At 37.8% G+C, this 72089-nt stretch overlaps 2 pseudogenes; both read right to left on the bottom strand.

The window, feature by feature from the left end:
- Positions 1 to 39024: 39024 nt before the first annotated feature.
- LOC101968226 (COMM domain-containing protein 2 pseudogene) lies at positions 39025 to 39899 on the bottom strand (annotated as a pseudogene).
- Positions 39900 to 47769: 7870 nt separating this feature from the next.
- LOC101962385 (endoplasmic reticulum chaperone BiP pseudogene) lies at positions 47770 to 51881 on the bottom strand (annotated as a pseudogene).
- Between the last annotated feature and the right edge of the window lie 20208 nt (positions 51882 to 72089).

Genomic DNA, 72089 nt, shown 5'->3' with positions numbered 1-72089 from the left:
TAGCCCAATTTGGTGCATGATTATTTAGGATTAACACTTAGAAATAGAAATATCTAGTAATGCATGCATGCTTTTAAAATCTTTGACATATACTTCCAGTTTAACCTTTTGCATTAAACTGAGTTTTGATGATGGAAAAAACACTAATAAGTATTAAATATCAAAAATAACCAAATTAGAAAATGCGGTTTGACCATATGGCAGATAATTGTTTACACCCTGGTTCCAGCAATCGCCTTCTGTGTATATAGCCAAAGGCTATTAAATCAGTATGCTAAAGAGAAGTCTGCACTCCCATGTTCATTGCAACATTATTCACAATAGCCAAGACACTGAAACATCCTGTCTGTAACAGATGAATGAATATTTAAAATGTAGTATATCCAATGAAATAAAATTCAATCTTTAAAAAGAAATAAATCCTGTCATTTGTGACAAAGTGGATGAAACTGGAGGACATTATGCTAAATGATATAAGCCAGGCATAGACAGTGCACATGTGTAACATGAAAAAGGCCAACTCGTGGAAGCAGAGAATAGAATGGTGGTCTCCAGAGCATAGGGGTGGAAGGTATGGGGAATTTCTAATTTCTGTTAGAATGAATAAGTCCCAGAGATATATTGTATAACATAATTATTAGAGTTAATGTACATTTAGAAATTGCTGAGAGTGGATGATAAATGTTCTGACAACAAAAAGCAAGTGAATTGGTGAAATTATTAATTTAATTGAACCATTTCACAATATACACATATATCAAAACATCATTGTATACCTTGTAATAACACATTACAAAATAAACATATAATTGAGTGCACAACTTTTGTGTGTCAATTATGTATTAATATAAATAAAGATATAAGAAGAACTCTTTATATCCTCACTGGAAATGGAATCATAAATTCACATTATTATAATAGCTATAATCTACTAGTAGATAACACTTATTTGAGCACTTTCCTAATATATATATATATATATATATATATTTCAATTAAATTATATGTATATGATCATGTGTATGTATAAAAGTACAAATTGCTCATTCATTAAACACCTTCTGAATACCTATTAGGCACCAGACATTGGGAAGGATGTTAGGAATCTATAGTAATGACGACATTGATACTGCAAAGGTAACAGCAGACTTTTCTCTGAAGCCTTCTATGAGATAGGCATGGAACAGGAATCCTCCACTTGATTTAGTTCCCATTTTATAATTAAAGAACAAAGAATTAGAGAAAATGTCTAATGCAAATGATCTGCTCTACTTGCAAAGCGGTCAACTAACTTATGCTCTGTTAGGATCAAAAATGTGTCCAGCTACGTCACACTGACCTCATAGAGAAGACAGATGTACTTTCCCTGAAAATCAAGGGTCACAAAGGACAGTAGATGTGCAGACAGTGAGGAGACACCATGGTACATGCTGTCCTCCAGCAGGAACATCATGGATCTCTAACAGAGAAGGGTCAGACCAATACTACAAGGTCCATGGATTTTCTAGTGGATATTTTCTCTGTCTCCAATGTTTCTTTTTAAGTCCCTTACTCTGGGACTGTGAGGTTGACTCAGTCAGGTTGCTCTGGCCTGCAGGTCACAGGTCCAGAGGCCTCAGGACTCACTTGGTGCATGTGGCTTGAGGCTGCCCTGGTGAGGAAGTAGGGCAGAAGAGCACACACCTGCTCAGCACACCTCCTAGCTGGGCTGCCACCAAGCCAGACCAGACTCCCTCACAGTGGGATACTAACAGAATGACCAAGAGTCAGAGAGGGCGGAGTCTGTTTGTTTGGTCAGCAGCACCCCAAAGGAATCGGCCACTTGTTTCTGCTGATCTCATCTTTTCATCTCTTCCAAGACCTGATCAGTTTAGTTTTTTTTAAAGTTGTGTTTATGTTAGTCACAAGCAGTGGCTGTTGGTGACCAAAGAACCCAGTTAACAGAGGGCATCTACGTGCTGGGGCAACCAAGTGCTCCACAGGGGTCACTTTCTTTAATTTTCAGCAAAAGCAGATGTGGTACAAAAGAAATGATGGACCCTACTATTAGAGTCTATAAACAAGTCAGGATGGTGCCTGGCAAAATGCCAGAGGGAGTGGTTTGTAAAGTAAGGCCAGGGAGCCATTAAGTGTGGAGATTCCTTATTGGTTGACTGATGTATCTAGTTTATGCTAATTAGATAAGCTGTGTGGAATGTATAAATACCACTACTGTCCTACAATAAATGGCTTCCACTCCTGCTGTATCAATCTACACAAGTTGTTTTTCACTCTCCGGTTATTTTGCTACAACTGGACTGCAGTACCCTACATAAGAAAGCTGGGGCACAGAGATGTCAGGTTAACTTCTCAATGCTACACAGCTAGGCAGTGTTGGAGTTGTGACTCAAACTGGGGTCTGTCAGACCTCCGAATTTATATCCAGAGCCTTCTTGCAGCCACCACCTCAGTGAAATGTGATTTGCACACAGTGCTGTGGGGCCAGGGAGATGGAGGTAGTCAACCCAGCTTATGGGTCAAGAGGGACATTGCCACCCAGCTGAAATCCATCAGATGCAGCCACAGAGAGAGGTCAAGTGAGCCAAGCACACTAGGTGACCAAGTTAGGAAGGACAGCGCAGGCAGAGGGCCTGTCCGTGAGACCTGGTCTCTTGCTGGTCTTCCAGAGTCCAGGAAGATAGATGGCCCAGCACTAGTTGATTCGTGGCTCATCTCCTTCGAAATGAGGTTCTGCATTCACTTGGCTTCTGAAGTCCCACCCTGACTCTTGGAGTTCCAGCAAAAAGGCCCATCTCTCCGTGACCTGTCCTGGTGCCTGATTCTGCCTGAGCATAGCTGGATCCCAGGCTTGGCGCTAGGGCCAGCTTCTCTGCTCTCTGTGTTTGTCTTACTCTGGTCCACGCCTCACAGAAACGAGTAGTGTCTCAGATGTGCTGAACCTGATGGCAAGGTGCAAGGCGGCTGGGCCCGTCTTCTTGGGCAGGTCATGGTCTATAACTCGGTGGTCCAACTGCAGCCAGTTCTGGTGACCAGTGTCATCTATGAACAAAAAGTACTCTTTTGTTTCAGGTTGAATTGTGAAGCCACCAGATGCAGCAGCTCTCTTGACAGAAGTTTGGGCTGAACCAGCAGCTCCAGCCTTCTGTCATCCAGAAGGTGCACCTGGCAGTGCCTGTCCTCTGTCATCAGGTACACACCTGCAGCCTGCACATGTCCGCAGCACCTGGTGGCAAGCCAGCAGCCGCTCTGTAGACCATCTTCAGAGCGTGTACACTGTCAGGTTTCACATGAAGGGGCTGCTGGTGAACAGCAGGTCCTCGATGCCGCACACTTACACCATGGCCATCCTCTTGGCTTGGGTGCTGGCTCCCCACCGCCATTTCAACGCCACCATTAAGGTCAGCTGTGTCAAGTCTGCTGCCTGGCTGGTCTAAAGCTCGCGCCCCAGCTAGTTCTGGGCAGCATGCCGCGGGATTGGGCACCAGTCAGCCAAGCTTCGCAGTTGGCACCAGTGGCCTGAGTGCGCTCAGACCGACCGCAGGCTGCGCTAAGCTCCGCCAGCTCCTAATATATTTTTAATTCTTTATGTTACTCCTCAAAATAATCCTATGAGGAAGTACTATTATTTTCTCATTACTATTTCTATTATTACCATTCTTGTTATTATTACTCTGATTTTATACCTGAAGAAACAGAATCAAAAAGAAATGTTGAAAGTTAGTCAGCTAGTAAGTGCAGAGCCAGGAGTCAGGCAGGCTCCAGGGTCCATTTTTAATCACTAGACTTTAATGGTTCTTACGTTTTGGGTTGTATGCTTTCTCAGCTTTATGTTTTAGAAAACAAATACATAAGTCGATGTAGTATTACTTTTCCTGAATGTTAGTTATAGGAAATTGATTCCAATATGTGATACTAATAAATGGGTTAGTAGACCTGGACCATTTACATTTGCCTCAAGATAATTATATATAAAAGATAAGAAACATAATACTCATGCATATACTCTATTGTTTAAGCTGTTGCTTTCTAGTTCTAAGTTTGAAGAATTCAGTCTCATTGCTAGGTATTCATGCCTTGTAAAACTTTTGCTAATACCATTTTATGCCACTAAGCTAATATTCATTATTATATCAGTAAGCCAAGCATATAAGGCACAAGAATCTCAAATTCAAAACAAGTTTGGGCAACTTGGAGAGGACTCAAAATTTTAAAAAGGGCTGGAATGTGGCTCACTGGTAACATACACCTGAATTCAGTTCTTCATTATAAGAGAGTAGGGAAGATATGAAGGTTTTCAAATGCTGAGAATTGAAAAAAAATACACACACACACACACACACACACACACACACACACACATATATATATATATAATAAAATATGCACATATAGTCTAGCATATATATACTATGTATGCATATATATGCATGTATATTTTACATTCCTAATTTTACTCAATTCTTACAAAACCCCTTTAACAGAAGTAAAAAACCATTGCTACTCTTTTTGGATTAGGAGATATGTCATAACACATTTTTAATTTTTTTAATGTTAAGGAAATTTATTATCAGAATGGGGCTAAGAAAAAGAAAAATATTCAGAAAAGACCATGCATCCTATTACATGAGAGATAATTGAAGTGCTAGATAGTTTAGGAACTACCTCATAGAAAATAATTAGATCTGGGACTGGGGTTATGGCTCAGCAGTAGAGCCCTCACCTTGCACATGTAAGGCCCTGAGCTCAATTTAAGCACCACATATAAATAAATAAAATAAAATAAAGTTAAATAAAGAATAAGAAAAGAAGTAGATCTGACTTTACTGTCACAAGAGCACAAAATGAGGACCAATAGGAGGGAGCTCCAGAGGAGTAGGTTTGTAATCAACCTAAAGGAGCTCTTCTTAATTTTTTGTACTGACTCATCATTGAATGGGTTTCTTTGAGAGGATGGTGGAGTCCTAAGCAATGACTGAATGACTGTTTTGGGAACTGTTGAAGAGAGAATCTTTGAAAGTATTTTTTAAATACTTTTTTAATTGTAAATGGACACAATATCTTTTTATGTATTTATTTTTATGTGGTGCCAAGGATCAAACCCAGTGCCTCACAAATTTGAGGTAAGTGTTCTATCACTGAGCTACCACCCCAACCTAGAATCTTTACAAGTTTTCTAAGTATTCTGTTCCCTTCTCTCTGCAGTAGATTAAATACCTGTGGAACTCAGAAGTGATCTATAACTTTCTCTGACCAATGAGATGTGAGCAAAACTGATATCTGCCATTTCTGGGCAGAAGATTTAAGAGAAATGATGCAATTTGCTGTGTCTCTTTTTATTTACCACAAACAGCTGTCCATGTGTGGCCATCCTGGTCAACAAATGAATATGGTATGGGGCAGAACCTCAGATGTCCTCCACTAGACATTAATAAACAGAAACAAACCCTTGGATGTTTTTTGAACCATCTGAATTGGAGGGTTGCATATTAACTGAAGCATAATGGACCCTATCCTGACAGATACAGATTCTTTTTGATTTAGGTGACCTCTAAAACCACTTCTACACCTGAAATTTTCAGGATATGATATCATCTGAAGTGTTTTTTAGTTGTTTACTTCCTTTATTTCCTTATAATTTAGTTGTAATTGTCAAAGGTTATAGAGTCAAGAAAAAATATCATGAATTGTTGGGTTGTAACTCAGTAGTAGAATGCTTGTCTTGTAAGCATGAAGCCCTGGGTTTTATCCCCAGTACACCTTCCCCACATATGCAACACACATGAATCATGGATTGTCAAAGTTACCCTTGAAAATAATGAGAAACACCCACAAAACAAAAACAGTAAATGCATATAAATATGCATATCTCTGTTAGTATCTTACATAAATTTACAATGAAGTTGTTGGATTATGATTTTAAGGTTCATATTGCACAATAGTACATATCTTTAAATTCTAGAATTATATTTGTGTAGCAAGATGTGCATGTTTTAATAGTTACCAGAAAACTAAGGACAATGTAACTGAAGAAATTAAAATTGGTGTCTCCCATTTCATGCTTACTGGGGGCTTGTGCTCTCTGAGAGGAGTGGTGAGGGAGACCCTGTGCTCTTTTTCCCCACTATGACTCTAATTGTTATGTTCCCTATGTTACATGTGCCATGCTGTGGTGCAATTGTACAATAATTTTTTTCTTCTTTATAGTTTGAGTATTAAGGGCTGGGGTTGTGGCTCAGTGATAGAGCTCTCGCCTAGCACATGTGAGGTCCTGGATTTGATCCTCAGTACCACATAAAATAAAATAAAAATACTGTGTCCATCTACAACTAAAAAATAAATATTTCAAAAAAAAACAGTTTGAGTATTAGAAGCTAGCTTAGAGCATGAAGCAAACTTTCATGTGACCGGAGATTAGAGGAGATCAACAAATTTGGACAATATGTTCTTGTGTCATAACACACTTATTTTTAAAAAATAACAAGTAGCTTAAACAAAATAGAAGTTTATTTCTCTCATATAAAGTCCAAACTGGCATGGTAGTTCTGCCTTGTCAAGTTGTCAGGGGCCTGGTCTCCTATTATCTTGTTTTCAGGATATTGTGCTCATCCACAAGGATTAAGTTGACTCACTCTACATCCAAATTCTAGCCCCTACCTTTGGGAATGAGGAAAGGGAATGAGGAGGTCTTTTCTGCTCAGAGTCCATTGACCAGAACATAAGCAGAATATCACATTCAATTGTCCAGAAGGATAAAAAATGTAATAATTGCTGTGTTCCATATACCTAGAAAAAAATCTAATTATAATAAATGGAGGGGACAGCAGATATCTGGAGACAATTCGATTCTGTACACCTCTTTTTTAGAGATGAGAAAGCTGATCCTCAAAAAATTATTTGTTCAAGGCTGCGCATAACTAAGATATTTGAAAAACTGGCCTATAAGGAGGACATAGAGTTATGCTGGATACATCAGAATTCAGAAAAAGGACTGGTAGGGAGACATTAAAGAAGGCATGTTTCTATACAGTTAATATTAGAAAAAATAATTTTCAACATTTAGAAGAGTACAATAATGAATAGGCTACCTCAGTGTTACTACCAATTGAATGGCCTTGTGCATTTGTCAGGGACATCATCCTTACTTAGGCACCATACCTGTAACCCCAGCACCTTGGCTGAGGCAGGAGAACTGCAAGTTTGAGGCCAGCCTCAGCAACTCAGACTCTCAATAACTTAGCAAGACCCTATCTTAAAATTGAGAGAGAGAGAGAGAGAGAGAGAGAGAGAGAGAGAGAGAGCGCAAGAGCGAGCATTTTTCATTAGGAAGATGGGTCACTTAGGTGACTTTTAAGGTCTGTTCTAATTCCAAGAGTCTGTTTTTGGGCTTTCAGTTTTGTCTCCTAATGCCAGTGTTCCTAAACCTTTCTTTTTTTAGCCAGGATGAGTCAGCTTATATTAGCCAAATATGTATGTGTTTGTTTCCTTGGTAACCTATCCTTTTCCTACCTCTCCTTCAAGCTTCTTTTAGTTGATTCACATTCCAACCTTTCTTCAATATCTAGATATAATTTAATGTCTCATCAGTTTGGTTCCAATACCTTTCCCAACCTACAGCCTACCCACTTGTTTCTCTCCAACCCTTGGTGTACATACTAAATATGTTGATAATATGTTGGTTATTTGTTTAATGAATAAAGAACCTCCATCACCATCCTACTTTGACTTCTCACTCAGTTGTTATAATTCTTGTTCTACGAGTCCCTTCACACCAAATTTGTTCTTCATATTACTTTTATGGATAATTACCATGCCATGTAAAAATTGCAGTAATAAAAATAAGAAGAAAGAGAAAAAGGAGGAGGAGGAGGAGGAGGAGGAGGAAAGTAAAAAGTATTTAAGTGCTTTTTTCCATTTTTCATTGAGGGGAGTTAGGAGACATGGAAGAGATTTCTTTAGCAAAGATTTTTGTTTGTTTGTTTGTTTTTTAAGTCTAACTGAAGGAAGAAATGTAGTGGCAGAAGGAACAGCATACACAGCAGCCTGAGTAACATGGTGTTTAGGGCACAGTGAGGATACTAGTATTTTATACTTCCACAGAAAGATAGTGAGAGGAAGTGGTTATTTTCTGTATTTAGGGAGCCAAAACCAGAAAAGTGACTTAAACAAAGTGGTAGGTTGGCTTTAGGCTGAAATTGAGAGGAATTCTCATTTGACAGACCACCTTAGCTTTCTCAGCAATTAAGAAATGTAGACTAAAGGTATGATATCAGAAAAGATTCTGCAAGTGATGGAATAGGAAGTAGAATAAAAGCAACTCAAAAAGGCCCCACTGAAATTTTAAAATATGAATTGTACTAACAGTAGCATGCACATTTATACAGTTTCCTCCAGGAATGCTCATAGGTTAGGTGTAGGAGGAAATGGATGGTAGATTTGATTCAGGTTTAGAAGTTGATAGCTAGATGGAAGGGTCAATAGACAAGGGATTAAGAGTGTTGAAAGAAATTTAAGAAATCAATTATGGGATCCAAATTGCATTAGGAAGGAAACCAGGTCAGGAAGATAGATCTGGAAAGTATAGAATGTTTGGAAGATGAAGGCCTCAGTGATGTCAAAGAAGGTGTGTATTTAAGCAGTAATGCAGTGATGGTGAATTAAGCTGGAGGAGAGGGAGGGAATGAAGAGTGGGTTCTTAAAGCCTTAGATTTCTTCAGTAAAGCAGTCTAGAGTGGGCAAGGTCAAGGGCGTGGGTGTTGCTGAAATGGCATTACTTCTTGGGTAGGGCAAAGAATGCTGAGCCTAGTGTGTTAGGTTATTTGTCTAGTGTTAGGGTAGCTAGTATGAGTGCAGGTGTTGGGGTAAAGAGAGAGAGACTGCAAAACAGATATTTCAACTAGGAGAAGAGCATGACATAACCAGACATGTTGTACCTTCAGATATTGAGTCTTAAGGTTGAAAGTAGAAGGGTGACAACCTGCAAGTGACAAGGTGCTGCAACGTGCTGGTGCTGCCTCTGGACCTGTGGGAGATGGAGGTGGAGAATTAACCTCTTACCAGCAGGGGCATAATTCCAGTGGTATTCTCTTGAGGTAGCCAGGTTTCAGTTAGGCAGTAAGTGGAGGGTTAATGAAAAGACTGAGAATGTGAGGGTTTGTTGAATTCTGGAGCAAAGGTTTCAGTTGGTGTGACAGAATGAGAGGAAAGAAATTTACAATAAGAGAATGAATCAGAGTGAAGTTATGGTGTAGGAGAAAATGGATGGTAGGATTGATTCAGGTTTAGAAGTTTATAGCTAGATGGAAGGGTCAAAAGGCAAGGGATTAAGAGTGTGGAAAGAAATTTAAGCAATTAATTATGGGATCCAAATTGCATAAGGATGGAAACCAGGCAAGACAAGTTTTTTAAAAGTCCAAAGTGAAGAGTGAAAAAAGACAGAGCACATTGGGGACTGAAGGAGAATAGGTGACCAGGACTTCCATTTTCATCCTCTCCTGTGGATTGTGAGGATGAAAGGCATAGGTAGAACAGAGAACTGAGGATGTCCAATATGGACATGAAATAGTTTATATCAAAGGCCCCAGAGATACAAGGCATCTCTCTCACCCCCTTACCTATGGACTTAATCCTCATCACCATCTTCCTATTAGCTCTCATTTCAGAAAAAATAATATTCCTCCCATTCCCTGCCATTCCTATATCTTTCACCCAATCCACATCTTATTTCCTTCTCCCTGTTTTGCTATGCAATTCTGATCCAAATTTCATGAAAAAATAATCTATATTTCCTATTTCTCAAGCATTCTTTTTCTCCCGTTTAGCCCTTACTCAGTCTTGCTGTACAATTTGACTCAAAAATTGTTTTTGCTAATATCATCAGTCATCTCCAGTTGACATAACTAATCAATATTTTCTCATTTGTACCTTTGTGCTCTGCTCATAACTCTATTATTACCTATTTCTTGAAACTTGAGTATTTTGGTTTCATGAACCATATTCTCTACATTTGCCTCCACTTTTTATTTCCTTTACTAAATTCTCTGAGGGTGTTACTTCTCCACATTTCTAAAAAAATAATTTTATTTTAAAAACAAGTACATAGTTTCTATATACCTCCTGTGTTCCCACTCAAAGAGCCTTCCCCACCATGGTCATCCTGCGTTTGTTACAGTGGTATACTTGTTACATTCAGCAATCCACACAGACACTTCATTGTCCCCTAAAATGCATCATTTCCAATAAGGATCAATCTTGGTGTCAGGTATTGTATGAGTCTTGACAAATGTATAATGACATGTATCCACCATTCTAGTATAATACTAAATAATTTCACTGCCCTAAAAATCTTCTGTATGTTTCCTATTTTCCCTGTCTCCTGAACCACTAATCTTTTTACTTTCTCCATGTGTTTTTTTCTTTTTTTCAGAATCGAATCTTTTAGTTAGAATCAAAAAGTATGGAGTCGTTTCAGACTGATCTTTCACTTAGTAATATTCATCTAAGCTTCTTCTAAGTCTTTTTATGGCTTCATAACTTTTTGTTTTTCAGTGCTTAATAATATTCTGTTATCTGGATTTCAATTCATTTGTTTCCATTAGAACATCTTGATTGCTTCCAAGTTTGGGAAGTTATGAATAAAAATGCTATAAACATGCATAGTTAGGGTTTTATGTGGATATGTTTTCAATTCACTGGATTAAATACCAGAGAACATGACTGTTGGACCACATGGGAAAGTATTGTCCACACTTTTCATAGGTGAATGGTTTACAGGAGGCCAGTCATTAATATTATGCTTTGTAAACATGTAACTTAAGGTCACAAAAGATAAATGACTTACCGAAGGATTACACAGTAATAAGTGATAGAGCAGGTCTAAACTTTAGGATTTCTCCCTACTGATCCAAGAATTTTTACTATCTTAAGTGGCTTCCTCATTACAAAGAGAGAAAATGTTTAGATTTCTTACCCAGGGCTCTAAGTCTAAAATTATCACACAGCTCAAAAAAGACTGCAGTAACATCATACCTAGGACTGGGTGGAGAAAAAGTACAAGCTATGAATGCATAATATTTTAAGGCATTCAAGAATGATGAGGATATTAAAGTTTCTAAAAATCCAAGAGTTTTATTTGTATGTAGAACATGCTGATAGTGAAATAACAACTTATGGGATGGAAGAAAATACTTACAAATCACATATTCCATAAGGGTTTAATATCCAGAGTTGAGCTGGATTGTGGCCTAATAGCAGGGCACTTGCCTAGCTTGTGTGAGGTACTGGGTTTGATTTTCAGCACCACATATAAAAATAAATAAAATAAAGTTATTATGTCCAACTACAACTAAAAATATTTTTTTAAATACCCAAAGTCATGGGCTTGGGTTGTGGCTCAGTGGTACAGTGCTTGCCTAGCACATGCAAGGCCCTGCACCACATAAAAATAAATAAGTAAAATAAAGGTATGTGTCCACTAGAACTAAAAATTAAGTATTTTTTTAAATCCAAAGTAAATAAAGATTTCCTTCAACTCAACAACAATAAAATTTGATTAAAAAATGGGCAAAGGACTTCTCCACAGAAGTTGCCCAAATGACTAATAAGCACAAGATGCACATAATCACTTCTCATTAGGAAAATTAAAATCAAAACTACAAGTAGGAACTACCTCACATCCATTAGGTTTGGCTACTATTCAAAAATAGTAATAATGACAATTGTTGACAAGGGAATGGAAAAATAAGAACCTTCTTGTGTTGTTGGTGGGGTAATGTAAAATAGTACAGCCACTATGAAAAACAGTATGCCAGTTGCATAAAAACCTTAATAAACAATTCCACTTTGCAGTATAAGTACCCAAAAGAATTGATAACAAAAACCGAACAGGTATTTGGACACTCATGTTCATAGCATTATTTGCAATAGCCAAAAGGTGTAGGCATTTTAAGTGTACATCAAAGGTTAAATGAGTAAACAAAATTTGGCATACACACACAGAGTAGAATAGTATTCATCCTTAAAAAGAAAGGGAATCCTGATACAACATTTTTGAAATTTAAGTATACGATGCTATGTGAACTAAGGACAAATACTATATAATTCTACTTAACATTAGTTAATCTGACCCAGAGTAGTGAGATTCATAGAGACAGAAAGTTAGATTGGTGGTTGTTAGGGAATGAATAGTGGAATGGGGAGATGCTTAATGGAAATGGAGTTTTGGTTTGTAAGTTAAAGAGTTCTGAAGATTGGGCACACAACCGCATGACTGTAATTAACCCACTGAACTGAACTGTACACTTAAAAATGGTTTTGGTTGTGAGCATTATGTGTATTCTACCATTATTTAAAAAAATATTTTGACCAAGTCTTAGATTTTCATAAGGCTAAGCTAATTATTTATGTGTTATTATTTTCAAGTAAAGTACATGAGTGTTAAAAAAGATTTTTTTTCAATACTCAATTTTTGATGAGTCCAGTCAGTCACTCTACTAACTAATATGATTTAGTAAACTATAGACATATGGGTTTAGACTTATACAGTGGTTAACTTTTATTTGATACTTGTGGAAAGTTTCTCCATCATAGTATAATGTTTAACTCTGAGGCATTTCCAAGTTGTTTTTCAAGAGGCTGCATTAGGAAGTGCTTTCTTGACAGAAACATGAGTGCAAGCAAATCTGCTTCAGGTTGACTGGGTTCTGGGGGTGCCAGCTTCTACAAAATTTAGATTTCAATCCAATGTCATGGTATAACCTATGAAGTTCAATGCCAGGACTGTGAGGGTACAGGAGGGGAACATGGATGGTGCCTACAGGACCCTCAGCAGAATCCTCACCATGGATGGGCACTGAGAACATGAAGCTATATAATGGTGCTTTGATGTGTCTAACCTCCTTTTATGGCAGGGAAACTGTAAAATTGCTGGTGGATCCACAATGTGGAAATGGCTCCAAAATCATTTTCTTTTTTATCACTCCCCACTATGGGGACTGGAATCCAGGAACATTCTACCACTGAGCTGTATCCCCAGCCCTTCTTAATGACTTTATTTTAAGACAGAGTATTGCTATGCTAAGCTGTCTAGATTGCCCTTCAAACTTGCAATCCTCATGCCTTAGCTTCCTGAGTAGCTGGGATTATAGGAAGGTTCATTTCTGTGTTGTTTGTTTGTTTGTTTGTTTTATTATTAGTTGTTACATTACAAAGCTCTTGACATATCATATTTCATACACTTGATTCAAGAGGGTTATGAACTCCCATTTTTACCCCATATACAGATTACAGAATCACATCAGTTACACATCCACGTTTTTACATACTGCCATACTAATATCGTATTCTGCTGCCTTTCCTATCCAATATTATCTGCCTCCCCTCCCCTCCCCTCCCTTCTTCTCTCTCTACCCCATCTACTTTAATTCATTTCTCTCTGGTTTTTTTCCCTTTCTCCTCACTTTCTCTTATATGTAATTTTGTATAACAATGAGGGCCTCCTTTCATTTCCATGCAATTTCTCTTCTCTCTCTCTTTTCCTCCTACCTCTTGTCTCTGTTTAATGGTAACCTTCTTCTCAAGCTCTTCTTCCTTGCTCTGTTCTGAGTTGCCATGTTTATATCAAAGAATACAATTGTCATTTGTTTTTTTAGGGATTGGATAGCTTCACTTAGCATAATCTGCTCTAATGCAATCCATTTCGCTGCAAATGCCATGATTTTGTCATTTTTTAGTTCCGAGTAATATTCCATTGTGTATAAATGCCACTTTTTTTTTATCAATTCGTCTATAGAAGGGCATCTAGGTTGGTTCTAGAGTCTAGCTATTGTGAATTGTGCTGCTATGAACATCGATGTAGCTATATCCCTATAGTACGCTCTTTTAAGGTCTTCAGGGAATAGTCCGAGAAGGGCAATATCTGGGTCAAATGGTGGTTCCATTCCCAGCGTTCTAAAGAATCTCCATACTGTTTTCCAAATTGGCTAAACCAATTTGCAGTTCATCAGCAATGTTCAAGTATACTCTTTTCCCCACATCCTCACCAGCACTTATTGTTGTTTTACTTCATAATGGTTGCCAATCTTACTGCAGTGAGATGGTATCTTAGGGTGGTTTTGATTTGCATTTCTCTCACTGCTAGCGATGGTGAGCATTTTTTCATGTACTTGTTGATTGATTATATGTCCTCCTCTGAGAAGTGTCTGTTCAGGTCCTTGACCTATTTGTTGATTGGGTTATTTATTTCCTTATTGGTTAATTTTTTTTAGTTTTTTGCATACTCTGAATATTAGGGCTCTATCTAAAATGTGAGGAGTAAAAATTTGTTCCCAGGATGTAGGCTCCCTATTTACCTCTCTTATTGTTTTTCTTGTTGAGAAAAAATCTTTTTAGTTTGAGTAAGTCTATTTGTTGATTCTTGTTTTAACTCTAGTGCTACAGGTGTCCTATTAAAGAATTTGGAGCCAGACCCCACAATATGTAGATTAAAGCCAACTTTTTCTTCTATCATCTCTGTTTTGATATCAAGCTCCTTGATCCATTTTGAGGTAACTTTTATGCATGGGAAGATAAAGAAATTCAGATTCATTTGTTGCATATGGATTTCCAGTTTTCCCAGCAGCATTTATTGAAGATGATATCCTTTCTCCATTGCATGCTTTTAGCCTCTTTATCAAATATAAGATAGTTGTAATTTTGTGGATTGGTCTCTGTGTCCTCTATTCTGTACCATTGGTCCACCTGCCTGTTTTGGTACCAGTACCATGCTGTTTTTGTTACTATTGCTCTGTAGTTGAGTTTGAGGTCTGGTATCGCTATGTCGCCATTTTCACTCTTTCTGCTTAGAATTGCTTTTTCTATTCTGGGTCTTTTATTTTTCCAGATGAATTTCATGATTGCTTTATCTATTTCTACAAGAAATGCCATTGGGATTTTGATTGGCATTGCATTAAACCTATAGAGAACTTTTGGTAATATCTCCATTTTGATGATGTTTGTTCTGCCTATCCATGAACAGGCTATATTTTCCCATCTTCTAAGATCTTCTTCTATTTCTCTCTTTAGGGTTCTGTAGTTTTCATGTTATAAATCTTTCACCTCTTTTGTTAGGTTGATTCCCAAGTATTTTATTTTATTGAGGATATTGTGAATGGGATGGTTGTCCTCATTTCCATTTCAGAAGATTTGTTGTATTGATTTTATATCCTTCTACTTGCTGAATTCATTTGTTAGCTCTATTAGTTTCTTTGTAAAACCTTTTTGGTCTGCTAGGCATAGGATTATGTCATCTGCAAATAGTGATAATTTAAGTTCTTCTTTTCCTATCTTTATGCCTGTAATTTCTTTTGTCTGTCTAGTTGTGCTGGCCAGTATTTTGAGAACTATATTGAATAGAAGTGGTGAGAGAAGGCATTCCTGTCTTGTTTCAGACTTTAGAGGGAATACCATAAATATTTCTCCATTTAGAATGATGCTAGTTTGAGGCTTAGCATAGATAGCTTTTACAATGTTGAGGTAAGTTCCTGTTATCCCTAGTTTTTCTAGTGTTTTGAACATAAAGGGATGCTGTACTTATTCAAATGCTTTTTCTGCTTCTATTGAGATGATCATATGGTTCTTATCTTTAAGTCTGTTGATTTGTTGAATAACATTTATTGATTTCCATATATTGAACCAGCCTTGCATACAAGGGATGAATCCTACTTGATCATGGTGCACAATTATTTTTGACATGTTTTTTTTTATCTGATTTGCCAAAATTTTATTGAGGATTTTTGCATCTAGGTTCATTAGAGATATTGGTCTGTATTTTTCTTTGTAGTGTCTTTGTCTGGTTACAGAATCAGGGTGATGTTGGCCTCATAGAATGAATTTGGAAAAGCTCCCTCTTTTTCTATTTCCTGAAATAACTTGAAAAGTATTGGTATTAATTCTTCTTTAAAGGTTTTGTAAAACTCCGCTGTATACCCATCCGGTCCTGGGCTTTTCTTGGTTGGTAGTCTTTTGATGGCTTCTTCAATTTCCTCCATTGATGTTGGTCTGTTAAAATTGTGTTTATCTTTCTGACTCAATCTTGGCAAATCATATTACTTAAGAATATATCGATGTCTTCACTATCTTATATTTTATTGGAATATAGTGTTTCAAAATAATTTCTAAATTTTTTCTATATTTCTGTAGTGTCTGTTGTGATATTGGCTTTTTCATCCTATATATTTGCAATTTGAGTTCTCTCTCTTCTTCTCTTCATTAGCTTGGCTAAGGGTATGTCAATATTATTTATGTTTTTGAAGATCCAACTTTTGGTTTTGCAATTTTTCCAATAATTTCTTTGGTTTCAATTTCATTGATTTCCACTCGAATTTTAATTATTTCTTGCCTTCTGCTACATTTGCTGTTGTTTTGCTCTTCCTTTTCTAGGGTTTTGAGATGAAGTGTGAGCTCATTTATTTTTCTTTTTTTGAGTAATAAACCCCAGGCAATGAATTTCTTTTTTAAAACTGCTTTTATTGTGTCCCATAGATTCCAATATGTTGTGTCTGTATTTTCATTTATCTCTAAGAATTTTTTTTTATTTCTTACTTTATGTCTTCTGTAACCCACTGATCATTCAGTAACTTATTGTTCATTTTCCAAGTGATATAGGATTTTTCCTTCTTTCTTTTATCATTGATTTCTAGTTTCATACCTTTATGATCAGAAAAGATGCATGGTATTATCTCCACACCTTTATATTTACTAAGGGTTGCCCTATGGCATAATATATGGTCTCTCTTTGAGTAGGATCCATGTGCTGCTGAGAAGAATGTGTATCCAGTTGATGATGGTTGATATATTCTATATATGATGATTAAATCTAGGTTATTAATTGTGTTATTGAGTTCTATAGTCTCTTTACTCAACTTTTGTTTGGAGTATCTGTCCAATGGTGAGAGAGGTGTGTTGAAGTCACCCATAATTATTGTGTTGTGGTCTATTTGATTCTTGAACTTAAGGAGAGTTTGTTTTATGAACTTTTCAGCACTATTATTTGGTGCATAAATATTGATAATTGTTATGTCTTGTTGGTGAATGATTTCTTCTAACACTATATAATGTCCTTCCTTATCTTCTTTGATTAACTTAGACTTGAAGTCAATTTTATTTGATAAGAGGATGGCCACACCTGCTTGCTTCTGAGGACCATGTGCGTAGTATGATTTTTCCCAACCCTCACCTTCAGTCTGTGTATGTCTTTTCCAATCAGATGTTTCTCCTGAAGGCAGTATATTGTTGGATCTGTTTTTTTAATCCAGGTTACAAGCCTATTTTGCTTTTTTGGGGAGTTTACGCCATTAACGTTTAGGGTTAGTATTGATATATGGTTTGTACTTCCAGTCATGTTTGATTATTTATCTTTTTTTAAATTTGGTTTGTTTCTCCAGGATTAGCTTTTTCCCCCACTCTTGCTTTACTGAGGTATTTCCCACTGTTGTTTTTTATTGTTGTTTTTCATTTCTTCCTCGTGTAGTGTTTTGCTCAAGATGCTTTGCAATGCTGGTTTTCTGGCTGTGAATTCTTTTAACTTATTTAATCATGAAATATTTTTATTTTGTTGTCATACCTGAGGCTTAATTTTGCTGGATATAAAATTCTTGGTTGGCATCCATTGTCTTTCAGTATTTGAAATACATTGTTCCAGGATCTTCATGCTTTCAGTGTCTGTGATGAAAAATCACCATTAACCTTATTGGTATACCCCTGAATGTAATCTGCCTCTTTTCTCTTGTAGCTTTTAATATTTTCTCTTTGTGCTGTGTATTGGATATCTTCATAACAATGTGTTTTGGTTTTCGTCTACTGTGATTTTGTATGTTCGGTGTCCTGTATGCATCTAGAATTTGTACATCCATTTTTTTTTTATATCTGGAAAGTTTTCTAAAATTATTTCATTCATCAGATTGCTCATTTTCTTGGTTTGGTCCTCTATACCTTCCTCTATCCTGATGACTCTTAAGTTTGTTTTTTTATGTTATTCCATATATCTTGGATGTTTTTCTCATGGTTTCTTACCAGCCTTTTCTGGGTTGGCTAGACTCTTTTCAAGATGATATATTTTGTCTTCATTGTGTGACATTCTGACTTCTACTTGCTCCACTCTGCTACTGATACTCTTGTTTGAGTTTTTAATTTGGTTCATAGTTTTCTTCATTTGTAGGATTATTGTTTGATTTTTCTAATAATCCCTATCTCCTGGTAAAGTTGCTTATTTGTTTCTTGAATCTGTTTATGTAATTCATTTTAAATGTGTTCTTTCATTATTTGAATTTTCTGTCTCATGTCCTCTTTAAGATTCCATTCCATCTTTATAAGGTATTTCTTGAGTTCTTTATTTGAGTTTATCATTTTTCTGATGCCTCTAGGTTCTCCTGTAGATTTAGGCTGTCTTCCATTGTTTGTACTCCTTTTTTAGTTACTTTTTCATGCTGCTCATGTTACTTCCAGTTCAGTTTGACTGCTGAGTTACTGTTTACTCCTATAAATTTATTTTGGTTTTGTGTATCTCCAGTGTCTCTCCTTTGTGATGGGATACTATGACTAGAGATGATGAATATTATTGTACTTTAAAGCAGATTCATTTGTTTCGTAAAACACATATGGATTATGATGGCACATAGCTATCTTCGGACTTATGTTTAGGTCGAGTGATGTGATGGTATAGAGGTTGGCATATCTTGGCAACCTTGGAAGATTGCTCTACTGATGAGGAATATTAACAGGAGAAAAGTCTGGAGTATTTGGGGGTAGCTGGAGAATTTATAGCACTATATAATGCCTCAGAACATTTACCTATATACATTTAGGAAATTACATATAAACAGCATCATCTTGCTTGGGAGGAAGGGTATTAGAAGGGGAGGGAAGAAGTTGCTAAAGAGAATAAGAGTAAACAGGTAGAATTCAATAAAAGAGGAATAAGGAAATTGAAAAGAAATGAAAAGACAAAAAATAAATAAATTAAAATAAAAAAATTTCAAAATGCAGTCTTAGAGTTCGATTAACATCTCTTCCAATAGGTGGAGCTGTGCCCACTGGGCCATGCTTCTCCTCTCAATACACAGGAACCAATCCCTGTGAGTTGGCTCCTCCTCTCCCACTGGTCAGCTCTCCAATTCTGGGCACCCTGAGCCTTTCCTGGTCTCCAGTCACGTTCCCGCTTTTTCTCCAGCCAGGCCCCACCCACTGATGCTGTTCATCACAAAACTGGTTACAAGCCTGGTCTGCTACTCCTGCTGCCTCTATTTTTTTGAATGACTGGGCACACTCTCTTTGTTTGCCATTCTCCCAGGCCCTAAGGTTGTGGAGCGTGCGGGCTGGGAACCATCAGATTATTCTGCCTCCCCTCCGGTAGCCATGCCCATGGGAGCTGGCACCAGAGACCTTGATTTTCAGTGCTGGTGGGAGCAGTAGCCAGAGATCATGCTCCACTCCTGACTCCCTCGGTCTGACAATCATGCTCACGGGAGAGCTGGGTGGGGGGCCCTTGAGATTTCCCTGCTGTGTAGAGAGGAGGGGCCCGGGGGTCACACACCTAAAGACGTCAGTTTCCATGAAGCTGTCCCCTCCGCTGATTTCTGGTGACATCAGTTCTCTGCCATGGTGGTGTCCATTGCGAAGGGCAGCCAACTGTTCCCTTTTCCAGGTGTTCAATGCGAAGGGTTGGTCCAGTCAGGCTCTGCCAGGTCCTGTCTCAATCTTGGGCCTGCTGCCTATGAAGGCTTCATTGGTATCACCTCAAAAGGTTCACAGAGAAACCGAAGAGTTATTTCTCTATTTCATGGGAGCGTCTGTAGTACTGAGTCACGATGGCTTGCCAGGGAGATGCAGACAATCAACTAGAAACTGCATACAGAGAGCCTGAATTCAACTGGTCCAGGCTCCGTGTGGGTCCTGAGGAGTGCAAACTGCTTGCGCCAGGTCCACTTTGGCCCAGCATTGCCTAGTGATCCTGCGCAAACAGCATTCAGTTGGTTTAAGACTCCCTTTGCCCACACAGCTAAAGAGGTCACAGAATTGATCTCTCAGTGCCCTCCGCCATGTGCCAAGTTCTCTTAGTTGAGTCAGTCAGCAATACTCAATGTATTGCCATTGAGGAGGGCTTAATTTCAGAGTGTCTAGTCCAGAATAATGGGAACAACCAGAAACATCCACTGCCAAGTATCTGAACAAAGAGAGAAGGCAGAATTGCAATCTTCACAGTGAACTCTACAAATGCTGAGGCCTTTGCTGTAGCAGCCTTTATAGACATGGTCCCAGGGAAGACAGGTCAGGACTCAGACAGAATGTGGGTAGAGGCATTGGAGCAAGACCTGGAAGGCTGAAGCCAGTTTCTTTACTCACCAGTTTGGTGGCTCTGCCCAGCTCACTTATTCCCTCCAGCCTTTGTGGTCTTATAGGACAAATGGACACTGGTCACTACCTAGCTCCAGGATGCACTGAGTATTCACTTACTTTAAAAATCTCCTTCCCCTGGAATCTTGAGGACAGTTGGTTTCTTCCTTTTTTCTTGTTTTCTCCAAGGCTTGCTCAGTCTTTCTACAGCTTTACCTTGAACATTCTCTTAAAGCAACTTAAGACTATTTTCTATCATTCAGAACCTGCATTTTTTTCAACAGGAACCTTGAGATTTACTTTGTGTGCTTAAAGAGACTAATAAAATGTTGAATGTTACATGAGCTAATGGCTTAAAAGTCCTTCAAGGGGTGGAAATAATTCCTAAGAATATTCATAGTGTTTGAAATAAGAATTAGCAATAATTGTGCCTATAGAAATTATATCTGGCCCTCTGATTGTACAATCTGATTATAAATTCTTATATTTTATATAGGAACACGACCCAGCATTATTAAAAGTGGATTTTTCTTATGCATGTACAATTTCCTCCTTTTTTTCATTTCTTGGCAATAAAATTGAGGTAATGAGAATGCTCTTGTAAAAAATGACTGGCTGGGACTATTGCACAGTAAAATTTTTTCAGACTCACTATATAAATGAAAGGTATTTTACTTTAACATTTATTGAGGTTTTATGTATTTTTATTTTTTGGAAGTACAACAGTCTCTTTAGGCAAACAATTAAGAAACAAATTTTCCATTTAAGAAGCATGTCTGAGACTCACCACTGCACTGTGTTGCCTGATGCTATATTGACATGTCATTCAGAAAGTGCAGAGTGGTGTCTGAGGAATGCTCAGCTATCAGCACATGTAGTCACTCATTTTCTTCTTGGAGAAATGGAGCCCCAGAAAGGGGAGCCACTGAACCTCTGTTTTCCAGCAATTAGGCAGAGCACAGAGAGGATAGTTCCCAGCAACGGGTTCACAGTTTCGCTTATGCCTCCTGAGTGTCCATGGCATCTCATGAATATGTACCCTGCTATCAGCCGGACACTTCACATGAGAGGAAAGTATTATCTGCAGCCTGATGCTGGGTCTTCTGCACAGAGCACAGCCTGGGCCTCTCTGGTCACTAGGGATCCCTAAGGGCCACTGTGCCTCATCACGCTTGAGTGCCATCCTGCCCTATGGTGGCAGCACACTCAGCTGTCTTAGAGCATCCAGCTCACTGGCTATACTTTTGGACATTCTCTGACCACTGCTGTCCACCCCAGTCAGCCCCAGGGAGCACAGGGCCTTGACTGCTTGCTCCTGGCCCCTACTTACAGTGCCCAGTGTACAGTTCTGGTTCCTAGATGTCAAGAAAAAAGGCTACTTAATAAGATTACATTTTCTCAAAAGTCAATCATGGCTCAATTTAAGGTGTGAAGAGTTGAGTTATGAGCAATATGATTATCTACACATCCAGGAGTACATTCAACCTCTGCAGAGTTAGACATTGGGACTGCAAAAGAAACTAGGAAAGGCCGGTTCTCCTCATCTCTCCAGGACTTTTCATCTCTAAGTTGGTACAGCAATGGACACCAAATGCCACCAAGGCCAGTCATTCCTTTTTCTTGAAAAAGAAAACAATTGGCTCAACTTTATTGCACAACTACATTTCTTTTGCATGATCATGGCAAGATGGTCTTTCCACCCCTCAAAATACTACGTGTATTTTGAGCTCTGTATTTAGAATGAGATAGAAGAAGCTTAATATCTGCCAGGGAATACCTCCTGTGGCTCTCCTTTCTCTTATCCTTTTTGGGGATGCCTGATGACCAATGTTGCTTCCCACCTGCACTGAGCACATAAGCTCCTGTGTCTGACAGCCCAACATGGTTGGCCTCCCTTCGTTCTTCTTCCCCCTGAAAAATGCTGCAATGGCTTTGACTACATTTAGAAGGAGATTGGATTTTCCCCTGCTCTCTTTGAGTGGTAAAAGACTATCTTTGGTCTGATGTTAAATTCAACAGCAAGGAAACCCTTTTTAACATAGAGGCTGTGATGCTTTTTCCTGGAAACAACTGCAGATGGGGTCGTGTGCGGCAACTGTCATTCAGAAGAACCTGGGCAGGAGCTAACACAGACATATGTTGGAGTGACTCAGGGAAGGGCAACTCCATTCCAGTTTAGAGGGCAGCACAATTAACATAAAAATTTCACTGATTTTCTAAGCCCAGTCAACATTGAACTTGGAGAGAGAAGTCGTTAAAGTCTGACCTCTCATCACTTGGACATATGATTATATTCCAAATAAACATTGGAAACTTCTTATGTTACCAAATACATCTGTAAAATATATAAAACAAATTATCTCCCAGCCAAGCTCCAAGCCTGGGGGATAGAGCTGTGTGAGCATGCTTGAGTCTCCCCTTTATAAGTCTTCCCTGAATGATGAATAGCTTCCCCAGGCCCGGGTCAGGACAGCTGCAAGGTCTCTCCAGTCACCTTTGCAGGGCCCATGCAGTGTCCTGACAAGAGTCTTCTCCCTTCCTGGCTTCTGTTGTTGGTCCCAGCTCAGTAAGAAGTGCCCACACACCCAGGTGTGGCAGCAGGAGTGGCCCCAGTGTACAGAGAGTTACATCTACATAGAAAACCAAGTGTGCACCTCAGAACTTGCTTGCAAGCCTCTGTGGTTTTCTTTCACCTTTTTAGTGCAACACAAATCTACCTTCTGTCTTCTTACCCAGGTGCCTCTCTTAGCACCTATAATGCCCTTCTTGCTTCCTCGCAGTCCCATGTCCTGGTACCTGAGTTATCTGTGTCCTGCCACATGGAGGCCTTTGCTTCAGCCCCGTCTTGATTGACAGGAAGCTGTCTGACCACATGACCCAGAATCATTAACCTCTGGCTTCACTTGTTGTCTGTCCTCAGCCCTGCAGGTGCTGGACCTTTGTCTTGGGAGAGTCTTTTCTCTGTCAGGGCCTCCCCCAGGCAGAGTTGCTTCTCTGGGTTGGAAGTCATCCTCTCAATGGGCCTCCATGCTCACAGGCAGCTTGTTTTCTAAACGTTTCTTTCATGCTTGCCTTAGATGCCTGCATTTGTTGGGACTTTTTTTTTTTTTTTAGTTCTCTCAATTGCTTTCCTCCGCAAATTGGATCACAAAGAGATCTGCACACATCTCCCCAAACATGGGTTTATTTGAGTCTAGAGACCTTCTCTTCCCTGTTCCTGCCAGGCCTCTTTGAGCTGCTGGTCCTTTAAAGCTTCACCTAATTCCAGTATCCTTTCCTCCACATCTTCTTTTCTGGGTTCCCTATTTCAAATATGAGACATGCTTCTGGCTATGAATGCTAGGAACAGTAGGCACCCATGACATTTGTCTTTCTCTTTCATAGTCCTCCACACTACTCTGCTGCTGTACCACTTCTGCCCCTTCCTGGCACAGCCCTGGGGACCCCATAAAGAAATTCGCTTCTAATAATCCCCTGCCTCAAGCCTCTCCCAATGGACTCTGCCTCATTAACATCTGGGAACTTCATTTTCTCCAGTTTCTTAAAACACAAATATGACTATGTCATATCTAGAATCAAGGTTGGCTGATTGTTTATTTCCAAATAAATTGAAATCATGTTGCTTCATCTAGCATCCAAACCCAGAGAGCCACTTTGCCACTGAGCCTCCATTGCTGCCACTTGGATGCAGATCCACTTGCCTCAGGTCTCAGGGAAGTGGGACTGCTGGGAGCCCTGCATCAGCCCAGCTCTGCCTCCTCCAGGTTCCTCTCAGGTGGGGCTTCAATTCAGTGGGCGCAGAGCATGGACGCTTGCTTTAGGGCCTCACATGCAGGGACATAGTAATAGCCTCATGGCCTGAAAGGCAGAGGATTTGGTTCTAAATGAGGAACTTTTCTCGTGGAAATTTAATCTGTTTGTTTGAGAGTGAAAGAAGGCATTTACATGGAAGGAGGACTAAGTAGACCTGGAAGTCACAGATGGACCAGGTCTGATGTGCAGCTGCCACGTGAAGAAGAGAGATGGTGCCTGCTGCTTCAGTTCTCCCAGCCACTCCCACTGCCCTAGGCCCCAAGTGTCTTCGTTCAGGGTCAGCCATTGCATCTTAACCCACCTCCTGATGACTTCCCAGCTTCTCAGACTGTCTGTGTAGTAGCTGAAACCTCTCCCTACCTTCTCTGTGCTCTCTACGTAGCTGCCTTCCATCTGCTTCCTGCTGATTCCTTCTGAGCCCTGGTCCCCATGTCCTCTTTGTCCTCCCTATTAGCCATGGCCTCATCTCCTAAGCCTCTTAGCATTCTGGTGATGGCAAGTCACTATGTCTGCTCATGCTGCTTCTGCAAGGGCCAGACTCAAGTCACAGGGATGTCCTGGCACAACTATAGAAATGCCAGATAGCCTGCCCAGCTGGAGCACTCTGCCTCCTGTACTCAGAATACAGATGAACACAACCACGCCCACTTGTCCCCAGCATACACGTGTCAGCAGAACTTCTAACCTGAGTGCATTTCTAACGACTGCTTCAGTAGTCTGTCTGCACGAGCCCCTGTCCATAGAATGCTTGGTGGCTTCAGTGATGGCCCCCTGGGCCCCCAAGATCTTGCTAAGCTGGGAGGGCACTGCCTGCCCTCAGGAAGCCTCCACTCTCCTGGCTTATTCTCCTCCTTAGAAGCACTGCTGCTCACTGAGTCAAAGTTGACATGTTTGTCTCCAACACTGGAACATGAGCTTGAAAGGAATGTTGTCTTATATGTCTAAGAATTCTGGTGTCCTGAGTACTAAGCAGCCTGGAATCAAAAGGATGATCAATAAAAGCTGGTTGTACTACTTTTATTAATTGCAATAAATGCAGTAGCAAATGAAGTAAATGCAAATGCAGTTAGAAAGATTTTCTTTCAGTCTTCTGATTAGTAAAGACAAATGCACAAAAGTTATTATGAGGTGGTAATTAGAAAACTGTCTATGTGTATATATCAATGTCTATACCATAGATAGATATAGTATGTATATATCTGTATAATTCTATGTATCATATATATATATATATATATATATATATATATATATATATGTGTGTGTGTGTTTATATGATGCAGACATTTAAAATTCAAGAAACTAGGTGGAAAAATATTCCAAAAATTAATTTTCTATACTGATGTACATAAATTTAAAAAATATTCTCAGCTTCAAATTATTATAAAACAATAGAAAGATTTTGTTTCTAGAATCAAACCACACTACAGATTTAACATTTACAATAATTTGTATTTTTAAAATTATAACAAAAGTAAAACAAAAGTGGTTAAACCTGAAGTCTAATTGCTAAGAGCCATAGTCAAGTAGTATGATTCATGGCATTTTTGGTTAATAGGTGAAGCCAGCAAGCCATTGAGATGATATGATTATGTTAAGATCTGCATTCTTATGGATATTAGATACCTGCTGTCCACCTTGGCCTGCTAAGGGATACCTGGAGAGTTCCCATTTTTGGGGGAAGTGCGGTAGGAGGGAATTCCAGAGGAGGGACTTCCTGTTGGGGTCCGGGAGAACGCAGCGTGTGTTGGTCGGCAGTTTTTTCCCGAGCTTTGGGGGCATTGGTGGCAGTTTCAAAACTAAAGTTTGTTCTTGCTTGAGTGTATCATGATTCTGGGCCCAGCCAGGCTGGGGCATTAATTGCAAAATCGACAGTTCAATTATTTTATTAAGAAGGTACTCAAGGCTTGTCAGTGACTCAAACTAATTTTTTACACGAAGAATGAATTTCAAATTTCAAAAGGATCAGTGCAGTGGAAAAGCTCTATATTTTACTGAAAATAAAGAAATTGGCAAGCAGTATTCATATTATATTTTTCAAAACCAAGTTAACTAAACAGTTAATGAAAGCATCCCCCGGTGAGTGGAATGGTTGCTAGAGGCCACTCCATGGGTGAGAGGAGACGCTGAACAAGAAGAAAGCCAGTTGATCTCCCAGAGCAATGAAATGCTATGTGTCTCAGAACCCACTTATGATGGAACAGACCATATTCAGGTACACTCTGTTTACACAGTTTTATATATTTTATTATTGCTACTAAATTAGAATAAGATTTAAAAATGTGCTTAGTATGAAAAATAAGAAAGCTATCTTTGACAACTAAAAAAAAGTGAACATGGAGTTGGGTGAGGAAGTACTTTTTCCTTCACGATGAGGGGCTTTTGAGAGGAGGGAAGAAGATACATCTCACCTACTCACTGTCTGAAGGCTCAAAATGCACAAAAGCCAGAAGTGGGATGGGGGAACTCCTAGTGTGTGCCTTTGGTCATTTATTCAGAAAGAATTTTTAAAGAACTACTAAGTGCCACATGATAGATGCTATCAGTGAAAAGATAAATAAAAAAATACATCTCCACTCTTAAGAATATCAGTGAAAAATAAATACATGGACCATAAATAACACCTGTAGACTGTAGTGCAGTACCTTAAATTTGGGGTCAGACAGACTTGGACTCTCAAACACTGACATTGAATTGTGATCACTAATAACTACCCTGCATTCACACATCACTACAAGTTAAGGGATCATAATAGAGTAATAAGATGGTGTAATGACCCCCTGCCCATCCTTGTTTATCCATACCTATGATCAATTGGTTGATTCCTCTGTTAGTGAATTTGCAATCCAGAGGTGGCTTCTATTAGCATTACTCTAATTTACAGTTTAGATTGATACCACGTTTAACCCTTCTGACTTAAAATTACATGAAATCAGAAAGATGAGTGAAACAATATGCCTGACTCTGATAGCCCCATGTATGTTCATGGTTAGTTGTTCTGAAAATGGGAAATGCATTGCAAAGAACATAGAAGCAATTTAAATCAAACTTAGATAAACCAGGTCATGTCTCAATCACAAGAGGGTGGTCTGTTCCCATTTATGCTGCACTTGTGGTGTGTGTAGGGTGCAGGGCACCAACCTGTTACTGGGACAAAATCTCACCATAGCTCAGCTCCTTGCTTCACCTACCTGAGTCCCAACAGCCTGAAGCTAAAGCAAGGACATCAGCAGAGTTTCCTGTGATAAGAGGAGTGATCATTCCTGTGCTCTCTAGCGTGGTAACCCCTGACCACATGGGGCTACTGGGACAATGAGGGGCTATGGTTCAAATTGGAGTAAAATATGGATAATATAGAATTTGCTATGTAAGCACTTTTAAATCTTGTGACATTAAACACATTGACATTGTTGTGCCTCCATAACCAACATCAATTGCCAGAAATTTTCATCTTAAAATATATATGTATATATATATATATATATATGTGTGTGTGTGTGTGTGTGTGTGTGTGTGTGTGTGTGTGTGTGTGTGTATTTAGTTGTTGTTGGATACAATACATTTATTATGTTTATCAATATTTATGTGGTGCTGAGGATAAAACCCAGCACCTTGAATGTGCTAGGCTAGCACTCTACCACTGAGCTACAACCCCAGCCCCAGAATTTCCCATCTTGTAAATGTAAATCTTTGTTTGGACTAAACAATGATTCTGAGAACCTCATATAAGGAGAATCACATAATATTTGTCTTTGTGACTAGATTATTTTACTTAGTGTACTGTACTCAAGGTTAATCTAATTTGCAAAATGTACTAGAGTTAATTAAGTCCAAATAATATTCCACTGTGTATACACAGCACATTTTGTTTATCCATTCAACCATCACTGAAAATGTGGAATTGTTTCATCTTTTGAATGTGCAGAAAACTGAACAGATATCTGTTTTTGTCCTGAGGAGTTTGTTTCTTAGTTCACTTACTTTTAATTACTTTAAATATAACTGGCAACATGTGTGGTGGCTACCATATTGGGCAGTGATATTAAGGGTATGGCTGGTACACAGAGCCCTTCTGTCACTGGAGTGACATCTCTCAGAGAGAGCCAGGTAGGGATAGCTTAGGTGTTCTACGCTTCAGTCTTGTTGCTCACTAAATTGGTTGACTGTGTTTCTAGTTGTACTGAAATATTGAGAAATAATGAAACCCAGAGCCACTCTGAGAGTGGGAAAGTTGAACCTGGTGGTGCAGGGATGGAGGAGACAGAAAAATGTACCTTTGTTTCTACTGTCATTCCAACAATGTTTCAGAAGCCACAGCGCCCAATCTGTCCTTTTCATATTCAATGAAATACCTGCAACTGCTCTATGATTAGGATCAATATCCAAGCCATTATGCTGGCAAGAGAGGTAGCAAATCAATTTACGTGGATTGTCAGATTTATTATTATAAGCACATGGCAGCCCATGCACTACAATGCAGGCAAGAAAAGACTGACATTATTTCAAATTAAAATCTATAATGCTAATATGCATCAACAAGTGCTTGTGTAGGCTGAAGTGTATTAATTTCCTGAATGGTTTGCTGAGGTGCATGACGTTTACACATAAGTAGGGCTAAAAGGAGGGCTTTTAACTGAGAATGGTTAACACTTATTGATACAGATTGATAGAAGCTAACATGCAATTTTCCTTACTAGTAACTCCTTAATAGGAATTAATTGGACATTTTTAAACAGAAATTACAAGTTCAGAAGACCCAGAAAGAATATGTCAAAAGAAAAGAAGCAGGGGCTATGGCTGTGGCTCAGTGGTATTGCACTTGTCTGGCATGTGTGAGGTACTGAATTTGAGTCTCAGCACCACATACAAATAAATCAAAAAAGGCCAACAACTATAAATAAATAAATAAATAAATAAATAAATAAATAAATAAATAAATAAATAAATAAATAAATAAAGCAATGTCATGCTCCTCTGCCTAACTTCATTAGATCTTTGTATGTATTTAAAATGGTGCAGCCATTCTGCTTTCAGTCAGATGTGAATGGAAAAGACCATGAAGTGTAACTCTCAGAAGTACAGCCCTGGGTTGAAAGAAAGTTTTTTCATAAAACAATTTTGTAAATTCTATATGCAAGCCTTCAAAAAGAGAAAAGTTTAGTGATTAATTTATGGTTTGGATTTTCCAGTTATTTTCCCAATATTTTTAAAGAATTATGATAAAGTACATAGAAATATCATGGTAGATAGACTGCTCAGGTAAAGAAAATTTTTCTTTTTTTTTTTTCTTTGAAGATGACTTCACTGGTGTAAAGCATACTTACTTGAATTCATTTATATGAAAAATAGGTATATTTCCTCAATAGATAAAAACCTATATTTTGGGGTACCAAGTTTTGAACTCAGGGGCACTCCACTACTGAGCCACAGACCCAGCCTTATTTTGTATTTTATTTAGAGACAGAATCTCATTGAGTTGCTTAGCGCCTCACTTTTGCTGAGGCTGGCTTTGAACTCCTGATCCTCCTGACTCAGCCTCCTGAGCTGCTGGGATTACAGGCATGTACCACTGAGCCCAGCTAACATCTTTTTTTTTTTTTTTAAACAGGAACTCCTTTATTCCTTGGTAATTGCAAATTTAATTTATTCTTTTTTAGTTCATTCTTTTTTTATATACTGAAAAAAGAATCTTCAAAAAATAAACATGAGATGTAATTTATTAACTGAGAAAACATGGAGATGGCAGAGTTAGAGAACTAAAGTGATTTCTGCCCTGAAAAGACTGCATCTCTTCCTTTCCCACAATGAAAGATCAGAACCAAAATGTCCAAGTAAAGGCAAAGTCCCTTGAGTGGTGCTTGTAAGATGACATTTTTTTCTACATCCTAGTAGAAGGGCTAGTTATAAACCCATTCATTACAAGGAAATAAGATAATGTCTTATTTATACAACAATCCAAATTTCAGCTATCCAGTTACGTAGAGCAGAGCCACAAACCCTCAAAAAAGTGATTCTGGCCTCAAAGGTTCAAGAACAACTTTGATGAAGCTCAACCCTCCAATTTTTCAGGTGAGAAAATAGGAGCACAGAAATGTCAGTATGATTGAACCACACCTTAATTAGCTCCAGGTGGGCATTGAAAAGGCTTCTGGGGGCATCAGAAACCATCCCTGTAGTGATGAAAGCCTTGTGTGAGAGGAGAAAAGAACACAGGAATGAGATTCAGAGAATATCCTGGACAGAGCTCCAAGGTGACTCCTTGATTCCCTCCTTCTGTGTGCTTACACTGTTCAGGCCTTGCCTTTGGGGTGCAATGTGGTGATCACAAAGGGGTGCCACTTCTGCTGAATGATCATGTGCCACATCTGATGGACTTTGTGTATGACAATGATCTCAAAATCATATTTCCTACTGATGTTGTAAATACCTTATTTTGGGTAAGCACAGTTTCTTATGTTCACCTAACAATAAAATCACCTTACAGCACATCTCTCAGAACATGCCCTACTGCTAAGGGATGACTGACTTGTATTTGGAAACAGCCCTGGGTCTGGGGTAAGGTAGCCTGGGAGCCATTGCTGACGTGGCCACTTGTGAAGTACATTGTCTGGACTGGGTTTCTGATTTCTTTTTATAAAAAAAGGGGATGATAAGACCTATTTCTTAGGGTTTCTTTGATAGTAAATAAAGTGATGCATATAAAAATCTGTTGTGTACCTGAGGTATTGTGAGATTTACACAGTTAGGCCATTCAACATCTTCTTGACTTTAGAGTTCTTTGTGCACAGTGAACATTCAGTGAAAATCTTAGAAGTCCTTTGATAGAAAATCCTTTCTATCAAAGGACAGAAACAAGCCACTAATTTTGATGTATATAGACCACATGAACATGAAGCCAGCATGGTCACAAGGCACATTGAAGGTCACCCCAGAAGCTTTCAGGCAGCACTAGACTTGTTTGTTTAGTTCTGCAAGATTCAGGTTCTTTCAGGTCTTTACATATTTCTTACTTCGCAAAGCCCTGGGCTCACTCCCAAGTGTATGCGGTTCTTTTCTCATGTCGATTTGTATTTTTGCCTCTAGAAATTTGTCTGAAGGATTTCAGTGTCAAAGCAAGAAAGAGACCTGCTTACACAGCCTCAGATATGGGAACAAGGACCCAAACAAGCTCACACTGTGGATTCAAAGCTGCCAGGACCTCAGACTCATGGGGATCTTCTGCTCTTCCTCTGGTGGCTCAGCTCCTCCCTTACGTCTCCCACCCATCTCCAACCATACTCAGTGGCTCAGTTCCCCAAATCTCTTCTTCTACCTGTAGACTGTCTCTCTGAGCTCTATCTGGAATGCTCCTCAGTGAAGCTGTTGCCCCCATCTTTCATGTTAAATGAATAGGAGTCCTGATCAGAGACTGTGGTCATGCTTTGAATTCCTGTATAACAAATAGCCACCCAATGTAGTTCAAAAACAAACTGGAAACTAAATTCAGTAGTATAAGGAAGCAGCCAAGTCTCAGCCAATCACACATAGCTGAGCTTCAGCCAATCACAAGCTGCCTAGCACCAGACCATGCATGACCAGGCAAGGCAAACTCCTGGCTCTCAACAGGGGAGCCCTGTCTGTACTGAACTTCCCAGCTTGATGTGGAAATGCCCACCATCTACAGAGCAGAACTCTCCAGCCTTCTCCTGGTTCTGAGAACTGCCTGCTTCAGGAATATTCAGGAATATTATTTGTTCAAATAAACTGCTCAATTTAACTTCCACAACTTTCCTGTTTACCTCTTAACACACCTCCCTTTCAAAGTGCCCTCTGAAGTCAATGATGACCTCCACATTGCTGTGAAATCCCTGGGAAATTCTTGGCCTCATGTGATCGAACCCATGAATGGCATTTATTGGATAGTGTTAGGACCACAAAGATGGGGTCAAGCCCCTGACCCCCTCTTAGTGAGAAACTAATGTAACTCCATTTTTAAAAATAAATAAATAACAGCAGCTTCTACTTCAAGGCCTGTCCTAAGGAAGAGGGCGTTACCCTTGTCTTTGGAAAATCCCACAGAACACTCCTAAGCACAAGCCCACCCTGATGAGTTGTTTGTCTGTAAATAACAGGAGAGGTCTTTGGCACCAGGTGTTCCTGACTCAGTTAGGCTAGGTGAGGACCCATAGCAACCCCCCTAACAACCTTCAATCAGCATGACACAGGGAAAATACCTGGAATGCCAGATGACCCCCAAGTAGTTTATGGTGGTTGATAACATGTTGGGAAACCATGTAGTATAGCACGTATACCCTCTCATGGCCTAAACCAATCAGTTCAAACAAATCCCTCTTTTGTATTAACCAATCACCCCTACCAACTTGTTCCCGCCATTGAATGTGCTAATCAATGTTAAGAGTTGTTGTTTGACTTTCCCGTGGTATGAAATAATTTGCTGTGTGATGTTGTGATGTATACAGTATTCCCCCAAAACCTATAAAATCTCACTGAACAAAGGACCGGGACTCACTCCTGAATTGGAAATGGTTGTGAGTCCAGGATTGAGCTTGCAATAAATACTCTTGTGTGATTTCATTGGATTCAGCCCCTGGAGGTCTATTGGGGTCCCATGAATCTGGCATAACATTAGCAGTTTTAAGATCTCTTAGCTCATTCAAGAGCTCAGAATGACACTCTTGTCCTGCTTCTTTCCAACCCAAATGGCTGTGACATCTTAGGTAAAAGGCAACTTCTTTGCTGTTTTCCTAACCTCCTAAGTCAGTTTGCCTTGGGGCTCAATTCTTGAGCTCCCTGGGTAGATCTTTTTCTGAGGCATTGTTCAGTCTCCTGACCTCAGATGCCAAGTCTAAAACAATAACTCCACCCCAAGATTCTTTTTCTAGCTCTGTTTTTTCTCTCAGTCTATCTTTTATGGAGTATTTTACATCCTCTGATCATGACAGAAAATATTCAATAGGAAATATCACAATTGCCTTATTTTGTAGATGAGGAAACTGAGGTACAGAGAGTAAGAAAGCTGAGTGTGAAGTCAAGTGAGAGCCCCAGGTCTGTATTCTTAACTAATGTACCAATCCACCCAATATGGCCAGTGAATGTCTTAGGAGAGGCAGTGATTAATTCTTTTTTGTTGCTGGAAAGTGATTTTTCTCTCCTCTGCACCACCACCCATTTGTTGGCTTTGTCCATTCAGAAAATAATTAATCAATGTTCATGTGTGTTTTGTGGAGCTTGCATTTGGACTGCAATTTTTAGTCTCTAGTCTCTTGTTTTTTCAGAGAAATTATTATAATTATTTTATTTTATTTTATTTTATTAATCTCTTTTTTAGCTTCTCATTTTATAAAATTTATTTTTATTGACTTTTAAAAAAATAAATGACAGCAGAATGCATTACAATTCTTATTATATGTATACAGCATATTTTTTTCATATCTCTGGTTGTATATAAAGCATGTTTACACCAATTCATGTCTTCATACATGTACTTTGAATAATGATGTCCATCACATTCCACCATCCTTGCTAACCCTTGCCCCTTCCCTTTCCCTCCCACCCCTCTGCCCTATCTAGAATTCATCTATTTCTAGGATGATCTTACTGCATTTTTTCCAACAGATCCTAGGGTAGGTAGGGCAGGAATTGTGAGTTTTTCTGTCATTTCCATTCTAGGAGGTGTCTGAACCAGCTTGGTATTCCTCGACCCTCTCGGGAGCTGCAGGTATCTAAGGAGAGGCCTGGGCACTCTACTTCCCTAGGAAGGCCTCACACTTCTCCATTTCTCATCATGGTCCACCCCTCTATCCTGTAAACCCTCACCAAAGACCCTCAGATCACCTTTTGTTTTGCATTCTCCATGCCTATCCAAGGACAACCAGAACGTTGGAAGGTCCCATTCCAGCTCATGGGCAGATCTCTTCCTGAGAAGCTGCCTCCATCAACCTCTCTCACTCTGATATGTGTCCTCTCTGCCTCAAAAAAACAAAGTCTAACAGCAAATGATGCATACACTCTCCCCTGACAGGCTGAGTTGGGGCTAGAAGCTGGGTCCATTGAGAGTCCTTGGGGGAATTTCCAGGAAGGTCTCCTGGAGCAGGGTCCCTGATGTGTGACAATGTCAGATGTTGCTTTACCATGCAAGACATGGCTTGCAGCCTTCTCGCTTAGATAGCTGGATTATTATTCCATTTTTATTTTTAGAGCCAGAGTAGACATGATCAATGTAATTTCAATGCTCTGATCATAAACCTCCATGTTAATATTTTCCCTTTAAATTGAGTATTTATGCGTTTTTTAAGAACCACCTGGATATTCTATCTTAAGGTCCCAAAGTTATTTAGCTATAAATTATTGAATATTCTCTTAGACTTTTTTCCTTGGTCTGGAGTGGATTATTTCTAATTATCATAAATGCCCCTCTAACATTTCAGACATGCACTGTTATAGTAATGCCATCAGCCAGAATTGAAGCAGGGTACAGAGTCACCCCTGAGTCCCCAGCCCAGTTCTGAGAGGTGTAACGACCTTCACACCTTTTATTGTATAGGAAAGAGGGTGAGGAGGATACTGTGTGAGGGGTCTGATCTTATTAGATATTTCTGTCTTACCTTCTGGAAACCTGTCTTACCTTCTGGCTTATCACCGAACTCCGTGAGCAGTCCCTGGTGATATCTCTGAAGAGAGTTCCTTATAAACATATTTTAAAGTGGTATGCAGCATGGTCCCAAAAACAATGTGAGCTCATCCTTACCTTCAGAGGTCAGGATAGTTGAATTTTGCCAGGCTGCCATGCAGCCGTCACTACAACCTCGTGCGACTCAGACTCGCTCCTGTGCTGAAGCCAGGCCCAGGCTCTCATCCCTTCTACTCCTGACACCTCCTGACATGCCTGTCTTCACACAGCTCTTCTGGCAGACTGAGCAGCTGCAGATACTGGTGCTGAGTCCATCAGAAGGTGCAGGCTGCCAAAGCACAGTTACAGGGAGGCGAGAGGCAGGGCAACCTCTGACTGGGCTCTGACCTTTTCTGTTCTGAGCTCTATTCCAGAGCCAGTGACCTGAGAGAGCAGCAGCCCAGGCAACCATCTTCTCTTCATGTGATCTCACAAACCAGAGATGCTTTTCCTCTACTCCCAACTCCCTTAAAAATTCCTGATGTATTTCTGAGCTTAATTTGGCAAACATTTGTGCCTGGGGCTGCGGGCAGCCTGGACCCAGCACTTGCAGCCCTTCAACCTGGTACCTGTCCATGCGCTGTCTAGTCAAGCTGCAGCTCTTGAAAGTTGTTTCCCATCCCCTGGATTATTACTCTTCCATCCTAAGAAACTCACATAAATCATCAGCCAGAAGGAGATGGGAAGTCCATAATAAGAAAGCAGAAAAGAGTGAAAGGAAGTCATTAAGCCTCATCCTGCCTCCAGAAAAAGAGGAGAAATTGGAAGATTTGAACTGCAAGTTAGATTTAGAAATTTTGCCCTTCAGTTTCTTTTCAAATCAAATGTGATAATCTCCAAAAGACCTTTTATTGAAGTCATAATAACTAGGCTTTCTATAACTATGTCATGAATTAACGAAAGATTAAATTTTTAATTTGCTTTTAAATCATCATTAAGTTTATTAATATTAAAATTACTCTGCTCATGAATACCATTTAGATGGTTTGCTGTTACACTGTGAACTAAAAGGAAAAATGTTATTTGCTAATGACTTTAGGTGAGAATTCAATAGATCATCACTTTTTGTTTAAAAACAGATAAAATAAAACCAAGATGTTCATGGGACTACACCAGCATTTTGGAAACCTGAAGACAGAGGTGAGTGCAACTGGCCCCGTGGAACAACTCATGAGAAGTCTTTGGGTTTCATAGTAACCATCAATCCTGCTCTCTAGAAAAGCTGTGCCACCAACAGACATGGCACAAGGAACCAAAGAATGAGAAGCAAAGTTTCCTGAACAGCCCTCTGGGAGAAAATGCACAGATCACCCATTGCTTTTATTTAAAAAAAAAATTTTCTTTTGGAGTAAGTATACCAGGGATTGATCTCAGGGTCAGTCAACTACTAAGCCACATCCCAGCCCTTTTTTGTATTTTATTTAGAGACAGGGTCTCACTCAGTTGCTTAGCATCTCACTTTTGCTGAGGCTGGCTTTGAACTCAGGATCCTTCTGCCTCAACCTCCTGATCCAATGGGATTACAGGAATATGTCACCATGCCCATAATCACTCATTGCTTTTAACCTTCTCTCAAGCTAAACAATGATTAACAAATATTGTTCTGCAGCAATGAGTTCCCAGACACTGCAAAGCTGGCACATCAAAGGGCCAAGGGTTCCAATCTGCTCACCATCACTACTTATCACAAACTACCTAATCACCAGCTTGAAATCCTGAGTCCCACCAGACACCCCTGAGCATCTTTCCCTCTTGGCCTCCATACCCCACAGTCAGCACATTTGCTTCCAAAAGCCTCACCTTTCTCCAAAGCCACCAAGACGGGCATCCAACTACCTTGTGACTGCCAGCCTGTCCTCTTGCTCATCTGTCTTCTACCCTCTGCCCTGTACTCTTTGTACAAAGCATATCTGATTGTGCTCTTCACTTGCTTGAAACTAAATTTAAATCAGGGCTCAGACACCTGCAGCCTGAGAGCATCCTGTCTCACAGGGAGTCCCAGACCTGCAATGAGAACCCCTTGGTGAGCCTTCAGATATGTCCTTTCCTAAACTCATTCTAAGGCCAATAAATGGGGATGTCTGGGGGTGAGATCCAGGCACTAAGAACTTTCCAGGTGACTCCAGGGACAGCCAAGATTCCACAGTTCTGTTCTCTGGTCAGATGACTAAAAAATGAGCACTGGTGTGGGAAAGTGCCTCTCCTCAGCATGTGGCCTTTATTTTCCTCTTCCACCTCCATCCACTGCCACCAGAAATTCATGCACATCATTGAAACATTGATTACTAATTTTCCTATGTTTCAAAAGATATCAGATGCCAAAGATTCAATTGCCCATAACTCACATTGATAACACACTTACATTGTCCATACTGGCCTGCTTCTATTAAGTTTTTAGTTATTTCTCATAAACCTACCTTGAAAATTCAAGTGTAACAACTTTCATGGAAGTATACGCTTTCCCCTGCCTCTTTCCACCTTTAGGAGTCCTTATTCTCTCGCTTTTTTTGAAGTTTTACTGCAGCTGTTAGTATTCCTAACATTATATGTGTATGTGTATGTGTTTGTGTGTGTGTACAAATGCATATAAATGTATAACATTTTAGTGATCCTTTAATTTAACAAAAATATTCTGTTGAATGTATCTGCATTCTGTGTAGTCTGGGAAGAGATAAGGAGAGAGAGAATGGGAGAGAGATTAGTTTTGATGTGTTGTTTCATATTATGGGAGCAGACAATCTGAAATCCATGGCGCTTGTCAGCTGGCTGGAAATTTAGAAAAAAGTAGATGCTGCAGTCTCAAGTCAATTCCATAAGTTAGCAGCTTGGAAACTCATATGAGTCTGCTATGTTTCAGCCTTGAGAAGAATCCTTTCTGCTTTAGGAACCTCAGTTCTTGCTCTTAAGGCTGTAAACCGATTAGATGAGGCCCACCTACAATATAAAGTGTAGCCTATGTTACTCAAAGTCAATGTTAATCACAGCTAAGAAGTATTTTTCCACATCTAGACTAATGCTTAACCAAACAACCTGGGACCATAACCTTGCCAGCTGGGCACATAAAAATAGCCATCTAAGAGTGGTGCTCCTTAAACTCACCCACTTTGCTCACTGGTTTTGACTGGAGCCAGCCTGTGGATGTACCTGGTTGCCTTGCTCACTCTCTTGCTTTATGCACTTTTGAGAGGTCTTCAGGTTTTTGCTGCACAGAACCTCATTTCTATGAGCTTTAGGCCCAGGCCTCCTTTGTGTGGGACTCTCCGTAGTATATTTTCTGGGAATGTGGCTGCAGGTCACAGGGCATATGAGAGGTCAGACCAGGGGTCACACCCAGCTCTCTTCCTAGAAGTAGCATCAGTTGCCACAGTGTCAATCACATGTGAGATGTCCTTAGTCTAGTCTCCTTGAAGGTGTCCAGGCACTTTCTCATGGTCTCTTAGTTGTTGGCAATAAAACTCTCAGACGCTATTTCATTATGAGGTCTGTATTTATTGCAATTGATAATGTTACATTCCTTTTCTGTGTTTGATAGTCATTTGTATTCCTTTGTAAAATTTCTGGTCATATATTTTGGTCATTTTTAACTAGATTAATTATATTTTCTTACCAATTTGTAGGTTATATTTACATATTTTTAATTTTCAAGTGTGTTAGTTATATTGAAACTATCAGTGATATTGAAAATATATTCTTAAATTTCTAAACATTTTTAGTTTAAGACATCTTTCTTCTCCCAGATAATCAAGCATTGATTACATTATTCTTGTATGCATTATTTATAAATGTAAATGAAAATGTGTCTCTTAGTTGCTTTGGGTATATGAAAAAAATTAATGCTTGTGAAAATATTATTAACAATCACACAAAATTGAGTACTACTTAAGTCCATGAACCATAAGTCAAACTTCAGCAATATAGTAAAAACTACTTATCTTTTACATTCAAAGAAAAATGCATGAACTTCCTATAATAATATGGGCATATAATTTAAAAAACTCATACTCACTTTACATTATTCTGTAGCTAGTAACATCATGAGATGCTTTTAAAAGTCAGAAATATTGTACTATTTTGAAATACTCTCAATAGGAAAAGAATTAGCTTTAATTTTATTCTCAAAATTGATCAATAAAGAAGAAAATACTAGTTAGGAAGACAAAATGTATCAAAAACAGGGTATTACTCATATATTCAGAAGATATGAACAGTATAGATTCATTTCTAGTTGATTCAATCCTATTTACACATTTAAAATTCAATATTATATTTTAATCTGTCAAGAAGCTGACCACATTTAGCACCAGAAAAAGACTTTAGCTTCTTATCATGACCTCAATATCCTGGAATAGCAAAAGGAATTTCATGGAATCTAGATGCATTTACCAACAGCAATTAATAAAAAATAATTCTGAAAAGTAATTTCTGAATGTCATCCATACACAAATGAGTCAAAGGCATTAGGACCTTAACACTTGGTACTACTTGATGTTGTGAATTACTCTCCTACAGTGGTTTGTTTTCATCTCCTCCAAAGATTGTTACAGTTGCTGAACTAAATGAAGGAGGAGGGTGGCTGAGTCTGTCTGCAGAACTTTGGTGTTATGGTCTTCGTTCTGATTTAGGTGTAGTTTTATAGTCACTGCTGGCTGAATCTGTCTCCTGAGACTTCTGCTTGCAAGCTGTACATCTAGTGGTCACTCAAGGCTGTGGTAACTGGGAAGGCTGGGTGCCAATTCACCCAGAATAGTCCTGAACTCTTTTCTGTTGTCCAGGTAAAGCTTAAGCAATAATTTGTTCAGTTCTTCAGAGAATCCCAGAACAAAAACAGAGTCTTGGAAATCCATTTCAGAAAACCATGAGCTTGGAGCTCTCAGTGAGCGGGTAGGTCAACCCTTCCACACCATGTTGGACAATGTTGCTGCTCACGTTGATCTTCCTAGTGGCATCCTTTTAGACCTTGGGGATGGTCCCTCACCTCAGGAACTCCACCCAATCCACCAAAACTCCACCACCACTTCGGCAAAAAGGCCAGGTGCTCCTTATGCTCTTCTGACAAAGTTCAGCAGCATCTTCCCTGGGCACCCTTTTTCACCCAGCAGCACCCTGGTCTTTCTGTTTAAGACATCTTTGGAAATACAGATGTCTTTAATTTTTTTTTAAAAAATATCTTTTAGTTAAAGTTGGACACAATACTTTTATTTTATTTATTTATTTTTATGTGGTGCTGAGAATCAAACCCAGCACCTTGCACATGGTAGACAAGCACTCCACCTCTGATCTCCAGCCCCAGCCCCAGATGTTTTTAATTCTATGTGCTCAAATTACTAATCTTTTCTCATGTGATCATTTGTTTTCATGTGTGCATTCTTATGAAATATTTTGTAAGATCAAGATTTAAAAGCTATCCAAAATATTTTCCACTAATCATTTTAAAATTTCATTTTAAAATATTAACATGGTTAATATATCTAGAGTTGAAAATGCATATGGAATGATGTGGGAATGCAAGTGTGTATTTTATTTGTGGAATGTCAATTCTCCAGTCCCATTTGTTAACTAATTATCTCTTTTTCTACTTCTCTATGATGCCATCTCCATCATGAATCTAAGTTATCCATGTGGACAGTTCTGCTTCTGGGATTCTTAAGAATGTGTTGATAAACATGCGTTTTTATTCTATTGATAAATTATTCTTGCTACATTGGTTGAGAATGTTTCTTTTCACTACAGAGTAATAATAAAAAATATAATAAGAAATATTATAATAAGAAATATAATAAGAAATATCATAAGACATCCACGTGTATAGAAGGGTAATAATAGTAACCTGTGTGATAGAGCTTTCATTGGGAAGAATATATGTTGGACATATTTTTTTTTAATGTGGTAGTATCAGAACACTGCTTATAGAACCCTCTCAACACTAAGTAGCCATGAAGCAGAGACCTGTCCCCTACCGATGGACAGCTCTCTTTCTTTCATGACATCTATTCTGACCCTATGAAAAGTCTACCCAAGTAAAATAATTGCCACTTACTCAGTATTGTAAAGAGAGTTGTGAGAGACTCTGTGTCCAATAGAAGAAAAAATAGGCCTTAATCTTCACCATGTGGGATTAGACCCCAAATTCCTCAATAAGACTCTTACTGTACAAGAATTAAAACCAAGAATCAATAAATGGGATGGAATCAAAATAAAAAGTTTCCTTTCAGCAAAAAAAAAAGAAAAAAAAACAATCTGTGAGGTTAACAGAGAGCCTACATTCTGGGAGCAAATCTTTACACCTCACGTATCAGATAGTGCTCTAATCTCTAGGGTACATAAAGAACTCAAAAAGCTAAACACAGAAAAAACAAATAACCCAATCAACTAATGGGCTAAAGACCTGAACAGACACTTCTCAGAAGAGGATATACAATCAATCAATAAATGTAAGAAAAAATGCTCATCATCTCTAGCAATCAGAGAAATGCAAATCAAAACCACTCTAAGATATCATCTCACTCCAGTCAGAATGGCAGCTATTATGAAGAAAAACAACAATAAGTGTTGGTGAGGATGTGGGAAAAAGGTACACTCATACATTGCTGGTGGGACTGCAAATTGGTGCAGCCAATATAGAAAACAGTATGGAGGTATGGAACCACCATTTGACCCAGCTATTCCTCTCCTCAGACTATATCAAAAGGACTTAAAAACAGCATACTACAGGGACACAGCCACATCAATGTGTATAGAAGCGCAATTCACAATAGCTAAAGAAGGGGAAGGCAGGGATATGGGGATAGGAAAGATAGAAGAATGAAATAGAAGTGAGTGAACCTGATGTCCTTCAGTGGATTAATGGATAAAAAAAAATGTGGCATATATACACAAAGGAATTTTACTCAGCATTAAAAAAGAACAATACTATGGCATTTGCATGTACATGGATGGCACTGGAGAAGATAATACTAAGTGAAGTTAGTCAATCCCCCCAAAACAAATACTGAATGTTTCTTCTGATATAAGAAAGTTGACTCTTGGTGGGGTTGGGAGGGAGATAATGGAAGAAATAGAGTAGAGGGGTGGGAGAGAAAGGGAGGGGCAGGGGATTAGCAAGGATGGTGAAATTTTTTTTATTAAGACTTGAATTGGGTGTCAACATACTTTATATACAAACAGAAATACAAAAATTGTGGTATATATGTGTATTAAAAAATAGCATTACCTTAGGTAGAGGGAAGTGAAAGGAGGGGAAGGCAGGGGGTATGGGGATAAGAAAGATAGTAGAATGAAGCAGACATTATTACTTTATATATATGTGACTGTATGACCAATGTGATTCTAAAATATGTACACTCAGAAAAAGAGAAATTATATACCATCTACGTATGATATATCAAAGTATATAGTTGCATTCTACTGTCATGTATAACTAATTAAAACAAATTAAAAATTTAGAAAAAGAGAGAATTGTGGCTTTGACCAATAGCGTTGCCTGCTGCATCTCCCAAAGGAGCAAGAGTGCATGGCTCTCGGAAAACTCCCTCTGCTAAGAAGCCTTGGTTACTTCAGTCTGGTCCTCACAACTAATTTCTTACACTGTTACCTAGAAAGACTAATGTATGCATGGGAGTGGGTATGTCACGAGGAATAGAACATTCAGACATTTAGATTGTATATTGCTTCCATTCTGCATTCTTCTTGCGCACTACCCTAGTGTGTAATTTTGCAATGAATTTCCTCTTGTATTTTACTGAACATTTTTTGTTGAGGACCACAACCCAGTCGGGATGACATATGGCATTTTGCTGAAAGGCAGTCATTGAGAGGTGAATCCAGCAAGCCATTGAGATGATGATGGTTATGTTAAGCTGTGTATTCAATTGTATATAGACCTTTACTGTCCTGCAATAGGGCTTCTCTTGCTGCCTAGGGCACACTCTACTTTGGAGTTCCATTGGAGTTCTCACCTTCTGAGAAAGTGGGGGCAGAGCCAGGTGGAGAGCTGAGAGAGTTCCTGGGGAGTGTGCGTGGAGTGCTGGTGGAATTCAGGAAATAAAGTTTCCTGTTTGAAGATACAAGTGTGTTGTGGCGGCTCGGTGATTTGTGCCCAGCCAGACTGCAGCAATTTTTAAATTCTTCAAAAACTCTGTGATTCTAGAATGCTGAGTTGTTTTGTGAGCCTCTGTGTTTTCATGCAAAATGAAATGTCTAATTGATAGGAGGTTGCTGTTACATCAAAGTAATTTTGTACTTAATGTAATTTCTACGTCTGCACCAGCATTATACTATTTTAATCAGAACAATTTTATAATGACATTTGCTTAATTTATAATAATAATAGCTTAATAATTAATTGATAGGCCAGACCCACTCCAGGTTCTTCTTTAGATTTCATGGAGTTTTAGCCTTCAAAATACTTGGGTGGGGAAAGGATGTACTGGGGATTGAATTTATGGGCACTCTACCATGGAGCCACATCCTCAGGCTATTTTGTATTTTATTTCAGAGACACGCTCTCACTGAATTGTTTAGTGCCTGCTTTTGCAGTGGCTAGCATTCAACTCATGATCCTCCTGTCTCTGCCTCCTGAGCTGCAGGCATTAGGTGTGTGCACCACCGCACCTGACTACCTTAAAAGCTCTTTTAAAAATGACCTAGACTAAGTCTTATATTGACAAATGTAGTGTATGCCTTTATATATTTATGTTCTTTTGAATATCCCCTATTAAAATTTTATAATTTGTCTATAGAAGTCTTAAGTCTATTATTTGATTATTTAGGTAATTTCAGTCTCTTATACTATTATAAATAGTATATCCTGTTAAATAACAATTTCTAATTATTTGCCACTAGAATATAAAACTTTAATTTTACTTTTATACATCAAGCTTTTATTCAAGAACCTTGACAATTTCTATAGGTATTTCCAATAATATTTCAGGAGATTACATTTTTTTTTCAAAATATAAACAGTTTGGGTTGGGGATGTGGCTCAAGTGGTAGTGCGCTCGCCTGTCATGCGGGAGGCACTGGGTTCAATCCTCAGCACCACATTAAAAAAAATAAAATAAAGATATTGGGTCCGCCTAAAATTTAAAAAATTAAAAAATAATATTAAAAAATAGTCATCATTTGAAAATAATGCAAGTTTAAGCTTTTTATATTTTTGTATTCCATTCTTCTACTTTCTTTTATTCTCACTATATTTTACTCATTAGGATCTCCAATACAAATTTGATTAAACATGGTGATATTGGGTATGATTATTCTGATTTTAAAGTAAGAATTTCTAGGGAGGAGAGATGCTAGCAAGAAGTCTGACTAGAAGCCCTACCATCCTTCCTCCCACAAAGACAACTCCCAAAATAAGCAATGCATTTTGGTGAGGGTAAGTGAAGAGAGCCTCAGAGCACATCTAAGGATCAGCAGAAGCCAGATAGAGCATGGGAACCTGGGATGCTCACAAAGAGTATAGGACACTCTTAATGTCTGACATGCCATCAACAGCCAGGAGCAGCTCAGAGCAAGGGAGCCTCCTCCCTGTGTGGACTAATCAAGCAAGGGGACCCAAGCAGCTTCCACCCAAACCTTAGACAACTTCCATACTCACTACTAGGACTCCTGTATTCTCATGCCACTCAGCTCCCCTGAGGGGACTGCCTGGAGTCCACATATCTGAGCTCCTAGAAGAAAAGGAGGTGACTGTGTACCCAACTCTTGTGGCCAGCAAAACTATTAGACCATGGCACCTGGGGACTGGAAATACTGCTAAATTGTGTCTTGCTCAGGTGACAATCAGCCATGGCACCCCACCTTCTCTGAGACTTAGGTACTGCTAAACCACCCACACTTGGTGGCCTGCCACTCCTTAGCTCAGCCCCTGTCACAGCCTACCCCATGGGGCCAGGCTGCAGTGAAGCCACACATCAGTGCTCCCACGCTCTAGTGCACCCTTCCCCTGAGAGCCTGGGCTGGGACTGTATGCTGCCTCCTGGAAGAGGCATCTGAGTGCCCACAGCAGTCATAACCCATGTCTGACTGAAGTTTCACATCACTTCTTGGGGCCTAGCTGAGCAGCCAGACTTACAAGGGCTGAGATGAATGTAGTGCCATGGGTTCAGAAAACAGAACATTGGCTAAGCTGCATCCTCACCCTACAGGTCAGAAAGCCCTACAACTCTTGGTAAGAGCCAGGACCCTGCAATTCTGGAACTGTGTGAGCTTCCTAGACCTTCCAGTCCTAGAACTGGATAGGCCTCTGTGAGGGGCTGTTGCTCTGAGTGACCAGCATTTTTCTTCCCTGATTGGTTGCAGCTCTGTAAGTCACTTCCAGTGATCTTGCCACATTCAAAGTGGCCCAAGGTGGCTGCCCTGATCCTGGAAGTAGCAGAATGTGTCTTTATGCTTAGGCATGCCTTCCTATAACCCCAGGGGTTGAATTACCTTACCTGTTCTTGTAACCCTGCCCCTCTTGACATTTTTTGGATGGAATTTTCTAAAGAATGAGTGTCTCCTTGTAAAAGTCCACTCTTGGACATGCTCACTCTCACCAGACCCTTGTGACATTCCTTGCTCTCCCATTTGGGGAGCTTGAGGCAGAGGAGTTGTCCTGCCTGTTTTATTTGGTGTCCTAGGAAATTCACTCAACCTTTAGTCTGGCTGTCTGTTCTGCTGGGGGCAGCAGGCCTCCCAAGATTCTGCAGTCCTGGAACTGGACAAGAATCCTAGACCCTATAATGAAGTGATCTCCCAGAACCCTGAAGTTCTGGAACTGGGTGAGTTTTCTGGAGCACCCCACATTCCTGGAAGTGGGTGACCCACAAGCTGCTGAGCTGCTGAGCCACTCTGCTCCCTAAAGAGGAGTCATTATATATTTTTGTTTCCCTTCCCTTCGAAGGACAGCACTGTGGGAGTCCATCCTTGAACTGACTGAGTTTACTCCCTGGCTAGGTGTGAGGTGCTCAGACACTTTTAATGTGGCAGAGCTCTCCCCACCCTTCTTGGGTTTGAGAGCTTTTCTATGTGGAGGCGTGTCTCACCACTGACCCAAAGATCCAATCATCATGCCTGACCTTGCTACATTGCCCACCCTTGACCTTCATTGAATGAAATTTTCCCCAGAATTTTTTGTTTCCCAATAAATGCCCTCTCCCTAGTGTGTTCTCTCTCTCTCTCTCTCTCTCTCTCTCTCTTTCTCTCTCGCTCCCCCCACCTTCAGTAAAACCTCACTGCCCCCCTGGGGAGCTTGAGGCTGAGGGTTCAAGGAGCCATCCCAGAGCTGGTTTAAAAGTAAAATCGTGTCTGTGTCTTTAATATAAACTCCCTGAGGATTTTCCCACATGACCAAACTGTTCACACCATATGCACTGGCTGTGGACTAAATAGCCCCAGGAACTCTTCTTGCAATCATAAAATGAGAAAGGGCCAACTCTTATGTAGATCAACTAGGAGTTCCTTTGAGTTTGTTGAGATGAAAAGTGCTTAGAACAGTACCTGACCTAATAAATTCTCAGTACACTTCACCATCACCTGGTTAAGATCAACCTTTCTTACTCTCAAAATGAACTTAAATACATTATTGTTCCATTCTAATGACATATATGTTTTCACTGGTTGATAGTCCAGGTAGAAAAAGTATGTAAAGTGATTTATAAGTCAAAACATTTCAAACAAAAGGACTTTTTTTGGGGGGGTAATGGAAATTGAACTAAGGGACACTAAACCATTGAGCCACATCCCCAGTCTTATTCTGAATTTTATTTAAAGACAGGGTTGCTAAGAGTTTTGCCATTGCTAAGGCTGGCTTTCTACTTGAGATTCAACTGTCTCAACCTCCCAAGCTACTGGAATTACAGGCATATATCCAAAGGAATGTTTTTAACCAAACCCTCATAATGTCAAGAGAAAATGCATTGAAATTAAAAATATCTTAAGCATGCGTTTCTTAAGACCATTATAAAAAATACAAAAACGGTTAAAATTGACATAAAATAAAAATTTATAAAGATAAAGTTAAGGAGTTAAAAGCTATCAAATGTATTAAAATAATCTAAAGTCAAATAAGACATAATTTATCTATATAATTTAAACTATAATATTAAATAAATATATTGCATATTATATAATACATATATAATATAAATTAAAAACAATATATTTATATAACATTCTAATTTATATTATATATAATATATTAATGTTATCATATATACATATAATAAAAATATATAAATTATATAAATTTTATGTATATTAATATTTAAATATATTATATATTCATATTATATATTCATATTCATATATAATTCATATAATATATTTACATAACATATTTGTATATTTATATGCAAATTATATATATTTATGTATAATTATATAAGCATATATATTATATAAATTATATATATTACATATCAAAATATTTATGATATATATGTACTTAAAATAAATTAAATATGATATATGAAATACATATATATTATATACACATATAATAGAATATATATAAAATAAATATATAAGTATTATTTTATTATATATAACATATTTATTATATATCATATAATATATTTAGATTTATATTAATTTATATTATATTACATATCATTGTAAGGTAATTATATAATAATATAATTTCTATAATTAATAAGATAATAATACAATTATTATGTTAGTATAATTTATATTAATACAATATATAAATCATATGTATTATATTATAATTATATATAAACAACTTATAATATATCATATACTTATATGTAAATCTATAATATGTTGTATATAATATATAATACATAATATATAATATATAAATATATTATAATTTAAATTATATAGTTTTGTTATTTGGCTTTAGATGTTTTAATGCTTCTGATACTGTTTTATTCCTTAGCTTTATCTGTACAAATTTTTATTTTATGACAGTTCCAAACTTTTAGTATATTTTTTTCAAATAACAAACATTTATTGGTGTTACTTATGGTAGAAAAAAAGTTTCTGCACCAGATGTGCATGACCCAATCATTAAATTGAACATTTTTGATATGATTACATATTCTGACCTATATTTTTCTATCCAGTTTTTTAAGATAGCCAATTCCTCCTCTCTCTCTTCCCCAAAACATGTGAGCAACTGCTAATGCAAAGCAGTAAACAGCCACTTGGGCTATAGCATTTTCAACTCCAATCTGTGGTGAAGATTCCAATTACATTCAAGACTTAAGTTCTCTCAGTTTTCTCCTAATGAAAGTTCTGAGTCCAGTATTTACAATATTACAGCACTAGCAGATCAGTGTCTTCAAATCATTTCTTTCTGCTGTATCCTCTTCACCAGTTGGGGGAGGGCCTACACTTTCATAGAATTTGCTGCTAATTGGCTGAACAATTTCTTCTAGTTCCTTCTTTTCAGTTTTGAAGTCTTCAATGTCAGCTTCTTGGCGGCTTTCCAGCCATTCAGTTTTTTTCTCTACAGCTTTTTCCATGGTCTCCTTATCTTCAGAGGAAAGTTTGCCTCTCAACTTTTCTTTATATCCAATTTGATACTTTATAGAGTAGGCATAGCTTTTCAACTCATTCTTACTATCAGTATGCTCCTTGAGTCTTTTGTTTTCCACAGCAAACTTCTTAAAATCATTAACCATCTTTTCAATTTCTTCAAGTGTCAAGGAATTTTGGTCATTAGAAATTGTAGTCTTATTTTTGTTCTCTGTACCTTTGTCTTCAGCTGTCACCCAAAGAATAGCATTCATATGTATCTCAAAAGTGACTTCAATCTGGGGGACCCACAGGAGGAATTCCAGTGAGATCAAATGTACCCAGAAGGTGGTTGTCTTTTTTCAGGAGTCCTTTACCTTTATAGACATTGATTGGAACAGTAGGTTGCTTATCAGAAGCTGAGAAAAGATCTGAGACTCTTGACGGGTACCACAGGATTCCTTGGTATCACTTTGGTCATGACACCTCCCACAGTTTCAATACAAAATGTCAGGGGACATACATCAAACAGAGCAAGGTCACCTGTGTCTTGATTATCAGAGAGTACACCAGCCTGGACAGTGTTGCTATATGCAACAGCCTTATCCGGGTTTATGCCACAGAATGGTTCCTTGCCATTGAATAACTCTTTAACAAGTTGCTGAATCTTTGGAATTTGACTAGAGCCACCAACAAGAACAATCTCATCAATATCAGACTTCTACAAGTCAGAATCCTCCAGTACTTTCTGAACAGGTTTCGTGGTAGACCAGAACAGGTCCATGTTTTCTCTTCAAATTTTGCCTGAGTCAGGGTTTCAGAAAAGTCTTCTCCTTCATAGAAGAACTAAATTTTAATTCTTGCTTAATGTTGGGCAGACAGGGCCCACTTGGCCTTTTCTACTTCATGCTGGAGTTTCTGCACAGCTCTGTTTTCTTTCCTAACATATTTGCCAGTCTTCTTTTTGTACAGCCTGATTAAATTTTTTATAACATGCTGGTCAAAGTCTTTTTCACCTCGATGAGTATCTCTATTGGTGGCCATGACTTTGAAAACATCAAATTGTCAATGGGGAGAAGAGACACATAGAAGGTTCCACCACTCAGATCAAACACCAGGATGTTCTTCTTTTCCTCCGGCTTATCCAGGCAATAAGCAATAGCAGCTGCTGTAGGCTCATTGATGATTCTCATAACATTCAGGCCAGCAATAGTTCCAGCATCTTTGGTTGCTTCCAACTGGCATCATTAAAATAGATTGGTTCAGTAACAACTGCGTGGGTAACCTTCTTCCCAAATAAGCCTCTTTCATTTTGGTGAGAATTATAGCAGAGATTTCTTCTGAAGCAAATGTGTAAGTTTGCCCACCTCCAATATCAACCTGAATGTATGGCTCATGTTTCTCTTCAAAAACTTTGAAAGGCAATAACTTAATGTCTTGCTGCACAGAAGGGTCATTCCCATTGCTGCCAATGAGCCGCTGGGCATCAAAGACCATGTTCTCAGGATTGGAGGTGAGCTGGTTCTTGACTGTATCGCACTGATCAGACATTCTTCTTCAGGGGTGAAGGGCACATTATACAGCCTGAAGCGGTTGCCCTGATCATTGAAGATGATCTCCAGTGGCCATTCTTGAACACCCCGATGCAAGAGTAAGTGGTCCCCAGGTTGATGCCCAGCACTGTACCCACGTCATTTTTTTGTCATCTTCCTCATCCGTGCTGTGCAGAGCAGCAGCAGAACCATGGCCACCAGAGAAAGCTTCATCTTTCCCTAGCTGTTGGCCACATTCTCTCCTCAGCAGACAGCCAGAAGTCCCAGGCAATGCAGCAACAGACCGCAGCTGAGAGGAGTGAGGTTACAGGTCTCTCACACTCGAGATTCCTCAACTCTGTCAGTCTGTGTCGTCTCTGTCAATGTCTCAAACTTTTTAGTATTGATGTGCATTTTCTTTCTACAATGATATTAATTACCATAAATAAGAATTGACAAGTAGAATGCTAGTAAACACAGGTTTGCAAGCTTTTAGGCCACTATGTAAATTTTAAAAAGTAAAGTGAATTGCCAATGCTTCCATACATGCTAGAACAACACAATTGGTCAAAGGTGCACTAGAACATTATGTGGAAAAAAATATATTCACACCCAATCAAGATTTTTCAGGCACTTGCATTCAGAAGCATTTCATGAATCAGCACCAGGTTTTCTTCAAAATAAAGCTTATTTTCCTCTACTGCCCCTATTTTTTGAGAACAATATTATACATTAAAGATGCATTTACATGAATCATTTTATAGAGAAAATTATTTTAAATTTAAAATTATAATACTTATTTTATGCATAACCTCAAAAACACAGAATTTAAAGACAATACCAGTGAGGCACTATCATTCTATATGACTAAAACACTACCATTCTATATGACTAGCAAACACAATTCAAGGCGAAAAGGCAAAATATACACTTTTGAAATCCTATACAAAAGGGGTTCTTTCACTGCATTCTTTTATAAAATAAACACAATACATAAAAACGAAACAAGAAAAAGAAAAAATGAATTTTGTAAACTCTACACAAACTGTGGCATTTCAAATTCAAGGTCTTGACACTCTTCCATTTGTTTTAGCCTGAGTCCCTGGAACATTGGATTCATGTCAGGCAGGCCAAGCTCCTCAGAGTTCTCTTTAGGCTCAGCAGCTGGCTTCAAAGCATAAGCTGATGTGCTGTCTGCCTCTGGAACATCTTTCTCCACATGACTCAGGGGAGTAAGAGCTGTACTAGGAGGCACTGCTGCTGAAGGTGAAGCTGTTCTCTCCTCAGTCCCCCTGACTTTGCTGTTCGGGGTAGGTGGTTTGTAAAATGTTGTCCCGAGTTGGAGTTGCAGTATTCTGGGTGCTCTTGTCAGAGAAAGACAGTGAGAATGAGAGGACAGTCTCACTGGTGTTTCTCTTGCTGAAATGGCTGGCATGTTGGGCTGTGTGTCTTCATTGGAATGGTCACCACTAACCTTGATGCTCATTGTCACATTTTCCTGGAGTACACTTGGCACAATCACTGTACTTATGCCAGTTAAGTTCTTTGGTTCACATTGTTGTCCCTGAGTTTTTTGTGGAATCTGCTGATCAAAACCATTAAATTGGGAGCCAACAGAAGTAGGAGTATCTTTTCTATTAAGTCCTTCAAAGGTAAGATTTTGGCAAAACTTGTCTGAATTGACATTTCCCACATTCCTGCTGTTTTTCTCATTAGGAGACCTTGCAAGATGGAACCTATCTATAGGCAAACAGAAACATCTGATCTTGGTGCTTGGCATAGGCCTCTGTATATCATTTGTTGTCACATCAGATTTCAGACTAAGTGGTTTTGTGGTTTTACATGTATTGTCCATCTTTTGTGATGGCGAATTAAGTTCCTTGTGATCAGAAAAAAAAGAGATTTTTTTTAACTTCATGGAGCTTGGTTAATAAGGAAGTGTGGTTATTTATTGATGGGCATTCTCTCAAACAACAGAGTCTTACATATTTTTCCAACATTATTTTCTCAGTTATCTATGCAGAGGAATCAAAAATCCATACAATATTAAAGGTACATTTTTAATTAAAGAATTACTTTTAAAAATTTATCTTAATAGAACTAATGGTCACAAATCACATATTTAAAAAAAAACACTTTCTATAGTAACTCATTTTAATATACTACCCATGAATGAATATTTTCTGGGTTAAGACTTTCCTGATTTCAACAGACAGACAATGGTAACTCTAGAACAGTAACACTATTCTGTACACCAAGAAATGCCATGTCCTGAATCCCAAAGACTTTGTCTGTCACTTAATAAGCTTTCCAGCTACATTCTGTTCATACTGAGGGTAACACACCAGAGAGGACTTGGATGCTCTCCCAGCTGATCCACTATTATATGGCAACATCCTCTGAACAAAGGAAGATTTACGAGCTGTCAAAATTGCCATTGTGCTACTAGTCCTGGAGACTCCAGATTTACCTCCTTCTCTTTCTCCTCTAGTCTGGTCCCAAGGTCCCTGGTTTTTCCCCTAGAAGCCTAGCTTCTCACACTCTGTCTTTGCTGCATATACCCCAGAAGCTCCTGTTGCTAGAAAAGGGTATCCCTCTGGCCATGATCCTCATTTCACTGCTGTGAAACATCAGAAAACTGTGTGCCTTGCCATGGGTCTGATGGCTTTCCAACAGCCCTGTTATAGCCCACAGTCCTCATCTGTGTCACCTAATCCTTCTCCCATATCTTTGAGCAGTGGTTTGCAGACAGGTGCACACCAGCATCACTTGCAGGTCATCATCTCATCTGACCTCCTTCTTCACAAGAGGCTTCTGGCCTTTCTTCCCTGGTTCCCAGGCAGTGCTCATTTTATTTGCTCTCCTGGGCCCTTCTCCACATTGATAGAAGGGAGCTGAGCCATTGTGGTTTGATGGCAACCACTAGAACATATTTACAGTCCTGCAGAACTTCTAGCACCACTTCTAGCTGCCTGGGTGCTCTGTCTCAGCCCTTGCTCCAGTTCTGCCCTGGGCAAGCCTAGTGCACTAGCCCTACCTGCCTTTTTCTGTCAAGACAAACTTCTATGTGGAGATACGTTGGCATGTGGTGTTAATGATCTTCTAAAGAAAAGGCTCAGAATTACCTGGTATGTAATGAAAACTTCAAATATATTAAAATTATTTATTGTTATTACTATACCTACCTGGGAATCCAATTTCATTGGACAGCGAAACAAGATTTCATTTAGGAATGAGAAAGGATGAGGTTCAAATCTTGAATCAACAATAATTTAGAGACATGACACATGGCATTATTTGCCTTTCTCAGACTGTTAGCTATAGCTTAAATGAGGCCAAGGTTCATAGCACAGAAGTGCTAATAAGATCAAATCAGATAAATTGAATCAGTGAGTCCAGTGCTTTTCTTTGCAGAGAGGTAATGGACTGTCTTTGTTTTCAGACTTTCTCAGGCTACACTCATTGATATTTCATTAATTTCATATATTAAATTTAACATTTATGGCTATATATTAAAAAATTCTGATTTGGCTCTACTAAAACAGTAATGAATGAAAGTTTTTCAACCCCCTTACGAGAAAATATTCACTGAAATGAAACGGTCAAAAAACAGTGAACAAAAAGACTGGAGCCAAGAAAATGGAAGACATGTGTGCTTAATGTGCTAAAGTTAGGCCACAGGTGAAGGGACATCAATGAATTTTAGTCTATTTTATTGTTTCAGGAGTCCAGCTTCTTTTTTTCTGCTTTGATTTTAATTGATGACAAAGAAGTAAAGGTGAAAACAAATGTCAGAAAGAGAACAAAAATAATTTATGAATTTCAAGATATCTTTTTACAAGAAAGAAACAAAGCATTTTAATGACATTCATTAAACTTTCTCAATGACTAGAAAAGTTAACTAATAAAACCTTGAAGTTTGAACTTACCTCAATTTAAAACACCTTGTTTTTTTTTAAAGGATGAGTATTGTAGATGGACACAATATTTTTATCTTTATTTATTTGTTTTATATGGTACTGAGGATCCAACTCATGGCCTCACAGATGCCAAGGCAAGCATTTTACCACTGAGCTAAAAGCCCAGCCCTCACCTTGGTTTTTAATCATGACTTCTTGGCAAGGATTGAAATATGCAAACATATATGTTACATGACCACTCACCAATGAGACATGCATCCCATTTTTCCAATGCATTTTGCTTGCATTCTGATTTCTCAAATGATATAGTCAATTCATAATTTTTAATTTCAATATCTGCAGTGTGGATATCCTATTGATACAAGAAAAGTTTTAAACTAAAAGCAAAACACATCTCAAAACAAACAGTTCAAAGACTATTAACTTGTTAATATAAACATCACAAATTTAATGCAATTCTGTAATGGTCAAAACTCACTTTCTTTGTAGAAAAATATTGTGACTTTGTGGAATGTTCTGTTGATATTACAGGTTCAGAAGGAGGGCTTTTATCCACTGGAGGTGCAACAACATCAGTACTAAATGAAATAATTTGTGGCTCGAGAGACCCATTGAAGGTCATCTGTGCATTGGTAATAAGGAACTCTACCAAAAGGGCCTAATTGGCATATGCAACAAGGAAAGAGGAGATGGAACCAGGAGTGGTTGTAGGCCTGGGCCTCATCAGAAAGGGTCCAAATACCACATCCAAGTTTTTTTAGTTCATCAGATTTTCTTCAGAGTGGACTACAACCCTTAAAAAAAGATCACATAAAATGTATGAGATTTGCCTAATAGAAGTCCTTAATTGTAGTTTACTATGACTTGAGAAGGGTTGAGATAACATGGGCTATAGAAGACTTCAAAACATTTGTCAAGGGTCAAATTTAGTGGGTATAGGGAAATAATCCTTGTAGTAATTATGATACTTACTACACACCAAACTGAGTTTCAGAGTACTATATTGAGATAAAATGCATGTAAGTAGAAGGAACTACTGAACTCAGTAGCAGAAGAAAAAAAAACACCCCTAAAAATTTCTCCATCTTTGTATGTGGGATATACTCCCCATATCTTATACTGGAAACTGAAAAATCAATTTCTCTTTCACTGCCCAGTTAGGTTTCTTTTTTAAAAAAAAAATATTTTTTACGTATAAATGGACACAATACCTTTATTTTATTTATTTATTTTTATGCAGTGCTGAGTATCAAACCCCGTGTCTCACATGTGCTAGGTAAGTGTTCTATCACTAGCCACACTCCCAGATGCCCTCACCTACTTTTCTAGCCTAAATGATTCTCTTCCTGAACATCTCTCTGTTCTGTTGACACTGTCAATGTTCTGGTTTTACTTCAAACACTCTCAGCTTGTTATTTCTATGACTATCTAAGGAAATATGTGTCTCCATGGTTTAGCTATCAGGATGATACTAGATTTATCTATGAATAAAAAAGCTGTGAGATATATATATATATATATATATATATATATATATATAATATAAATATCTATCTATCTATATATATATATACAGTGAATATATCTATATCTATATAACAATATAGAGATATAGATAGATAGATAGATAGATAGATAGATAGATAGATTCACTATATATATCAAATCAGATAAATGGACTCAGTAAGTCCAGTGGTTTTCTTTGCAGAGAGGTAATGGACTGTCTTTGATTTCAGACATGTGCTAGACAAGGGAGGAGGAGTTTTGCTATTTGTCTTTCAGAGGATTCATCACAGATGTATAGAAATGCATTTGATTTCAGAGTATTAATTTTATATATTGCTACTTTGCCAAATTAATTTATTATTCTAGAAGTTTTCTGGTGGAGTTTTTTGGATCCTCCAAGTATAGAAATATGTCATTGGCAAAGAATGATAAGTTGAGTTCTTCTTTTCCTATTTATATTTCCTTGAATTTCTTTTATCTAATTGCTCTGGCTAGAGTGGCAAGGATTATGTTGAACAATTTTTAGATGAAATGCTTCCAATTTTTCTTCATTTAGAATGATGTTAGCCTTAGGTTTAGCATAGAGAGCTTTTACTATGTTGAGGTATACTCCTACTACCCCTAGTTTTTCTAATGATTTGAACATGAAAAGGTACTGTATTATGTCAAATGCTTTCTCTGCATCAATTTATATAATCATAGGGTTCTTCTCTTTAAGTTTAATGATGTGATGAATTACATTTATTGATTTCTGTATGTCAAACCAACTTTGCATCCCTGGAATACACAACTTGATCATGGTGCATTGATTTTTTTTCATATGTTTTTGTATGTAATTTGCCAGAATTTTAATGAGAACTTTTGCATCTATGTTCATCAGGGATATGGCTTTTAAATTTTTTTCCTTGATGTGTCTCTGGCTAGTTTGGGTATCAGGGTGGTACTAGTTTTACAGAATGAGTTTGGAAGGGTTTCCTCCTTTTCTATTTCATGGAATAATTTGAAGCCCTTCAACAGATGAATAGTTAAAATACAACTGTGGTATATATACACAATGGGCTAATACTCAGCATTACAAGAGAATAAAATAATGGCATTTACAGGTAAATGGATGGAGTTGGTGAATATAATGAAGTAAGCCAATCCCCCAAAATCAAAGGTGAAAATTCTCTCTGATAAATAAATGTTGACACATAATTGGGTCTCTGGGGATGTAGGAATATGGATTGGGCTCAGAAGAGGGAAGAAAGGGGAGGGGTATGGGGTAGGAAAGATGGTGGAATGAGAGGAACATCATTACCCTAAGTACATGTATGATGGCACATGTGGTATGACTCTACATCATGTACAGAGAAATTCAAATTTGTGCTCCATTTGTGTACAATGGATTGAAAAGAATTTTGCTGTCATGAATAACTGATTTGAACTAATAATTTTCTTAATTTTTATTTTATTTATTTATTTGTATATGGGACTGAGGTTCAAACCCAGGGCCCTGCCCACCTTGCACATGCTGTACTGCTGAGCCACAATTCCAGCCACAAAAAATAAATTTTAAAAAAATTTAAAAACGATATCTTAATTGCTGACAGAAACGTCTAGCAGGCAAATCTGAATATGTGAAATTCCTGATTCCAAGTTCTTTAGTGGGTATAGAAACAATATGGTCAACTCATTTGCCAGGGAGGTAAGATTTCTTTATTAAGTCTCTAGGAAGGGTAGCACAGTTCCTGCTACTGCTTGTTATATTGTAGGCTAATGAAATCAAATTTTTTTAATGTAAAATGCTTTCTTGTTTCTCCATGTTTATTACTCTCTGCCTCATATGCTCTTCTGCACATTCACTTCCAGGTCACCCGTCAGTTCCTAAAATCAGACACAAGGCCTTTTGCCTCTTCTGCTCTATCCCTACCCCCAAACTACCTCTGCATGCCTACAAGCTGTGCACAGCTACTAGAAAAAGGAGGATGGTGAACTGTGGTTATATACAGATCTGTACACTAAGACGATGAGCCCACAAATAGCAGAAACCCTATGTTTCCATCCTAGTTTCACCAGCCAGAGCCTGGCACACAAGAAGCATCTGAGGGTACCATGTTTGCTGCATGAAGATGTATTCAATGTCTCTCTCTCCCAACACATAATAAAAACATCCTAAAAATTATTTTGAAAATTATACCACAACAACATAAATGTTCTGAACACTATTTCCCTGTTCAATTAAAAATGGTTAAGATGGTATAAAAATTCTTACCTCTTAGGATGGACGATAAGGAAATGTAGAGTGTCAAAATTGGACTGTGGCAATTGTCTTATAAATTCCTTGGTTTTGAGAAGAGTTTGGTTGATTTTCATACACATATTTGGAGATGTGTTGTCTTCAGGGTTGTCCATTTTTGGTGTCCTGTTTTTTGGTTAATATGTTGGATGACACTTGCAAACTCCATAAATTCCTGGTACCCTTGGAATAAAACCAATGGTGCTGGTAGCTAAAGAAACAGAATAATATTAAAAATACATTTGGGCTGAGGTTGTGGCTCAGAGGTAGAGTGTTTGCCTAGCACATGTGGAGTCCTGGGTTTGATCCTCAGCACCATATAAAAATTAATAAATAAAATAAAGGTATTGCATTCCGCTATAACCAAAAAATAAATATTTTGAAAAAAAAATTGTCTGCCTGTTTTCTTTGTTAAAGTCAACTATAAGTGAGAATTACTCAAATAATTTAGCATGTCCCTTTATATTAAAAAAAAAAAACTAAAGTCTATCTGTATTTATTGATATCTTTTTTTCAGTACTGGGGATTGAACCTAGGACCTCAAGCATGCTATGCAAGCACTCTAATACTGAGCTTCATCACTGCCCATAAAATAAAATATATATTTTTGGTAGAGAAGTGACTTAGAAAGCAAATCAAAATCTTGACTATAAATTATATTTATGTTAATAACAAATTAATAGATAATAAGTGAAATTTTAAACTTTAAATGAAGTTTAAACTTTAAGCTTCATTGTGGTATTTTAATACTCTTCATCTCTATCCTAAATACATTATATTCACATCTACCCCCCAAATAGCATAATCTTCAGCTGTTTTATTGGAACAAACATATAATAATGCACAAAATCTATAAAATTAATCAGAAATCCATGGATTTTATGAGTAAGGGGTAAAAATACCAAAGTGTAAAGGGCATAGATTTTACTTCGGCAAAAATGAAGATCAGCACAAGATAATATGACCTACAAAAACATACTGTCAACATCTCAAAAAACTTTAAAACAGGATGATTTGCCATGAATAGATCAAAAGAAAAAGTTCTTACAACAAATATCCACTGTCATAATGAATTTCAATGTTTCTACTGATCTACACTAGAAAATTCAGTGAACCATTAGCTACCTGATGTCCTATAAAAGCTGTAGGAAGTTAGAGTGTTGCCCTGTGATCAGTTTCTATCTTCACCACTCTGGGATCTGAAGCAACTCACTTCACCTCTTGGAGCTTTAGGTCAATGAGTCAGATAAAGGCTACTCTCTAACACTATTTCAAAAATTGAGCACACTTTCCCAAATGAAAGTCTTAGACATAAAAAAATTCCTCAACAGAATGTAAGTTTATTTTATTGGAGCCAATTCATCTTCTCTCCCTGACTGACTAAACAAGATTAAGGATGACACATTATGAGACTTATAGTCATTCAAAGGTATCAACCTCCAATTCTCAGTTGAAGGGTCTGTAGAATGTGATTAAAGGGTTATCAATGCTTTCCTGGGCTAACATTGTAGATCTAGCAATTTATACTTAATTTTTTTCCTCCTGCAATTCCACTAAAATACAGTAGGCTCATAGGACTAGGAAAATAGAAAAAGAAAAAAAGCAACAATTCACAAGTAGAAAAGCATATGAATAAGTCCTGATGCATCATTTTCAAGAGAACTGACACTTTTCACTGAACTTGATTTTCAGAATCCTAAAGGGACATGGACAATCACTACCAGGTCCTCTGATCTTGGGTTAGGTTGCAGGTGGGCCAGCTGAGAAAGCTTAGCTCTTTATAGAATCCTGTCTCCACTCCATGTACTAGAGCAATCTCCTTTCTGAAACTCTGGAAAATTTTTCTCTGGGCAATGGGATACAGAGGCTCTCTGAATTGAGGCAATGCCAAACATAAGGTACAGAGAGTTAACTGTCTTCAAATGGGGATATGTTGGCTATATGCACACTGAAAGCACAGATCCTACAGTCTTAGTAACCATGGCTCCCAAAGTATTGGTACTGTATCTCTAGGGAAGGGGAAAAAAAACAAAAAACCCTTTCCTGGGGGACTGGGGTTGTGGTTCATTGTGGTGCACTCATCTGGCATGTGTGAGGCACTAGGTTTGATCCTCATCACCACAGAAATAAATAAATAAATAAATTAAAAATATTGTGTCCATCTACAATTAAATAAACTGCCTTCTCAGGGAGGATCACAGCAGTGCCAAACAGGGAACTAGAGACATGTAGTTAGGCATATACCAAACAGTCCATCTAGACCACTTTATAGTAAAGTTTAAAGTTTTTAAAAAGCCTTGATGTGTTCAAGTGCTTCCAAAGCTATTTCAAGTCAAAACTCTAATATATCTAGGCACCATGAAAAACAAAATTCAAAATGAGTAGAAAAAGAACAAATTGAAGGTGTAAAATGATACTGTCAATATGATGGCAACTAGTCAGATATAGTGAAAGAGTACTGGAAATGGAACTGATCTAAATTTAGATGTACTCTAAATAAAAAATAGATACCAGATTTCAAAAAAAGATATGAAATACAAATAAATAAAGAAACAAAATACCTCATAATTTTAAAAAATTAGATATTAAAAATGTTCAATGATATATTAAAATTTGCTTCACTTTATTTTTAATTTATATGTTGCTATAGAAAATTTAAGGTTATATATGAGGGTCTCATTGTATTTCTACAGAGGTTAGAGGCTAAATAGAGTATAGAACCCTTAATGAGAAAAATTTATGGATATCCACAATAAAAGCATTATATAATCATTTAAAAAATTTAATCAAAGGAATAGAAAATCAGACTTCCTGAATATTAAAACATAATCTAACAATTGGAGTAATTTACTTATTCAAGAAGAAAAAGACAAGAAAATGTCTTAGAAGGTTTTTGAAGAAAAAAAGAACAATAAAGAAAAGTTAAGGGAAATGAAGAAGAAGTATGCTTGCCAAGCAAGTGCATAACCCTGAATTTTTAATTCCCATGAGTACAAATAACAAATTTATAAATATTTATATGTGTGTTTGTGTATGTGTACACATACACATCCCCGAAGAAGAGCTTCAAGTACAAGGGTGGGAGAATGGCAATAAAAATCAAGAAAAGTTCCAAGAACTAAAGTGCTCACAACTAAAGGAGCTCATGGAGTGGCCAGAATACTGGATGGAAATATATCTACATCAAAATACATCATTATAACATCTTAGAGAGAGCCGCCGAACATGCCTGCAAGGTAGGCAGACCTGCAACCGACCAGCAGAAAAGGTCCAGCGTCCCGCCAGTGTGGTAGACAAATCACCCTAATTGGAGTAGGAGCAGGACTGCCGCCCACGCCTGCAAAGTAGGCAGACCTGTGACCAACCGGGATAACAGGCTCAGTAGCCTGCTTGCATGATAGACACATCACCCCAAATGGAGGAAGGGCCCAACTGCCGCCTGCAAGGTAGGTAGACCGCATGTACCAGAGAAGGTGCCCAGAAGCCCGCAGGCATAGTTGAAAGATGACTCCAATTGGAGGAGGGGCACAGCCGCCACCTGCGCCTGCAAGTTAGGCAGACCATGTGACCCGGAGAAGGGGACCAGCGGCCCACCAGCGTGATAGACAGACACCCCAATTTGAGGAGGAGCACAGCCGCCACCCGTGCCTGCAAGGGAGAATTTGCAACTATACAAGAGCAATATAAATATATAGGGGGAAAATTCAATAACACAACAGTTTAACCAAGCAGAAAGAAATGCAAGCAGTATGAAAAGACAAGGAATAAAAGGACCACAAGCAATGCAGGTCAACTCAACTTTAGAAGAGGAAATATCTGCAGCAGATGGAATGTCAGATAAAGAATTCAGGATTTACATGCTTCAGATGATCTGGAGTCTCAAGGAAGACATTAGACAGCAAAATCAGACAATGAAATATCACTTCGACAATGAATTACATAAACAAATCCAAGGAGCAAAAGATGAACTATACAGGGAGATAGAGGTTATAAAAAACAAACAAACAGAAATCCAAGAAATGCAGGGAGCAATAAACCAAATTAAAAACTCAAAGGAGAATAGTACCAACAGAGTAGAACACTTAGAAGATAGAACATCAAACAATGAAGACAAAGTATTTCAACTTGAAAAGAACATAGACAGCTTAGGAGGACTCTTAACAAATCATGAGAAGAACATCCAAGAAATGTGGGATAACATAAAGAGACCAAACTTAAGAGTCATTGGGATACAGAAAGGTATAGAGGTCCAAACCAAAGGATTGAGCAATCTGTTCAATGAAATAATAGGAGAAAACTTCCCAGACATGAAGAATGAGACAGAATCCCAAATCATAGAAGCCTACAGGATGCCAAATGTGCAAAAGTTTAAGAGATCCACACCTAGAAACATTATAATGAAGATGCCCAACATACAAAATAAGGAGAGAATTTTAAAGGCTACAAGAGAAAGGAAGCAGATTACATTTAGGGGTAAACCAATCAGGATAACAGCTGATCTTTCAACACAGATTCTGAAAGCTAGAAGATCCTGAAACAACATATTTCAAACGCTGTAAGAAAATGGGTTCCAACCAAGAATTTTGTATTTAGTGAAATTAAGCTTCAGAATGGAAGATGAAATTAAAACCTTCCACAATAAACAAAAGTTAAAAGAATTTGCAGCTAGAAAACCATCTCCAAAACATCCTCAACAAAACATTACAGGAAGAGGAAATGAAAAATAACAATAAAAACCAACAGTGGGAGGTAGTACAGTAATGGGAGAAAATAATCAAAGAGGAAAAACAAACCATGTTAAGTAACATAAATAAACAAATATGGCTGGAAGCACAATCCATATCTCAATAATAACCCTAAATGTTAATGGATTAAAGGTCCAAACCAAAGGATTGAGCAATCTGTCTCACCAATTAAGAGACACAGGCTAGTCGAATGGATCAAAAAAGAAAAAAAAAAAAGATCCAAAAATGTGCTGCCTACAGGAGACACATTTGATAGGAAAAGACATACATAGACTGAAAGTGAAAGGTTGGGAAAAATCATATCACTCATATGGACTTTGAAAACAAACAGGAGTGTCCATATTCTCATCAAATAAAATAGATTTCAAGCCAAAGTTGATAAAAGGAATAAAGAGGGACGCTACATACTGCTCAAGGGAACCATACACCAACAAGACATAACAATCTTAAATATATATGCCCCAAACAATGGTGCAGCTATGTTCATCAAACAAACTCTTCTCAAGTTCAAGAGTCTAATAGACCACCATACAATGATTATGGGAGACTCCAGCACACATCTCTCACCACTGGACAGACCTTCCAAACAAAAGTTGAATAAAGAAATTATAGAACTCAGTAATACAATTAATAACCTAGACTTAATTGACATATATAGAATATACCACCCAATATCAAGCAGTGACACTTTTTTTCTCAGCAGCACATGGATCCTTCTCAAAAAATAGATCATATATTATGTCACAGGGCAACTCATAGAGAGTATAAAGGAGTAGAGATAATATCATGCATCTTATCTGATCATAATGGAATGAAATTGGAAATCCATGATAAAAGAAGGAAGGAAAAATCATGCATCACTTGGAGAATGAACAATAGGTTCCTGAATGATCAATGGGTTATAGAAAACATCATAAAGGAAATTAAAAAATTCTTAGAGATAAATGAAAACACAGACACAACATATCAGAATCTATAGAACACAATGAAAGCAGTTCTAAGAGGAAAATTCATTGCTTGGAGTTCATTCCTTATTAAAAAAAAAAAAAAACAACAAATAAATGTTCTCACACTTCATCTCAAAATCCTAGAAAAAGAAGAGAAAAACAACAGCAAATGTAGTAGAAGGCAAGAAATAATTAAAATCAGAGCTGAAATTAATTAAATCGAAACAAAAGAAACAATTAAAAAATTGACAAAACTAAAAGTTTGTTTTTTGAAAAAATAAATAAGATTGATAGACTCTTAGCCATGCTAATGAAGAGAAAAAGAATGAGAACTCAAATTACTAGCATATAGGATGAAAAAGGCAATATCACAACAGACACTTCAGAAATACAGAAGATAATTAGAAATTATTTTGAATCCTTATACCCCAATAAAATAGAAGATAGTGAAGGCATCGATAAATTTCTTAAGTCATATGATCTGCCCAGATTGAGTAAGGAGGATATAGACAACCTAAACAGACCAATACCAATTGAGGAAATAGAAAGAACCATTAAAAGACTAATAACTAAGAAAATCCTAGTACCAGATGGGTATACATCAGAGTTTTACAAAACCTTTAAAGAAGAACTAATACCAATACTTTTCAAGCTATTTCAGGAAATAGAAAAAAGAGGGAGAACTTCCAAATTCATTCTACAAGGCCAACATCACCCTGATTCCTAAACAAGACAAAGACACTTCAAAAAAGGAAAACTACAGACCAATATCTCTAATGAACCTAGATGCAAAAATCCTCAATAACATGCTGGAGAATTGGATACAAAAACATATCAAAAAAATTGTGCACCATGATCAAGTAGGATTCATCCCTTGTATGCAAGGCTGGTTCAATATATGGAAATCAATAAATGTTATTCACCACATCAATAGACTTAAAGATAAGAACCATATGATAATCTCAATAGATGCAGAAAAAGCATTTGACAAAGTACAGCATCCCTTTATGTTCAAAACTCTAGAAAAACTAGGGATAACAGGAACATACCTCAACATTGTGAAAGCTATTTATGCTAAGCCTCAGGCTAGCATCATTCTGAATGGAGATAAATTGAACGCATTCCCTCTAAAATCTGGAACAAGACAGGGATGCCCTCTCTCACCACTTATGTTCAACATAGTTCTCAAAACACTTGCCAGAACAATTAGACAGATGAAAGAAATTAAAGGTATAAAAATAGGAAAAGAAGAACTTAAATTATCACTATTTACATATGACATGATTCTATAACTAGAAGACCCAAAAGGGTCTACAAAGAAACTGTTAGAGCTAATAAATGAATTCAGCAAAGTGGCAGGATATAAAATCAACACGCATAAATTGAAGGCATTCTGTGATATCAGCAACAAATCTTCTGAAATGGAAATGAGGACAACCATTCCATTCACAATATCCTCAAAAAAAATAAAATACTTGGGAATCAACCTAACAAAAGAGGTGAAAGACTTATACAATGAAAACTACAGAACCCTAAAGAGAGAAATAGAAGAATATTTTAGAAGATGGAAAAATATACCCTGTTCATGGATAGGCAGAACTAACATCATCAAAATGGTGATATTACCAAGAGTTCTCTATAGGTTTACTGCAATGCCAATCAAAATCCCAATGGCATTTCTTGTAGAAATAGATAAAGCAATCATGAAATTCATCTGGAATAATAAAAGACCCAAAATAGCAAAAACAACTCTAAGCAGGAAGTGTGAATCAGGAAGTATAGCGATACCAGACTTCAAATTATACTACAGAGCAATAGTAACAAAAACAGCATGGTACTGGTACCAAAGCAGGCGGGTAGACCAATGGAACAAAATAGAGGACACAGAAACCAATCCACAAAATTACAACTATCTTATATTGATAAAGGGGCTAAAAGCATGCAATGGAAGAAGGATAGCATCCTCAAAAAAAGGTGCTGGGAAAACTGGAAATCCATATGCAACAAAATGAAACTGAATCCCTTTCTCTAGCCATGCAAAAAAGTTAACTCAAAATGGATCAGTGAGCTTGATATCAAAACAGAGACTCTGCATCTGATAGAAGAAACAGTTGGCTTTAATCTACATATTGTGGGGTCAGGCTCCATATTCCTTAATAGGACACCTATAGCACAAGAGTTAAAACAAGAAGCAACAAATAGACTTACTCAAACTAAAAAGTTTTTTTCTCAGCAAAATTAACAATAAGAGAGGTTAATAGGGAGCCTACATCATGGGAACAAATCTTTATTCCTCACACTTCAGATAGAGCCCTGATATCCAGAGTATGCAAAGAACTCAAAAAATGAAAAAATAAGAAAACCAATAACCCAATCAACAAATGGGCCAAAAAAATGAACAGAAACTTCTCAGAGGAGGACATACAATCAATCAACAAGTACATGAAAAAATGGTCACCATCTCTAGCAGTCAGAGAAATGCAAATCAAAACCACCCTAAGATACCATCTCAATCCAGTAAGATTGGCAGCCACTATGAAGTCAAACAACAACAAGTGCTGGTGAGGATGTGGGGAAAATGGTACACTTGTACAATAATGGTGGGACTGCAAATTGGTGTGGCCAATTTGGAAAGCAGTATGGAGATTTCTTGGAAAGCTGGGAATGGAACCATCATTTGACCCAGCTTATCCCCTTCTCGGTCTATTCCCTAAAGACCTAAAAAGAGCATAGTACAAGGACACTGCTACATCGATGTTCATAGCAGCACAATTAACAATAGCAAGACTGTGGAACCAACCTAGATGCCCTTAAATAGATGAATGAATAAAAAAATGTGGCATTTATACACAATGGAGTATTACTCTGCATTGATAAAAGAAAAAATACTGGAATTTTCAGGGAAATGGATAGCATATTATGCTAAATGAAGCTAGCCAATCCCTAAAAAAAGAAATGCCAAATGTCTTCTTTGATATAAGGAGAGTAACTAAGAACAGAGTAGGGAGGAAGAGCATGAGAAGAAGATTAAGAATAAACAGGGACGATAGGTGGGAGGGAAAGGGAGAGAGAAGTGAAATTTTATGAAAATGGAATATTATCATGGTTATAGAAAATTACATACAAGAGGAAGTGAGGGGAAAGGGAAAAAACAAGGGGGATAAATGACGTACAGTAGATGGGGTAGAGAGAGAAGATGGGAGGGGAGGGGAGCGGGGATAGTAGAGGATAGGAAAGGTAGCAGAATACAACAGACACTAGTATGGCAATAGGTAAATCAGTGGATGTGTAACCGATGTGATTCTGCAATCTGTACATGGGGTAAAAATGGGAGTTCATAACCCACTTGAATCAAAGTGTGAAATATGATATGTCAAGAACTATGTAATGTTTTGAACAACCAACAATAAAAATTAAAAAAAATAAAAAGTAATAAAATAATAAAAATCTTAGAATAATGAGGGGGGTGATGACATAGTCTATACCAATGAAAAATATGAAATATAAAATGTTTTTGCTCTTTGCATTGGATGGTAGGTTTCGCATAAAACTTGAACCTGTTGAAGGTAAAATTTTAACACTTCACAGATGTCATGTGAAGAAAATTCGGACAGATCTACTAAATCCCTCCTGTTTTCCAGAGCTTGACACAGTACTGGGATTTTTGCCTTTTTGCCACTGACTCAGTAAATTCCCTTGAAGAGAAAAGAAAAAGAGAATGCAATATTTTAGTTTAGTACAAAGAGCTACATGCAGACATCTAGACAGAGTTGATGTATCTACTTCAATTTTTTTTACTATTTAAAAAATGCAAGTTGAAATCAAATAAATTAACATTTTCCAAATAAATGTGAATAAATTTAGTTATTACAAATGGAGAGTGCTGATTTTCTTAAAGTCTCTTTTTCATTACAACAAATCACAAAGGCATTTATGTTTTTAGAGTTTTAAGAGTAAACAACATACTTGTAAACACAAGGCAGTCTTTTCAATTTCTAAAGTACACATTTTGATTATGAAAGGAATGCCATCTGGCTCCTTTTTGGCAACAGAGGACAATTCTGCTCCAAATAAGTGCATTTTCCTCGAAGTTTCCGATGTCCGCAAACGATGGTTAAGTTTTCCATGAATTTTTTATGGCAGAAAAGAAGACACTAAAGAAAATGATTTTTGAAAACTGATTGACTCAACTTAAAATTATTCACAACTTAGCAAAATACAGACCGACTAATAATGACAAAAATAAGTTAAAAAGTACTATTTGTAGTTTGTGAATTACATTTAACAGGAAAACAAAAAAGAAAACTATAGAAATAAACTGTGGGACTTTATTAAAAAGTACTGGCAACCCAGGTGTGATGGCATATGCCCATGATTCCAGCTACTTGAGGGGTTGAAACAGGAATTCCACAAGTTGAAGGCCAGACCAATCTAGGAAGAACCCATTTCAAAACACAATTTTAAGAAAGGGTAGATGGGCTGGCGATGTGGCTCAAGCAGTAATGTGCTCGCATGGTGTGCATGGGACTCTGGGTTCGATCCTCAGCACTACATAAAAAATAAAATTTAAAAAAAGATATTTTTTCCACCAAAAACAGAAAAATAAATGTTAAAATACTCTCTCTCTCTCTCTCTCTCTCTCTCTCTCTCTCTCTCTCTCCTCTCTCTATTTCTCTTCTCTCTCTAAAAATATGGCATGTTCAAGACCCTGAATTTAATTCCCAGGAGAACAAACAACAAATTTATATATATTTATATGTGTGTGGACACACACATCTCCAAATAAGTAAAATCATAACAAAGAAGTATATAGCAAAAGAAAAAAATGTGATTCCATAAAGATCTTACCTCTTCACATTTAAGACCTCGAAATATGACAATGCGTTCACAGTATCTACATCTTGTGGGAAAAATCTCCATTTTCTGAACTTATAGGTGGCAGCTGCTTTTGCCATTAATTATTGCTGAAATGTTCCAAGGGAGCTGGGTCCTTACAACAGAAATGTTAGTATAAGAAGGGTAAAATGACAAAAACATATTCCACATGATATTTTACTTGGAATAATTTTTAGACTTTAAGATTATTTATATATTACAAAAGCTATTATTTTGCATTTCTAACATAAAAAAGCATCTCCTTTATTTATCTCTTATAAAACACGTATTTTATTTTTTATTTACTTATGACAGTGGAATGCATTACAATTCATATTACACATATAGAGCACAATATTTCACATCTATGTTTATATACAAAGTATATTCATACCTATTCATGTCTTCATACATGTATTTGGCATAATGATGACCTTCTCATTCCATCATCTATAATCCCAACTACTCAGGAAACTGAGGTATGAGGATTGCAAGTTTGAGGACAACCTGGAAAGCTTAGCAAGACCCTGTCTCAAAATCAAGTTTTTAAAAAGGGCTGGGGATACAGCCCAGAGGTAAAATGTTCCTGGGTTCCGGTCCCCATACTGGGGAGTGATAAAAAAAAATTGATTTTTGGAGCCATTTCCACTTTGCGGATCCACCAGCACTTTTACAGTTTCCCTGCCATCAAAGGAGGCCAGGCATATCACAGCACCACTCTATAGCCTGATATTCTCAGTGCCCATCCATGGTGAGGATTCTGCTAAGGTCCTGTAGGCATCTTCCATGTTCCCCTCCTATACCAAAAAAAAAAAAAAATAGACTGGCATTGAACTTCACATGTTTTACCATAACCTTGGATTGAAATCTAAATTTTGTAGAACCCTGAGCCCCCAGAACCCAGTAAACCTGAAGCACATTTGCTTGCACTTGTGTTTCTGTCAAGAAAGCATTTCCTAGTGCAGCCTCTTGAAAAACAACTTGGCAATGCCTCAGAGTTAAACGTTATACTATGATGGAGTGTTGAGAGCTACAGCCGAAAGGGCCCCAGCAAACTTCCAGCTGCCAGTACCAGCTGCCAGCTGATGATTGGCTCACAGTGGCCCCAGCAAACTTCCAGCTTGCAGCACCAGCTGCCAGCTGATGACTGGCTCACAGTGACCCCATCAGAGGGGGCCCCAGCAAACTTCCAGCTGCCAGCAAACTTCCAGCTGCCAGCAAACTTCCAGCTGCCAGCTAATGATTGGCTCACAGCAGCCCCAGCAAACTTCTAGCTGCCAACTGATTGGATCCTATGCAGTGATGCTCATTGGATTGTTTCCCTGCCCTTTCAGACCACGGAGCTGCTCAATGGGAACTTTTTCTTAGCTCCGCCCATGTGACCCAGCCAATTGGCCTCAAGAGCAGGAGGTGTGGGGCAGGTTGAGAGGCTTGTGGTAAGCCAGTAGTGGCAGTTGGGCTCTGAAGGTTTTCATGAGAAGCTGTGTGGTGTGGCATGTGTGTTCTAAAAATAAAGTTCTTTTCTTTTGACAAGTGGCGCCTGAATTGTGCCCAGCCAGACTGCGGCAATGGAGGAACTTTCCAAAAGTATCAAATAAAAAGTAATCACTGTATAAGCCTAAGCCTACATGTCTATCATTTACTAAATCATATTAGTTAGTAGAGTGACTGACTGAACTCATCAAAAATTGAGTATTGAAAAAAATTGTTTTTAACACTTGTGTACTTTTCTTGAATATAATAACATATAAATAATTAGCTTAGCCTTATAAAAATCTGGGGCTTGGTCAAAATATTTACTCATTTTTTTAAAAATAATGGTAGAATACACATAACGTTCACCATCACAACCATTTTTAAGTACACAGTTCATTGGGTTAATTACAGTCATGCAGTTGTGTGTCTAATGTTCAGAACTTTTTATCTTACAAAACCAAAACTCCGTTTCCATAATCATCTCCCCATTCCACTATTCATTCCATGACAACCACCAATCTAACTTTCTGTCTCTATGAATCTGACAACTCTGGGTCAGATTAACTAAATTAAGTAGAATTCTACAGTATTTGTCCTTAGTTCACATAGCATCGTATCCTTAAATTTCATAAAAGTTGTATCAGAATTCCCTTCCGTTATAAGGATGAATACTATTATATTATATGTGTGTATGCCAAATTTTGTTTATTTATTCAACCTTTGATGGACATTTAAAATGCCTACACCTTTTGGCTACTGCAAATAATGCTATGAGCATGGTTGTCCAAATACCTGTTTGGGTTTGTTATCAATTCTTTGGGGTACTTATACCCCAAAGTAGAATTGTTTATTAAGGTTTTTCAGCAACTACCATACTGTTTTCCATAGTGGCTATACTATTTTTCATTACTCCAACAACACAAGAGGGTTTCTATTTTTCCATTCAATTGTCAACACTTGTCATTATTATTATTTTTGAATAGTAGCCAATCCTAATGGGTGTGAGGTGGTTCCTATTGTAGTTTGATTTTCATTTCCCAAATGATAAGTGATGCTGTACATCTCGTGCTTATTGGTCATTTGTGCAACTTCTTTAGAGAAATCTTTTGTCCATTTTTAATCAAGTTTTATTGTTGTTGAGTTGAAGAGGTTCTTTATTCACTTTGTATTTTTAAAAAATACATATATTATTTTTTAGTTCTAGTTGGACACATATGTTTATTTTACTTCTTTATTTTTATTTGGTGCAGGGCCTCACACATGTTAGGCAAGCACTCTACTTCTGAGCCACAACCCAAGCCCATTACTTTGGGTATTTATAAATAATATTTTTAGTTGTAGTTGGACATAATATCTTTATTTTATTTATTTTTCTATGTGGTGCTGGAAATTGAACCCAGTACCTCACACATGCTAGGCAAATGACCTTCCACTGAGGAACAAATCCAGCCCAACTCTTGATATTAAACCGTTATGGAATATGTGATTTGTAAATATTTTCTTCCCTCCTATAAGTTGCTATTTCACTATCATCTAAACATGTTTTAATATAAATAAAACTCTTGGGGTTTCTTTTAGAAACTTTAATATCCTCATCACTCTTAAAGGTATTAAAATATTATACTTTTCTTGCTTGTACTTTTTCCCCACCCAGTTCTAGGTACAACATTACTGCAGTCTTTTTGAGCTGTGTGATAATTTTAGACTTAGACCCCTGGGTAAGAAATCCAAACTTTTTCTCTGTTGTGTAATGAGGAAGCCACGTAAGATAGTAAAAAGTCTTGGACCAGTAGGGAGAAATCCCAAAGTTTAGACCTGCTCTATTACTTATTACTGTGTAATCCTTGGGTAAGTCATTTACCTTTTTTGACCTTAAGTTACCTATTTACAAAGCAGAATACTAATGACTGGCCTCCTATTAACCATTTGCCTTTAAAAAGGGTGAACAATACTTTCCCATGTGGTTCAGCAGTCATGTTCTCTGGTATTTAATCCAGTGAAATGAAAATATATCCACATAAAACCCTAACTATACATGTTTATAGCATCTTTATTCATAACTTTCCAAACTTGGAAGCAATCAAGATGTTCTGATGAAAACAAATGAATTTAATTCTAGATAACAGGATATTATTAAGAACTAAAAATCAAAATAAGTTAGGAAGACATGAAAAGACATGGAGGAAGCATAGATGCATATTACTAAGTGAAAGACACCAATCCGAAAGGGCTCCATACTATTAGATTCTAACTACATAATATTATGATAAAATGAAAAATTATGGAGAAAGTAAAAAGATTACTGGTTGGAAAGACAGGGAAAATAGAAAACCTAGAGAGGATTTTTAGGGTGGTGAAATTATTCACTATTATAATACAATGGTGGATACATGTCATTATACATTTGTCAAGACTCATACAATACCTAACACCAAGATTGATCCTTAATGGAAACTACACAATTTAGGGAACAATGAGGTGTCAGTGTGGATTGCTGAAT

Source organism: Ictidomys tridecemlineatus, chromosome 11 (assembly GCF_052094955.1).
Source record: "Ictidomys tridecemlineatus isolate mIctTri1 chromosome 11, mIctTri1.hap1, whole genome shotgun sequence".
Lineage (NCBI taxonomy): Eukaryota > Metazoa > Chordata > Mammalia > Rodentia > Sciuridae > Ictidomys > Ictidomys tridecemlineatus.
The sequence above is the reverse complement of the archived record's forward strand: the minus strand, read 5'-3'. Positions and strand labels throughout refer to the sequence as shown.